Genomic DNA, 72,089 nt, shown 5'->3' with positions numbered 1-72,089 from the left:
TGCTTTTTTGGAATTACAATTTATCTCATTCTTGTTGCTCCAAAAGACTTTTGATGTCTGTTAAAAAAATGACTTTTGTAATTTATCCATCCTTTTCTAGTGTTTTTGAGTGTGCTGCCACAACAAATCAAATCCAACCAGGAATGGAAATCTTTCAGTAAGTTTTTGAAAATGATTACCTCCCTTGCTATACAAAATCAAAATTCCTGTTCACAAGACTTTGTCCTCTTTGGCAGGAAAATGTTAGCTGTTCTGATATATTTAGTTAACACATAGTACAAAAAGTGTACCCTTTGACTAATGTGGTAACCCATTGAACATTAACAGAATTAAAACTCAGATTCGTGACTCTGAATCAAATAATTTAGAGCTTTGTTTCTGCATTCCAATTATTGTGCAACAAGAAAACTTAACCAGAGGTTTGGTACCCTTTTGAAATATATATTCAGTAGTGCTGGTATGAGGAAATTGTAACTATATAGTTTCCCACCATCTGGCTTTTTGAATGTTCTTGATATTTTAAGCATGTTAAAGTTTTGATCAGAAAAGATGAGGGATTTTTAACAGACCAGGACAATGTGTCTGTATAAGAGATCACAAACAAATCTCAGTAATTTACAAGTTTTATTCTGAGAATGCTAATGATGTTGAAAATCCAGTTTCAACTCAGTACACACTATTTTAGTGCCTTATTGGTGTCAGCCATTGCTGTAATCTTATTCTCTTTGTGTGATGCTTCACTTCCCCACTTTTTTATATAATAATTTTATTAAGATGTAATTTATATGTCATACAATTCTTCCTTTTAAAATACACAATTATGTTCTTTGTAGATACATAAAGTTATGCAGCCATCACTACAATTTCATCTTAGGACATTTTCTTCTTTTTTTCCTTACAGGTTTTATTTATTTACTTATTTGACACAGAGAGAAAGAGAGAAAAAGAAAGAGAGAGAGAGAGAATGCAAAAGCACAAGCAAGGGGAACAGCAAGCAGAGGGAGAGGGTGAGAGAGACTCCCCAGTGAGCAGAGTGCCAGACATGGGGCTCAAACTCAGGACCCTGCGATTGTGACCTGAGGTGAAGCCAGATGCTTAACCAACTGAGTGACCCAGGTGCCCCAATTTTTATAAGATTTTCATTACCCCTTCTAAAAAATGCGATACCCATTAGCAGTTATTCTTTATTTCCCCCTCTGCTCAGCTTCTGACAACCACTAATCTACTTTCTGTCCCTATTTGCCTGTTTCCAGAATAATCTTACTCCATTCCATATAAGTAAATCATACACTCTCTGTCCTTCTGTTTGTGTGTGTTCCCTTCTTTGGCTTAGCATAATGTTTTCAGGGTTCATCCATATCGTGGTATATATCAGTTCTTCATCATCTTTTTATTTCTTTTTATGAAGATACTTCATTTTCTTTATCCATTCATCAGTTGATGATCATTTGGGTTGTTTCATTTTTGGCTACTATGAATAATGTTGCTATGACCATTCATGTATAGGAAGGAGGAAGTGAGAGTCCTCATGCTACTAAATCAGCAGGCAAAAAGGAAGATAACTGTGCTGTCTGGGTGATTGATCCTGACTACCAAAGGGAAATTGGATTACTACTTCACGGTGGCGGTAAGGAATAGTATGCCTGGAATACAGAGTTTGATATCTTTATGTAAAGATGGAAGTAGGTTGTGAAAAAGAATGGTATCCATAATTTACTTTAGAATTTTTCATTATAGACAATGATGCATATGCATGATTGTTCATTAGCTTTAATTCAGATGCCTATGGAAATAGCATTTGATCCAACTAAATTATGATTATATACCTCACAAGAGTTCATGAAGACCCTTCAGATACACAGACACACACTGGAGGCTGGAGGGATGCGTGGGTGGCTCAGTTGGTTAAGCATCAGACTTCTGACTTTGGCTCAATCCATGATCTCAGGGTCCTGGGATTGAGCTCTGCACTCAGCAGGATGTCTGCTTGAGAGTCTCTTCCTCTGCTTCTATCCCTCTCCCAACTCACACTCTCTCTCTCTCTAAAACAAATAAACCTTTAGCTGGGGGGAGGGGGTTTGGGAGAAGGGGGTGGGGTTATGGACATTGGGGAGGGTATGTGCTTTGGTGAGTGCTGTGAAGTGTGTAAACCTGGTGATTTACAGACCTGTACCCCTGGGGATAAAAATATATGTTTATAAAAAATAAAAAAATAATTTAAAAAAATTAAAAATAAAAAAATTAAAATTAAAATAAAAAAAAAAGAAAAGCTACACTGGAGTTACTTTGCATAAGGAAGATTAGAGTTATTTCCTTTGGTCAGATTAAGAGTGCTATTTGTGGGTTAATGGAAAACATCATTCAGCATTTCTGCCCCTGCATAAACAAATAAATAGTGTCTAGGGAATCCAGATACATAACACACTTTGGGGTGGGACTCTCGGGCATAGCTTTGACTCTGTTTTGTGTCTAAGGAGTTAACAGAAGAGTCTGGTGCCAAGGTTCCTGCTAGAAAGCTAGCCGAAGGCTGTCTCTAGCAGCATTTAGTGAGCAAGTGAAGTGATCAAAGAATCCTTCTCAATATGCATTAGAGTGATTAGCTGGACAAAAAGATAAGATTTTATTGATTTTACTACTCACCTACTTGCTATAAATACATGAAAATGTAGCAGAATTCTGTCTGTGATGCTTTTGTTGTAACATATTAACTGATCATGAGATAATGGGGGAAAGAAACGATGACCTTCATCTGCCTCTATTCGCTGGCAGAACAGATAATCAAACATCACAGTTGTGAACCACAAACATGCTTAGCGTCAGTTTTTAACAGGTGGGAGAACATTTTTCCCACTGGCTCATCTACAGTTTCTTCATTTTTTTTGTTCTAGATTTAAGATCAGTAAGCCTTGTTTGAACGTATGGTTACGTAATGTCCCAGACTGTGGCTATGGGAACATGTATATGTATATTTATAAATACATGCATATATGTATATTTGTGTATATATGTGTGTATATACATAAATACATGTAACATAAATGTATTTGCCTAAACAGATAAGCATATTCATATATGTGTGGGTATGTATGTATGAAGAAAGAGAGAAAGAGAGGAAATTTCCCTCAGATCATTTTATTATTCATATTTATATGCCCAGTGACTGAGACACTGCTTAGAATGTGGTAGATGTTCATAAAATGTGTGTTTAAGGAAAGGTTATTTAAGATATAGCTGATTTTATTCAAGTCATTACTTGAATTCAGTACTGTTTTTCTTGCTTAAAAATACACTTTAGCTTAATGTGAGTTGAAAGACAGTTATTTTTACAAAAATGTATTTTTTTTTACATTTTTTACACTAAAAATGTAAATTTTTTTCTCCATGACCATATGGTATCATTTTAAGGAAAAATTTACTTTTTATATTTACCAAATAATTTTAGCTTGTAGATCAACACTGAGTGTGAATTTCTCTTATTATTGAGAACCCATTTCTCCTGGTCAGTGAGACCTACAACTACCATCTACAAGCAAATGGAACTGTTTATGTATAATGTGAAACTATCTCTCCTCACAATAAAATGTAATTCAAGGGCTATACTGGGCCATTTTAAAATTTAAATGAAGGTATTAATATTCTAAATCTTCAGGGTCATAAAAACAAAAACAAAAACAAATCGAACTTCATACAGAGGGTAGTGATTATTTTGTTGTTGTTAAGATGCCAATAGTAATGCCCAGGGACAAACTTGTTGAGATGAGTGATTTTGGTTTTAAAATATACTTTAAAGAGAAAGACAAGAATGAAAGAAATCCAAGACATACAGAATTCTAAGTCAGCAGATGAGGAAGCATAAAATAATAATGAGGATATTTTCTATTTTTATAGCTCTTTGCAATGTAAAACAAGACAAGCAATAACAATAAAAATTCCCAATCTTTGTGAAGAAGAATTATAATTGAAATTCCCAATGAACTAATCTATACTATGGGAATGTAGAGATAAGAAGGGGTAAAAGATGGGGCGCCTGGGTGTCTCAGTGGAAAGCCTCTGCTTTTGGCTCAAGTCATGATCTCGGGGTCCTGGGATCAAGCCCCACATCAAGCCCCTGCTTGGCAAAGAGCCTGCTTCCCCCACCCCCTCTGCCTGTCTGTCTGCCTACTTGTCATGACTCTCTCATTTTCAAATAAATAAATAATCTTTAAAAAAAAAAGGGGTAAAAGAAATTGCTGAAATAGAGAAACAGTGATCTCTAATGCAATTTTGAGTATAACAACAATAACAAAATAATGAGAAATATGGCTGGGAACCTGGTCCTTTAGAGAAAATCTTTCATATTTTTCGATTTGGGAGACAAGAGCAGATGAAACCAAAATATATTTATTTTCTAGGTTTGTGTTCATCACATGTTAAGGCTTAGAACTAACAACACAACCTACACTGGATCCAAACAGAAAGCCTGAGAAAAAGCAAATTAGTCAGAAAGAAAACAGGGTGTATGAAAGCAGAAGTAAAGAAGAGAGAAATAGTCCCACATTATAGATATTAAGCACACTGCTCAGATTAAGCACACATGGTTTTACAGATACTCCAAAAAAAAAAAATAGTAGCAGAAGTCAGGATTTATGAGTAAATATAGAGAATATTCATTTTTTCCCAATCATTTGTAAGCACTCAATCACCAAAAACAAACCAAAAACAAATATTTTTTTCACTTAAAACTGTTTAACTGCAGAAGCTTGGATCCTCACCTAATACCATTTTAAAGTTTTTATACAGTCAGATAAATACATTTTACATGTGATGTAAGAATCCTAATTTCATGCAAATTTCTTTCAGCTAAAACTTTGCTCTAATATACATCCCATTCTAGAAATATAAAATATAAAAACACAGTATCATTCATTATGTAGAATAACCAATTCTCCAGCCTCTGTACAAAAGTCCTGCTGTCTCTCAGTCCTGATGTGCTGCCAGGAAACATGAAGACGGGGTGGAAAGTTGAGTACACAGTCTCTCAATGACATTCCCACAAGAAAACCAAAAAGAATAGTTAAATGGAATATTATGGAGCTCAGCCAACAACTCCCCACAAAAGCTTAAGGAATCAGCAAAACAGTTATCAAACTTAGCTGCCTGTGGCCTGCTGAATAACTCTTTATTTGTGATAACACTGTCACATTCCTGAAAAATCTCTTGCTCATTTGTCTCAGTTTTGCTTCTCTGTCCCATCGTGAAAGTTTGGCAGTTCAAAAGAAGCCATGTAAAGAATGGTATCAAGCTCTACTATGAGACTTTCTTTAGTTATTGAAAGTTGAAGGATCTCCACATTAAAGGGGATCTTGGTATGATGAAATAGATGATTTGGTGAAGGCACCAAGATAATTATCTCAAGTCCATGAAGCTGGAGCTGATCCAGAATAACTTTTAGATTGATCTGGTGACTGGAATCTGAGGACCACACAAGTACTTCCCCAGTCTTTCCAGAGCTGAAGAAACACAGATGCCGCATGGAAAGAACATAGAAACCTTCCATAGTCATCATAATCAGCTCTTGCTCTAACTAAACCTGGGCTGAAACCAAGTTCACAATCCCAGAAATCTCTTTCTTGATGCTCTAATCAATTTATAGAAGGTTGAGCTGAACTTTAAAGTACATATTTTGTTTATGGATTAAGATCGAATGCAGGTGATTTGTTAAAAATATCAGTAACTCAACAAAATGAGTTAGTTTTTCTTTTAGAAGATATGAAAATAAAAAGGCTTAAACACAAATTGAGAATAATTTCTAAATGATGTTAAGAAAATCCATCACAAGGGCGCCTGGGTGGCTCAGTGGGTTAAAGTCTGCCTTCGGCTTGGGCCATGATCCCCAGGTCCTGGGATCAAGCCCCATGTCAGGCTCTCTGCTCAGAATGGAGCCTGCTTCCTCCTCTGTGCCTGTATCTCTGCCTACGTGTGATCTCTGTCTCTCAAATAAATAAAGAAAATCTTAAAAAAAAAAAAAGGAAAAAAAGAAAATCCATCACCATGTGATGCATATTCGATTAAGCCTGGACTTTTTTTTTTATTAAATTTTTCTTTGGTTTTATTCAATGTTCATTTGAACAGAATAGTCTTTCTAGTATTTCTCTCACTGACAACACTGCTAGGAAATGCAGGAAGAGAAATCACCTTTGCCAAAATCAGATTATGTGCATTAGGGCAGGGAGAAGATGTAAATCCAAATAGTCTTATGCTAAATTCAGTGTGCTTTCTGCTAAGTCATGTCTATCTTTTTTTTTTTTTAAAGATTTTATTTATTTATTTGAGAGAGAGCATGAGCGAGGAGAAGGTCAGAGAGAGAAGCAGACTCCCCATGGAGCTGGGAGCCTGATGCGGGACTCGATCCCGGGACTCCAGGATCATGACCTGAGCTGAATGCAGTTGTCCAAGCAACTGAGCCACCCAGGCACCCAGTCATGTCTATCTTTAAGAGAAAAAGAATAAACTTTTTCTTTTGCTTTTACTACAGATATGAATTCAAGTTCTGATTCTAGATCAGATTCATGTTATAGTAAAAAGAGATAGAATGGAAAAGGCAAGTCATGTAAAAGGTAACTTGATAGTCTTATTCTTCCTTCCAGCACATCCAATTCTAATTTCATTGCTTTCTAGTACAGGACCTTTTATAATGTAAAATTCAATTTTATTTTTTGCTTGGATTCCCACACCTGGAAGCCACTACCTCATGTAGAAATGGATCCAAAGATACTTAGGACAATGACTTCATCTATTTCTTTTGCTTAAAAAGTGGATTTTTTTCCAAGTAATTAGTCTACAGTAAATATATCATAACATAATTATTTTCAATTTAATAAGAGTTTGACTAATAAAAACAAGATTGAGCAATTATTCAGTTGATCACCATATCTATAAATTCTACTCCCAAGTTGTATATCGATCTATTCTTTGTCAGTTTTTACTATGACTTTAATCCTAGCCATTTTCATACCCAAGTTGGATTTCCTGCAATAGCCTTCTAATATCCCTAACTGCATTTTCACACTGCTCTAACCCAGTTTCTACAAACAAAAGTTCTGGATTTTAAAAAAGTCTATTTCAGAGGATGTCAGTATTTAGTAGAATACTTCAATAACTTTCTCTTTTATATATGTTAAAATCTATATTCTCTGAAATCGCCCCCAAAATATCCTGACTAGTATTTTAATTTTGTTACTCTACTTTCTTCCTTCATCCATATCAACTTTCTTTGACTTTTTTAAAATCCAAATCTTCACCTAAATTCTAGCTAATTAGCATATGTGTGGTATTGACTGCAGGAGTGGAATTCAGTGATTCATTACTAACATATAACACCCGGTGCTCATCCTAAGTGTCCTCCATACTAGTACCCTTTACCCATCTAGCTCATCCCCCAACTGTCTCCCTCCATCAACCCTTAGTTTGTTCTCTATAGTTAAAGAGTCTCTTATGGTTTATTTTCCTTTCTCCATTTCTCCCCCTCCCATATGTTCTGTTTTCTTAAATTCCACATATGAGTGAATTCATATGGTATTTTTTTTCTCTCACTTTTTAACTAAGCACAATACACTCCAGCTCCATCTGTGCCATTGTAAATGGCAAAATTTTATTCTTTTTCATGGCCGTGTAATATTATATATATATGTATATATATATGTGTATATATATATATATATATGTATATATATATATATGAAATGATATATATATACCACTTCTTCTTTATCCATTTATCAGATGGACATTTGGGCTCTTTCCATACTTTCATTCTTGTTGCTAATGCTACAATAAACACAGGATGCTGCATGTACCCCTTCAAATCTGTATGTTTTGTATCCTTTGGGTAAATACCTAGCAGTGCAATTACTGAATTATAGGGTATTTCTATTTTCTAACTTTTTGAGGACACTCCATTCTGTTTTCCAGAGTGGTTGCACCAGTTTGCATTTCCACAAAAATGCAAGAATTCTCCCCTTTCTCTGCATCCTCGCCAACAACTGTTGTTTCTTGTATTGCTCATATTAGCCATCCTGACAGTGGGGCACCTGCTTGATCTATCCAAAGGTTTTATAAGCCAATTGTGGTGAATCCTTGATAGTCTTGTGACATTATATTTGTAACTGGAAGAAAAATATAAAGAAATTAATAAAATTTTGCTAAAGTTAGTCTTGGGTACACATTCTAAAAACTAAACAATCTTCAGTCCAAAGATATTATTGTTATATGAACTCTGGTCTTTGCATAGGATTTTAACAAGTATCGTGGGGTTAATGAAAAAGAAATATAGTATTAACAGAATATGGTTAAATGCAGACATAGAAAAAATTAAATATACCTGTTATTAATTTAAGCCTATTTTTTCCCAAGAAGGAAGTTTGGTACTATATGAAATATCACTTTCAGGATATTTCAAAGATCAAGTTAGTGATGACCCAAGATTGTGGGAAAAGATCCACTGAAAGGTTCTTAAACATGAATGCTAACATTTTCTCATACGGTGCACAACACAACCAATGATAATCCTCTAGAAAACACTAGTACTTATGAAGGATCACTAATGACTGTTCTTAAAGCACTGAGAAGCTCTTCACTTGTCATTGTACTGATGTTCCCCTCCATAGCAGCTCCTTTGATCTTCATATGGAGGATGTTATTATGCTGATCAGGAAACATGGGAAGCCCCACAAAGGGACCCCATGATAAACAGCTTCATAGATCCCATTTATTCCACCATGAATGAGAAGCGTTTTGGTTTGGGGATGACCTAGTTCGGGGTTAGAATTAGCAGTGGGTGAAGATTTCACTGTAATAGGTTAACAGGATTCAAGAGAGAGAAGGGGAAGACTTATGGGATTAGTCACCAAAAGAGACAGTATTTTCTACAAAACCTAGGCACATCATTACTGCAGAAAACTGTATCCCAGAAAAAGGAAGCCTTAATTCCTTCTGTGTTGTCTGAATTTTTTTTTAATTATAGGACATATGAATCTGTAATAAGTAATGACCACATCTTTAATTGCATCATTCAAAACTGAGGTAAAAATGAGAAACACTTAACAATTGTTAAATAAGTTGAATTTATTGATAAACAATTATTCATTTTATCCATCCTCCAACTCTACAGCTTTAATTTCCCATAATCTTACCAAGATTATTCTAGGGTATCCAATCATGGAGCTGAGTATTTGTTCCTAATGTGGCCAGTTTCTTTTCTTTCTATCTCCATAAAGCCTGTGGAAGGCACTGCATATATTTCACAATTCGAAGGATAATGACATTTTAAGGTTGTAGAGTTATTTATAAGTTATGCACCTACCCTGCCTTAGGTGGTAATTGAGATAAGAATATATAGATGATTCTTTCCATAGTTTGGCTATTGTGGACATTGCTGCTATAAACATTCGGGTACACGTGCCCCTTTGGATCACTACGTTTGTATCTTTAGGGTAAATACCCAATAGTGCAATTGCTGGGTCATAGGGCAGTTCTATTTTCAACATTTTGAGGAACCTCCATGATGTTTTCCAGAGTGGCTGCACCAGCTTGCATTCCCACCAACAGTGTAGGAGGGTTCGCCTTTCTCCACATCCTCGCCAGCATCTGTCATTTCCTGACTTGTTGATTTTAGCCATTCTGACTGGTGTGAGGTGATATCTCATTGTGGTTTTGATTTGTATTTCCCTGATGCCGAGTGATATGGAGCACTTTTTCATGTGTCTGTTGGCCATCTGGATGTCTTCTTTGCAGAAATGTCTGTTCATGTCTTCTGCCCATTTCTTGATTGGATTATTTGTTCTTTGGGTGTTGAGTTTGCTAAGTTCTTTATAGATTCCAGACACTAGTCCTTTATCTGATATGTCATTTGCAAATATCTTCTCCCAGTCTGTCAGTTGTCTTGATTTTGTTAACTGTTTCCTTTGCTGTGCAAAAGCTTTTGATCTTGATGAAATCCCAATAGTTCATTTTTGCCCTTGCTTCCCTTGCCTTTGGAGTTGTTCCTAGGAAGATGTTGCTGCGGCTGAGGTCGAAGAGGTTGCTGCCTGTGTTCTCCTCAAGGATTTTGATGGATTCCTTTCGCACATTGAGGTCCTTCATCCATTTTGAGTCTATTTTTGTGTGTGGTGTAAGGAAATGGTCCAATTTCATTTTTCTGCATGTGGTTGTCCAATTTTCCCAGCACCATTTATTGAAGAGGCTGTCTTTTTTCCATTGGACATTCTTTCCTGCTTTGTCGAAGATTAGTTGAACATAGAGTTGAGGGACTATTTCTGGGCTCTCTATTCTGTTCCATTGATCTATGTGTCTGTTTTTGTGCCAGTACCATGCCAGATGACAGCTTTGTAATAGAGCTTGAAGTCCGGAATTGCGATGCCACCAACGTTGGCTTTCTTTTTCAATACCCCTGTGCCTATTCGAGGTCTTTTCTGGTTCCATATAAATTTTAGCATTATTTGCTCCATTTCTTTGAAAAAGATGGATGGTACTTTTATAGGAATTGCATTAAATGTGTAGATTGCTTTAGGTAGCATAGACATTTTCACAATATTTATTCTTCCAATCCAGGAGCATGGAACATTTTTCCATTTCTTTGTGTCTTCCTCAATTTCTTTCATGAGTACTTATAGTTTTCTGAGTATAGATTCTGTGCCTCTTTGGTTAGGTTTATTCCTAGGTATCTTATGGTTTGGGGTACAATTGTAAATGGGATTGACTCCTTAATTTCTCTTTCTTCTGTCTTGTTGTTGGTGTAGAGAAATGCAACTGATTTCTGTGCATTGATTTTATATCCTGACACTTTACTGAATTCCTGTACAAGTTCTAGCAGTATTGGAGTGGAGTCTTTTGGGTTTTCCACATATAGTATCATATCATCTGCGAAGAGTGATAATTTGACTTCTTCTTTGCCGATTTGGATGCCTTTAATTTCCTTTTGTTTTCTGATTGCTGAGGCTAGGACCTCTAGTACTATGTTGAATAGCAGTGGTGATAATGGACATCCCTGCCGTGTTCCTGACCTTAGCGGAAAAGCTTTCAGTTTTTCTCCATTGAGAATGATATTTGCAGTGGGTTTTTCATACGTGGCTTTGATGATATTGAGGTATGTGCCCTCTATCCCTACACTTTGAAGAGTTTTGATCAAGAAGGGATGCTGTACTTTGTCAAATGCTTTTTCAGCATCTATTGAGAGTATCATATGGTTCTTGTTCTTTCTTTTATTGATGTGTTGTATCACATTGACTGATTTGCGGATGTTGAACCAACCTTGCAGCCCTGGAATAAATCCCACTTGGTCGTGGTGAATAATCCTTTTATTGTACTGTTGAATCCTATTGGCTAGTATTTTGTTGAGTATTTTCGCATCTGTGTTCATCAAGGATATTGGTCTATAGCTCTCTTTTTTGATGGGATCCTTGTCTGGTTTTGGGATCAAGGTGATGCTGGCCTCATAAAATGAGTTTGGAAGTTTTCCTTCCATTTCTATTTTTTGGAACAGGTTCAGGAGAATAGGAATTAGTTCTTCTTTAAATGCTTGGTAGAATTCCCCCGGGAAGCCATCTGGCCCTGGGCTTTTGTTTGTTTGGAGATTTTTAATGACTGTTTCAATGGGTCTGTTCAGGCTTTCTATTTCTTTCTGGTTCAGTTGTGGCAGTTTATATGTTTCTAGGAATGCATCCATTTCTTCCAGATTGTCAAGTTTATTGGCATAGAGTTGCTCATAGTATGTTCTTATAATAGTTTGTATTTCTTTGGTGTTAGTTGTGATCTCTCCTCTTTCATTCATGATTTTATTTATTTGGGTCATTTCTTTTTTCTTTTTGATAAGTCGCGCCAGGGGTTTATCAATTTTATTAATTCTTTCAAAGAACCAGCTCCTAGTTTTGTTGATTTGTTCTATTGTTTTTTTGGTTTCTATTTCATTGATTTCTGCTCTGATCTTTATGATTTCTCTTCTCCTGCTGGTCTTAGGGTTTCTTTCTTGTTCTTTCTCCAGCTCCTTTAGGTGTAGGGTTAGGTTGAGTACCTGAGACCTTTCTTGTTTCTTGAGAAAGGCTTGTACCGCTATATATTTTCCTCTCAGGACTGCCTTTGTTGTGTCCCACAGATTTTGACCGTTATATTTTCATTATCATTTGTTTCCATGATTTTTTTCAATTCGTCTTTAATTTCCCGGTTGACCCATTCATTCTTTAGAAGGATGCTGTTTAGTCTCCATGTATTTGGGTTCTTTTCAAACTTCCTTTTGTGGTTGAGTTCTAGCTTTAGAGCATTGTGGTCTGAAAATATGCAGGGAATGATCCCAATCTTTTGATACCGGTTGAGTCCTGATTTAGGACCGAGGATGTGATCTATTCTGGAGAATGTTCCATGTGCACTAGAGAAGAATATGTATTATGTTGCTTTGGGATGAAGTGTTCTGAATATATCTGTGATGTCCATCTGGTCCAGTGTGTCGTTTAAGGCCTTTATTTCCTTGTTGATCTTTTGCTTGGATGATCTGTCCATTTCAGTGAGGGGAGTGTTAAAGTCCCTTACTATTATTGTATTAATGTTTATATGTTTCTTTAATTTTGTTATTAATTGGGTTATATAGTTGGTGCTCCCACATTGGGGGCATAGATATTTAAAACTGTTAAATCTTCTTGTTGGACAGACCCTTTGAGTATGATATAGTGTCCTTCCTCATCTCTTATTATAGTCTTTGGCTTAAAATCTAATTGATCTGATAGAAGGATTGCCACTCCTGCTTTCTTCTGATGTTCATTAGCATGGTAAATTCTTTTCCACCCCCTCACTTTAAATCTGGAGGTGTCTTCGGGCTTAAAATGAGTTTCTTGGAGGCAACATATAGATGGGTTTTGTTTTTTTATCCATTCTGATACCCTGTGTCTTTTGACGGGGGCATTTAGCCCATTCACATTCAGGGTAACTATTGAGAGATATGAATTTAGTGCCATTGTATTGTCTGTAAGGTGACTGTTACTGTATATGGTCTCTGTTCCTTTCTGATCTAGCACTTGTAGGCTCTCTGTTTGCTTAGAGGCCCCCTTTCAATATTTCCTGTAGAGCTGGTTTGGTGTTTGCAAATTCTTTCAGTTGTTGTTTGTCCTGGAAGCTTTTAATCTCTCCTTCTATTTTCAATGATAGCCTAGCTGGATATAGTATTCTGGGCTGCATGTTTTTCTCATTTAGTGCTCTGAAAATATCATGCCAGCTCTTTGTGGCCTGCCAGGTCTCTGTGGATAAGTCAGTTGCCAATCTAATATTTTTACCATTGTATGTTACAGACTTCTTTTCCCAGGCTGCTTTCAGGATTTTCTCTTTGTCATTGAGACTTGTAAATTTTACTATTAGGTGACGGGGTGTGGGCCTATTCTTATTGATTTTGAGGGGTGTTCTCTGAACCTCCTGAATTTTGATGCTCGTTCCCTTTGCCATATTGGGGAAATTCTCCCCAATAATTCTCTCCAGTATACCTTCTGCTCCCGTCTCTCTTTCTTCTTCTTCTGGAATCCCAATTATTCTAATTTTTTTCGTCTTATGGTGTCACTTATCTCTCGAATTCTCCCCTCGTGGTCCAGTAGCTGTTTGTCCCTCTTTTACTCAGCTTCTTTATTCTCTGTCATTTGATCTTCTATATCACTAATTCTTTCTTCTGCCTCATTTATCCTAGCAGTGAGAGCCTCCATTTTTGATTGCACCTCATTAATAGCTTTTTTGATTTCAACTTGGTTAGATTTTGGTTCTTTTATTTCTCCAGAAAGGGCTTTTATTTCTCTCGAGAGGGTTTCTCTAATATCTTCCATGCCTTTTTCGAGCCCGGCTAGAACCTTGAGAATTGTCATTCGGAACTCTAGATCTTACATATTACCAATGTCTGTATTGATTAAGTCCCTAGCCTTTGGTACTGCCTTTGTTCTTTTTTTTGCGTTGAAATTTTCCATCTTGTCATTTGTCCAGATAAGAGTACATGAAGGAGCAAGTAAATACTAAAAGGGTGGCAACAACCCCAGGAAAATATGCTTCAACCAAATTAGAAGAGATCCCAAATTGTGAGGTGGGAGAAAGGGGATCAAAAGAGGTTCAAAAAGGAAGAGAGAAAAAAAAAAGAAAAAAAAAAAGAAAAGAAAAGAATTAAAAAAAGAAAACAAATAAGAAAAATATAAAAAAGAAAAAAATATATATTAGATAAACTAGTTAAAAAACGTTAAAAAAGAAAAAGGTAAAAGTTAAAAAAAATTTAACCAGAAGGCGAGAAAAAAAACAAAAAATGAAAATGAAAAAAATTAAATTAACTGCAAGACTAAAAAAAATCATAGGGAAAAAGCCACGAGTTCTGTGCTTTGCTTTCTCCTCCTCTGGAATTCTGCTGCTCTCCTTGGTATTGAAACCGCACTCCTTGGTAGGTGAACTTGGTCTCCGCTGGATTTCTTGTTGATCTTCCGGGGGAGGGGCCTGGTGTAGTGATTCTCGAGTGTCTTTGCCCCAGGCGGAATTGCACCGCCCTTACCAGGGGCCGGGGTGAGTAATCCGCTCGGGTTTGCTTTCAGGAGCTTTTGTTCCCTGAGTGCTTTCCGTAGAGTTCCGTAGGACAGGGAATACAAATGGCGGCCTCCTGGTCTCCGGCCCGGAGGAGCCGAGAGCCCGGGGCCCCACTCCTCAGTGCGCCCTCAGAGAACAGTGCCCAGTCACTCCCGTCTGCCTGACCTCCGGTCGCGCTCCAAGCTCACCGAGCCTGCGACCGGTTCAAGGTCACCCCGAGCTGCGAGCTCACTGTCGGCTCTGTCTCTGCAGCCAGCTTTCCCGTTCCAATACCCGCAAGCTCTGCGACACTCAGACACCCCCGATCCTTCTGTGACCCTGCGGGACCTGAGGCCACGCTGACCCCGCGTGGGCTTCGCCCAGGTTTAGCCTCTGGAGCGATGTCCCTCAGCAGAACTGACTTTTAAAAGTCCTGATTTTGTGCGCCATTGCTCCGCCGCTTGCCAGGAGCCGGCCCCTCCCCCCGGGGTCTATCTCCCGTCACTTTGGATTCACTTCTCTGCCGGTCCTACCTTTCAGAAAGTGGTTGTTTTTCTGTTTCCAGAATTGCTGTTCTTTTCGATCTGCGGTTGGATTTTCAGGTGTTTGCAATCTTTAGATAAGCTATCTAGCTGATCTCCGGCCAGATGAAGTAGTCTCAGCCTGCTACTTCTCCGCCATCTTGCGAACCAGCTCTTCTTACTCTTTCCATTATTTGGTTATTGTTGATAATGCTACTATATACATAATGGTGTGTGTGACCCTTCAAATCAGTATTTTTGTGTTCTTTGGGTCAATATCTAGTAGAGTCATCCCTGGATCATAGGATAGGTCTATTTTTAACTTTCTGAGGAATCTCCATACTGTTTTCCACAGAGGCTGCCCCAGTTTGCATTTCCATCAACAGTGCAAGAGGGCTCCCCTTTCTTCACATCCTTGCCAGCACCTGTTTTTTCCCATGATGATAATTGTAGCCATTCTAACAGTTGTGAGGTAATATCTCATTATAGTTTTGATTCATATTTCTTGATGGTGAGTGATGTTGAGCATCTTTTCATGAGCCTATTATCCTTCTATATGTCTTCTTTGGAAAAATGTCTATTTATGTCTTCTGCCCACTTTTTACTGGATTACTTTTTGTTGTTGTTGTTTTTGGTGTTGAGTTTTGTAAGTTCTTCACACATCCTTCAATTCTTCAATTTCTTTCATGAGTGTTCTATGGTTTCTGGAGTACACATCTTTTACTCATTTGATTAGATTTATTCTTAGGTATGTTATAGTTCTTGGTGCATTTATAAAGGGAATAGATTCCTTGATTTTTTTTCCAAATGCTTCATTATTGGTAAATAGAAGTGCAACAGATTTCTGTACATTGATTTATATCCTGAAACTTTGCTGAGCTCATGTATCCGTTCCAGCAAATTTTTGGTAGAGTCTTTTGTGTTTTCTCCATAGAGTACAGCTGATCTTCAAAGAGTGAAAGTTTTAATTTATCTTTGCCAATTTGGATGCCTTTTATGTCTTTTTGTTTGCTGATTGATGAGGCTAGGGCTTCTAGAACTATATTGAACAGCAAGCGGTGAGGGTGGACATCTGTGTCATGCTCCTGACCCTAGGGAAAAAGATCTCAGTTTTTTCCCATTGAAGATATTAGCTGTGTGTCTTTTGTCTATGAGGTTTATGACGTTGAGTTATGTTCCATCTGTATCTACTTTGTTGAAGTTTGAATAATGGTTGTTGTATTCTGTCAAATGCTTTTTTATCTATTGAGAGGATCATGTGTTGTGTATCATATTGATTGATTTCAAAATATCGTGCCACCCCTGCAGCCCAATGAATAAATCCCATTTGGTCATAACAACTAAATCTGTTAATGTGCTATTGGATTTGATTTGCTAGAATCTTGTTGAGAAGTTTTACATCCATATTCATCAGAGGTATTGCCCTGTATTTCTCCTTTTTAGTAGTGTCTTTGTCTGGTTTTGGAATCAAGGTAATGCTTGCCTTGTAAAATGAGTTAGGAAGTTTTCCTTACATTTCTATTTGGAACAATTTGAAAAGAACAGGTATTATCTCTTCTTTAAATGTCTGATAGAATTCCCCTGGGGAGTCACCTGGAACTGACCTTTGTTTGTTGGTAGAGTTTTGATTACGATTCAAGTTCTTTCCTGGTAATGGGTCTGTTCAAATATCCTACTTCCTCCTTTTTCAGTTTTGGTAGTTTGTATGTTTCTAGGAATATATCCATTTTTTCCAGATTGCCCAACTAGTTGGCATATAATTTTTCATGATATTCACTTATTATTGTTTGTATTTCTGTGGTGTTGGTTATATTCTTCCCCTTTCATTTGTGATTTTATTTATTTATTTGGGTCCTTTCTCTCCTTTTTTGATAAATTTGGCTAGAGGTGTATTAATTTTATTAATTCTTTCAAAGAATCAGCTCCTATTTTCATTGATCTGTTTTTTTTTTCTATATTATTTATCTCTGTTCTAATCTTTATTATTTCTCTTATTCTGCTGGCGCTAGGATTTACATGCTCTTCTTTTTCTAGCTCCATTAGGTGTAGGGTTAAGTTGTGTATTTGAGACTTTTCTTGCTTCTTGTGGTAGACCTGTATTGCAGTATACTTCCCTCTAATGACTGCTTTTACAGCATCCCCAAAGCATTCAACTGTTATATATTCATTTTCATTTCTTTCTATCTAAAATGTCTTCTTTAATTTCCTCTTTGACCCATCCTTTCCTTAGTAGCATGCTCTATAACTTCCATGTATTTGTGGTCTTTCCACATTTTTTCTTGTGGTTGACTTCATGTTTCCTAGTATTGTGGTCAGAAAAGATCTCAATCTTTTTGTACTTCTTGAGGCCTGATTTGTGACCTAGTATGGGATCTTTTCTGGAGAATGTCCCATGTGCACTTGAAAAGAATATGTATTCTGGTGCTTTAGGATGAAATGTTTTGAATGTATCTGTTAAGTCCATCTGGTCCAGTGTGTCATTCAAAGCTATTGTTTCCTTGTTGAGCTTTTGCTAAGGTGATTTTTCCATTATTGTGAGTGGGATGTTAAGGTCCCCTACTGTTATTGCTTTATTATCAATGAGTTCCTTTATGTATGTTATTAGTTGTTTTATGTATTTTGGTGTTCCAAGTTGGGGGCATAAATATTTACAATTGTTAGATCCTCTTGTTAGATAGTCCCCTTTATTATGATATAATGCCTTCCTTCATTCTTTGTTACAATCTTTGGTTTAAAATCTTATTTGTCAGGGCGCCTGGGTGGCTCAGTGGGTTAAAGCCTCTGCGTTCGGCTCAGGTCATGATCCCAGGGCCCTGGAATCAGGTCCCTCATTGGGCTCTCTGCTCAACAGGGAACCTGCTTCCTCTTCTTTCTCTGTCTGCTTTTCTGCATATCTGTAATCTCCATCTGTCAAATAAATAAATAAAAATCTTAAAAATCTCATTTGTCTCATATATGTATTACTTCTCTGTTTTTTGTTTTTGTTTCTGTTTTTTTTTTAATTCATTTGCATGTTTAATATTCCTCCATTCCCTCACTTTCAATCTGCAGGTGGATTTGGGTCTAAAATGAGTTTCTTGTAGGCAGATTACAGATGGGTCTTGTTTTACAATTTTAGCCCATCACCTTCAGAGTAATTATTGATAGATATGTATTCAGTGTTATTTCATTACTTGTTTTTTTCATTGTTTCCTGCAATTATCTCTGTTCCATTCTAGTCTTGTCACTTTTGGTCTTTCTCTCCCACTCAATGAGTCCCCTTTATTATTTCCTGCAGGGCTAGTGTAGTGGTCACAAACTCCTTTAGTTTTTGTTTGTCCTGGAAACTCTTTACCTCTCTTATTCTGAATGACAGTCTTGCTGGATAAAGTATTCTTGGCTGCATATTGTTCCCATTCAGTTTGTTGAATATAGCATGCCACTGCTTTTGGTCTGACAAGTGTCTGTGGAGATCTGCTGCAAATTCGATTTGTCTTCCCTTGTAGATTAGGGATTTCTTTACCCTCTCTGCTTTCAGAATTCTTTCCCTATCTTTATATTTTGCAAATGGTATTACAATAAGTCTTGGTGTTGACCTGATTTTGTTGATTTTGTTGGGTGTTCTCGCTGCCTCCTGGATTTGGATGTTTGTTTCCTCCCTCAGATTAAGGAAGTTTTCAGCTATACTTTACTCAAAATAATCTTCTGCCCCCTATTCCCTTTTTTTCCCTTTGGGATTCCTATGATATGAATGTTAATACACTTTCTGCAGTCGGTGAGTTCCCAAAGTCTACATTCATGTCCAATATTTTTCTTTCCCTATTCTTTTCAGGTTCATTATTTTCCATAATTTTATCTTCGATATCACTTAGTCATTCTTCTGACACTTCCATCCTTGTGGTCATTACATCCGGGTGGTTTTGCATCCTGTTTAGAGCCTTTTTCTTTTTCTTTTTCTTCCCCCCACCTTTAGTCTGACTAGCTCTTATTTGTGTGGTAAGGGACTCACTGGTATTTTGTATGCTTTTCCTGATCCCAGCTACTATCTTTATGATGCTTATTTTAAATTCCAGTTCAGGCATATTACTTATATCTGTGTTGATTAGATATTTGGGTGTGATGTCTTAGTGTTCTTACTTTTAGGGTGAATTTCTCTCCACATTTTATATAGGTCTCTGTCTTCTCTATGTTAGGAAAAACTGTTTTGCTTCCTGCTCCTGAGAATAATGGTTATATTAAGAAGAGGTCTATACTGTCCAGGGCCTGGTGCTTCAGGGAGTGTTTCTGGTGTATGCTGTGTGCATTCTAAGCTACAGTTATTTTCAAAATGTAACATTTGTAGCTCCCATTTTTTTTTAGATATTTCTTAGTTGTGATATTGTCACATATGTATAATTTTTTTAAAATATAGAAATGTCATTCCTGAGTTTTTTCTCTTCAGAAGAACCTGCTCCCATATGTAGGGGCCTACAACATCAATAATCTTTTTATTATTATCTCTCATAGTTCTGGGTGTCAGCTGAGCTCAGGCAGTAGGTTCTTTGCATTGATTCTTGGGTTTCTCAGTGGGTTATAGTTATATAATGGCTGAGATATAATCATCCAAAGGATCTTCATTGACACATCTAGTGATAATTAGGGAATACTCAAGTTGCTGCTATTTGTAGTCACATTTTAAAATACCATAAAAGAATCTCTTTAATTAACATATAATGTTATTTTTTCAAGGGTACATGTCTGTGATTCATTCTAACATAATTTACAGCACTCATCATAGCACATACCCTCCCCAATGTCCATCACTTTATAATCTTTTGGAAGCCAGCCCCAGAGGTACTAAGCTATTGTAAAATTCATGAAATAGTCACATTAAATACACACTAAAATCATTAAGAATTGTGCATTTAGGTCTTCACATGTATTGAAAATTTTAATAAACATTCTAACATATTTATTACTAGATATTTTAGATGAAAGATTTCTTAAACATGAAAAAGGGGCCCAAATTTTTAACAATAGATGGTATATCAGATTTTGGTCAATTGCAGTATTCTGAATGACATTATTGACCTGATAGCACAATAGCAAAATCTTGGAACCTGTTATATTGAAATAATATGTTTATTTAATTAGCATATTTTTTATTCAGTATAATTAATACATGAAAACCATGTTGTGAAATATCAAAAGATGAAGACATGTATAAATGTCTAAATTACCATCATTTGATGTTCTGGGTGTTCTTTCAGAATTTTTCTTTTGTGTTTGTACAAATTTATGTGTATTTTATTTTATTTCCATAAGAGAGTATCATGCTTGTGTTTTTTCTGGAACTTGTTCATTTAGCAAAGTGATGTGGGGAACATGCAACAATATTGCCTGTAACAAAATCTTCTGTGTAATTATTGTATACATTATGTCTTTCATTGGAGGTATGTTTGATAGATATTTAGGTACTTCTGGGAATATGATGTGCATTAACATGTGCATGTGTATTTCTACATGACTAATTCCTAGAGGTAGAAATGCATGGTTAAGCAGTATGTTTACATTTTATTTGAGGGTGCCTGGGTGGCTCAGTGCATTGAGCTCTGCCTTTGACTGTGGTCGTGATCTTGGGTTCCTGGGATCGAGCCCCACACTGGGCTCTCTGCTCAGTGGGGATACTGCTTCCTCTTCTCTCTCTGCCTGCTGCTCTGCCTACTTCTGATCTCTCTTTCTCTCTATCAAATAAATAAATAAATAAAATCTTTTAAAATAATTTGTATTTGAAAGCCTCATTCTGCATTGTACTTCATAAAATGTTTTCTCAGACTCTTTTTCTTTTCTTTTTTAGCAGAAGGGCATTTTCTTAATTTGATAGAATATTTATCTACAGTAAGGCAATACCAGGGAATATTGGTGAAACAGTCAAAGGTTTTAACTGAGATTGTGAAGGAGACTAGAATGATCACTATTCTACCTCAATTCAGTATTGTATTTGGGGTTATGGACATAAAATAAATTTTTATATGTGTTCAACATAAGATGGACCCTGAAGCTAATTTAAAAAAAAAATCAACCATTTATAAGAGAAATTGCCAGAATATAAAGGTGGTTTCCTTGCTTGCTAAGTAAAAATGTTCTCACTCTGGCATTAATTAAGAATATTTACAATAATGACCACTTCACAGATAAGTAAAACAATTTACATTTTAAACACTTACTTATGTAGGATATATTCTATCACTTGAAGTAGAAATAAAAGCCAAATAATGTCTTACTAGACTACATGCTGACCTTAAGTATATGTTAGCCATGGCTCAGGAGCCATAGAGAGCTTCACAATGCGCCACTCCCTGCAAGCTGCATGTGGGATTGTGGCTTTGCAGCTCAATACAGCAGCAGTGTCCTCTGAAGGCATCAGAGAAGAACAGGCTGCCATGTCAAGAGAGGCCCAGGCCTGCGATGATCCATGCCCCCTTTCAGAGCTTGCAGACAGCAAGGATCTCAGAATGGCACCAGGTACCCAGACATTTATCTGCATGGCTGGTCAGCAGTCTTTTCTGGGGTGCTCAGTGGAATACGAAGCTGTGGCAAGGCCTACTGAAGGAGTGGTGGGCTGTGATTGGACCCTCTAAGCTCAGGGCAGTGGCCCACAGTGGCTAGTACAGAGGAGATGTACACCAGGTAGCAAATGTGCCGTCATCTGTGCAATCAGTCACATGCCCCAGTCGCAGACTAGAAATAGCAGCATCCAGCTAAGTACCATGTAGGGCATGTACGCCTTTGGGTGAACTAAGGCACACAGCAAAGCTGTGGTTGTAAAGACTGGGTTGGCCGAGGGCTGCCAGCCACGCAGCACTTAGCAGGCCAAGCTGTTCATTCCCACTGTGTCGTAGTCCACAGGGTCCAGGGGGCCTGGGCTGGGTTGCCGAGGGCCGGAACAGGTCTGGGGGCAGCCAATCCATGACAGCCCACTACTAGCACTACGGCTACTTCCAGGTGCCACTGCTGCACACACCCAGCTGAGGCAGTGCTCGCTTTGGGCTTTGGAACAGCATCTCTCATCCACCCTGGGCATCCTCCTGGGCTGCATCCTATTATCAAAGGCTAGAATGAGCGTGGAAGCCACCAGGTAAATCTTTTTAAAGTACAGTGAGATAAAGAGAATAAGCTAATGAAACAAAGTCTGTCCATAAATAGCTCAGTTTTAGTTTTGCTTTTTAAGATTTTACTTATTTTGGAGAGAGAGCGCCCTGTAGCAGGGGGAGTGAGAAGCTGAGTGAGATAACTTTCAGCAGACTACTTGCTGAGCCCAGAGCCCAACTCTGGGGCTTGATCTCTTGATCTCACCACCCTGAGATTATGACCTTTGCTGAAACTGAGAGTCAGAAGCTTAACCAGTTGAGCAGCTCAGTTTCATAATAGGAAAGGGGTAGCTGGTAGAATTCTAAATTCACATACATTCTGTTGGAAAGTGAAAAGCTTGTTGAAACCCAAGAACTTGCCCTGTTCTTAGGTAAGAAGGCTAAGGCTCCTTAGCTGAGTCTGGATCTTACTCTGGAGAATTAGTGGTCTCCCAAAACAAAATGGACGAGTAAATCATTATACACAAATTTAACTACCTGTCGTTTCTCTAGCAAAGGACAAAACTAGAAAATTCTGGCCCCAAATTAAGTTAACATATTCTGAATATTTACACAATAATAGAGATACTGTGCATAGCTTTCATAATGTTCTTGTGTTAATACCCAATGTTTGAAACACAGTTAAGATCAATAATTTTTGGAGGGAGATGACTTTTGATTTAGAATAATAGGTTTCAATAAGTACCCATACATTTTTATTTTTATTTTATTTATATTTCCCAGTTTTCCTTTTGGCATGGCATTTCTTACTCTTTTTGTTTTTAAGTTTTTGTTTATTTATTTGACAGACAGAGATCACAAGTAGACAGAGAGGCAGGCAGAGAGAGAGAGAGGAAGAAGCAGACTCCCTGCTGAGCAGAGAGCCTGGTGCTGGACTAGATCACAGGAACCTGGGATCATGACCTGAGCTGAAGGCAGAGGCTTTAACCCACTGAGCCACCCAGGTGCCCCAACATTTCTAACACTGTAAATCCCTTGAAAACAGATTTCATTCTGAGAAGCTAAGTGGTGAAAGGTCATTTTGTCACAGGAGGAAGAAACCTTCTATCACAGCTTCTTGCTGGAATAAACTGGGTGCGTCCCATTTGTGAGGCATACCAGCTTGAGGCCCCCGATGTAACTACTCCTTTTTTTCCTTCTTCCCTCTTTTTGCAAACTTCCGGTAACAGAACAGACAACACTGTGTGGTGACAAATATAGCAGCTGCCACACAGGCCAGCAGGAACCCAATCACATCCAGAGAGTGGTACTGGAACCAGGTGAGGTCATGGGAGGCCGGCCGCAGGTGTTTGGCTCCTTTGTGGCGCATGACAAACTCTATCCAGAAGACGGCTCGATCCAAGGGCTTTATAGGCTGGTCGTGGTGAATCCTTGATAATCTCATAGCGTTCTCTTTGTATCTAAACAAACATAAAGATACCGACATTGAAAGGAAGCTCATTTGCCTAATCGTATAATTCCCATGAAAGGTTTTTGAAAAGGGCCATACAAATGCTTCAAAATATATGTCATAGAGTTACAGAAGCAGTATGTTTTTTTATTTGGATCCACACTGGAGATTTGGCATTTAAATTGGAATTTTCCCATCACCAACTATTCTAAGAAGTGAAAATGGAAGTGCAGTGTGATAGTTTGATCTTTTCTAACAGAGGAAATGCTATGGGCCCTTGTAACAGCTGTAAATGAGATGGTGGGAATGCCCTTGTCGAATGACCTCATGAAGCAGCAAAGGGAATTGTGTCATGGTAAGTAAAATGCCACCTCACTGGTCTCTGTCTCCACTCTTCTACCCTCTACTCTTTATTTTCCTTCATGTAGCCAGTCTGATTTTTGAAACCGATATCAGATCACAGCCCTTCCCTGCTCAAAATTTCCATTTAGCTTCTCATTACCTTTAGAATAAAGTCCAGCTATGGATTTTGTACTATAGGGCCATGCAGATACAGACCCCGGCAACTTCTTCTCCTGTCACTTTGTCCCATATACACTCTATTGTAGGCATAAAAGCCTGCTAGGAGTTCACTAAAGTAGCCAAACATGTCCTTACATAAGCATCTTTGCACTTTCTGTCCCCTCTGTCTCTCTGCTGGACACTTTTCCCTGCAACACTCCAAAGCTGCTTCTACATCTTGATAGATGACCAACTCTGTGTTCCATCTCAGGCTTTTCTGGGACACACTATCAAAGCACTCTTAGACATTTGGGATGTGTGTGTGTGCATGCATGTGTGTGCTACTCTTTGAAACCTAGAATTTTAAAATATATTTTCCATAATAACATTTAAATATATAACATAAGAAAAATGCACATAGTCTTAACTGAATAGCTCAACAATTCAAAATTAGCTAGAATATAATTGTGAAGTGGATGTAATAATACACCCACTACTAAGATATTGATATAGAGTATCACATGCTACCCAGAAGGATCCCATCTTCCCTGACCTTTTTGGTCATCGTAAATTAGGTTTTATTATTTATGTATCAGAATAACAACATTTCCTTTTGTCTCTTGTCTAACAGTCTGTTAATTCTATTACTGTATAGTATTCCATTGTTTGGCAACACCACAGAGTATTTCTTCATTTAACAATCAATGGACATTTGTGTTAACAATTTTTTAGTCATTATTACTAATGCTGCCATAAAATCTTGTGTATTTCTTTAGATTTTCATGTTTATACAGTTGTGTTTGTATATAATGTGAAAGTGGAATTGCTGAGAAGAAGGTTATTTAGGGTTGTAATTATTTTACTGACTGAATTATGTAGAAGTATATTGCTTAATTTCCAAAATTTAGAGATGTTTCCATTATCTTTCTTTTTGACAATTTCTATGTGAATTCTAGTAAGGCTGGACAGTATACTGTTGAATTATATTTTCCAAATTTACTCTGAGTGTATAGCCTAGCATATGGTTAATTCCAATATCTATTCCATTCTTGAAATATATGTATTCTCTGTTGTTTTATATATTATGATATATATGTATGTCAGATAGGTCATATATCAAATTGAATCCTTTAAATCATATAGGAATTTAGTCATTCCATTATCTTCTCCATCCATCCATCCTTGCCTGTCTTCGTTTTTTCTTTCTTTCTCTTTTTGTCTTCTTTTTCTATGTTATTGAGAAAGATGTTTGACAACTCAGTATTAAGACTGTAGAGTTGTGTATTTGTTTGTTCTTTTGTCTATGTCTTCTGCATTTTGATATTTTCATAGTAGGTGTCACCAGTTACTAATTTGTGGTGTTTTGACAGATAAGTCTATATATCATTATGAAATATGTATCTTTATTTTTGTTAGCGATTCTGGAGTACTGTGTCTGATAGTCGCACAGGCACAACATCTTTCTAAATGTTTACTTCTAAAATAGTTCATTTTCTACCTTTCCACTTAAAATACTCTTCTACATTTCTGTTTGAACATGTCTTTTAAAGAGTATATAGTTTTTAAAATGCATTATGACAATCTTTGTCTTTGAATTATATAATCTGTTTAAATTTAATCTAAGTGCTGGCATATTTATACTTTTACCTATTTTCTTATTCTATTTTCTGTTCCATTTCTCCAACCTGCCATATATTTTTTTTTCTTTCTTATCTATTTAAAGTATTTTATTAATTCATTGTTCTACCATTTTCTTCTTGATAATACATTTTGCGGTATTTCTTTAGATGATACCCTCCTAATATAAAATTATTACTGATGGTAGTAACAAATACGGAATTTGGGGTTATTGTGCTAGGCACTACAAATTTCCACACATTCTTCTCCTGTGCAATATAGAAAATTTCTTTATTTGTGTTATCATCTTTAAAAAGTTTTGTCTTCAAAGGACACAATCAAAGAAATGAAAAATCAAGTAAACCAGAATGGAAGAAAACATTACCAAATCATATATCTGTTAATGTGTTATATTCATAACACAAAACAAATTTTTTAATAAGGTGAGACAAAAAATCAAATTTTAAAATTATCAAAGAATTGGAATAGACATTTCTCTAAAGAGGACACATGGATGGCAACTGGCATTTGAAGAGATGCTTAAACTTTGGCTATAAGGGAAATGCTAATCAAGAGCAGAAGAGAGACCACTTCACACCCACAGGGATTTCTGTAATAAAACAGATGACAGGGGCACATGGGTGGCTCAGTGGGTTAAGCCTCTGCTTTCAGTTCTGTTGATGATCTCGGGGTCCTGGGATCAAGCCCTGCATCAGGTTTCCTATTCAGCGGGGAACCTGCTCCCTGTTCTCTCTCTGCCTGCTTCACTGCCTACTTGTGATCTCTGTCAAAGAAATAAATAAATAAATCTTAAAAAAAATAAAAACATGATAACAAGTATTGGTAATGATGTGGAGAACTTGGATCTCCCACTCAGTTGGTGGAAATGTAAAATAGTGCGTCTCATTTGGATATCAATTTGGCAGTTCTTTACAGAGTTAATATATGACCAGCAATTCTACTCCTAGAATTTCCAAAAATTTCCTTTCATTTCCAAAAGAATTGACAAATTTGGTTCACACAATAAAAGATGTAGTAATATTTATAGTTCCTAAATGTATAAATAAACAAAATGTTCATGAACTGAATGAAAAATAGATTGTAATATATCCATATAGATTGTAATATATCCATTCCATAGAATATTATTCAGCAATGCAAAACTACCACATCAGTGAAACTCAAAAACATAGCAAGTTAAAGAAGCTAGGTGCAAAAGACCATAACATACTACATATGTTTGATTTTTGTACTTTAAATATTATGGTACATAAATCAGATATTATAAAATATATTAAAATAAAAATGAAAATTAATTCTTGGGCAAAAAGATTTATAGTTTGGAATTTTGGGTGCTGAATTGAAAGTTGTTTTACATAACTGCAAATTCTTCATTCTTTCATTCTAGGAATTCTATCATATTTTTAAAAATGTGTCCTTACAATTCCATATATAACTTTTGCATTTGCTCATATAGAAAATTGTTGCAGCCCATTAATTCAATGGGGCTAAAAAGCAACTTGGCAATAAATGTCTGGTTGAAAATAAAGGTAGGTTTAAGATCAGTTATACATATTAAAATTTCAAAATTAGCTTCTTAAATATAGGATGAAATGCATAGTCATCATTGATAGAAGAACCTATCTCTAAATACTATTAATGAAAGAAATTATAATACTCACGAAGGGTTATTAATGACCATCCTCAATGCATTGAGCAAATCTGTACTAGACAGTGTGTGGAAATCCAGACTGACAGCTGCTCCCTTGGCCTTCATGTGAGCAAGGTTATCAGGTTGATCCGCAAACAAGGGAATGCCCACCATTGGAATCCCATGGTGGATCGCCTCATAGATGCCATTGGTTCCACCATGAGTTACAAAGGCTTTGGTTTTTGGGTGACCTAGGATTGGGTGAATCTCAGCACATTAGTAATTATAATTCTTAGGAAAAAATAGAGAGTTTAGCAACACATAGGCACATAGCACAATACTTATGAAATATCATTAAAATGTCTTTTAGATCCCAGAGCAAGAAGAGCAAAAATCTGCTGGAGAAGTAAATGGTGTAGTAGTTGTAACTTGAAAAATGGTTATAAGATGGCTGAACAGATAGATTGAAAGGGAAAATTCTGGATAAAGAATAGCATGTTCAAAAAAAAAAAAAAGAAGAAAAGAAAAGAAAAGAAAAGGAGGTGGCATATTAAAACATAGAACATAGTCTCAAACAGTAAAGTCACTGAGTCTAACATGTAGAGTGTCAAGGCAACAGGAAGTATGATAGTGGTTGTTCAAGTCAAGGGAAAGAAAGACTGCACTTTATCATGAAATGTATTATGACTTCATGAAAAAGATTATGGTGTTTTCCTGGAGAAAGTGTAGAGTCACTGATAATTTTTCATTACCACTGAATACCTATTCAGAATGAGAAAAGATAAGAATAAAGTGGTAGAATTAAGAGACAAAGTGATGATCCATTTCGTTACTAAAAATTTATTGGGAGAGGCAAGATGGTGGAAGGGTAAGGGACCTCATTTCATCTTGTCCCTGAATTTAGCCAGATAACTATCAAACCATTCTCTGGTTTGGTTTCAAACCATCTATGAATTCAAATTGAGATGTAAGAACAGATTTGCTGAAGTTCTACAAATAAAAAGTGGGCACTTTTTGCAAGGTGGGAGGTGCAGAAAAATGAATCTGAGGGTATATTCGGAAGATAAATGGTAGGGAGACGGAGCGTCCATAAGTTGGCTACCAGAAAGTGATTTGCCCTGAAGAGCAAATTCAGACTCTTTAGAAGTCTGTTCCAGGGAGAGATGTCCTTGCCTAAAAGGTGCTCAGGTGGCAAAGTGGGGCAGAATCCTAGGTGGGACAGTGTGGTCTCAGGATCCCTGGGGTCACAGAAAGAACAGGGGTGCCTGAGCTGCAGAATTCCCAATCCATTAGAGCAGAGAAACCAGTTTATGTTCAGTGAGATAGGGAGGGGGCTGTCAGCTCGGTTTGCCATAAACAGCAAACTGTACCATGATCGAGTGACCATTTTCTAGAGTTGGGGACCACCAAGGGCAGAAACATGGTGACCCTCCACTTTCCACTCAGAGGATCAGTGTGGATGCACACCACACAAGTCTGCAGTTTGGCACACACAGACCTGAAAACTGTGTATCCCTGAAGACTTGCTGAAGAGAAGGGGCTGTGATCTTTCAGCTCTAGGGCTGGAGACTGGCATGCAGCCATTTTTATTTTCATCCTCCAAAGAGGCACAGAGGGTCTTCAGTGAATAAAAGTCACATAGAGCAATCAGAAAGCTTACACTGAGCCCAGCTCCTGGCAAGGTGTTGTGCAAATCTGCCCAGGCAAAGACACCTGAGAATCAGTGCCACTGATCCTTCCCATGGAAGACCAGCAGAAACAACAGGGAACACCCAGTTTTTGGAGCACAGAGGACTATAAAACTCCAGCACTGGGAGACAATAGTTTTTTCTCGAGTCATTTTACTTTCAGTTTAAAATCTCTTGTTCTTTTATTCTTTTTTTTTTCTTTTTCCAACTGGTTTCTTATTTTTTTTTAAAACATATTGTTTATATGTGTGTGAGAGAGAGAATGAGCAGGGGAGAATCGCAGAGGGAAAGAGAGAGAGAAACAGTTTCCATGCTGAGGAGGGAACCAGATGCAGGACTCGATCTCAAAACCTGGAGATCATGAGCTGAACCAAAGGCAATGGCATAAGTGGCTGAGCCACCCAGGCTTTGCAACTGATTTCTTATTTTATCAATTCTTTGTTTTTAAGTATTTTTTAACTTTCATTTCTGAATTTACATTTTATAGATTTATTCTTCATTTTTAGCTTCCTTTCACTGTTGTAATTTTATTTTTGTTTATATGAGTTTTGCTTTCTTTACAGTTTTGGGATTTAGTGTCTTGTAACAGACGAAAATACACCCAGAACCGAGTGGATCACCATGTTTTGTCTATGTGGAAGATTATAATCTCTCTCCCCACCTTTTTTATTTCCTTTTCTTTTTTAATTTCTGACCTGTTTAGATTTTTCTAGTGTGTGTTTCATTTGAATCATGGTTGATATTTTTTATTTTGTTGTCTCATTCTTCCATTCTTCTCTGGGTAAAATGACTAGAAGGAAGAAATAACAACAAAAGAAAGAACCATAGGTGATACTCTCCATCACAGATATAAGCAAAATGGATATAAGTAAAATGCCAGAGCTGGAAATTAAGATAATGATTATAAAGTTACTAAGTGTGCTTGAAAAAAGCATAAAACACACTAGAGAATCTCTTAATGCAAAAATAAAATCTAATCAGGCTTAAATTAAGAATACTTTAACTGAGATTCTATCTAAAATGGATGCTCTGGGGCGCCTGGGTGGCTCAGTGGATTAAAATGGATGCTCTTACAGCTAAGGTAAATGAGGAAGTAGAGAGACAGTCAGTGACAGAGAGACAAGATAATGGAAAGGAAGGAAGGAAGCCAGAGAAAAGCAAGAAAAACAACTAATGGAACCAGAGTTAGGTAAGGGGGAAATTTGATAAATCAGTGATCCCATAAATAAAGTTATATTAGAGTTTTGGGGGTCTGAGAGGAAGAGGAAGAAAGGTCCATGAGGCATATTTGAGCAAATCATAGCTGATAATTTCCCTAATCTGAGGAAGGAAACAGGCATTCAAGTCCAGGAGGCACAGAGAATCACCCTGAAAATCAATAAAAATAGATCAACACCTTGACACATAACAATGAAACTTGCAAATCTCAGAGACAAAAAGAAAATCCTGAAAGCAGCTTGGGACAAGAGGTCCATAACCTACAAAAGTAGAGACATTAGACTAGCAGAGACCTATCCAAGAGAACTGGCAAGCCAGAAAAGACTGGCATGATATATTTAGAGTGCTAAATAAGAAAAATAGGAAACCAAGAATACTTTATCCAGCAAGGCTCTCATTCAAAATAGGAGAGAGCAAAGGCTTTCAGGACAAACAGAAACTGAAAGAATTTCTGATCACTAAACCAGCTCTAAAAGTAATATTAAAGGAGATCCTTTAAGTGAAGAGAATGTCCAAAAGTAACATAGACCAGAAAGGAGCAGAGACAACCTACAGAATCTGTGACTTTAAAGTTAGTACAATAGCACTAAAGTCATATCTTTCAATAGTTACTCTGAATGTAAATGGGCTAAATGGACTAACTGAAAGACACGGGGTATCAGATTACATTAAAAAAAAAAGCAAGGTGCATTGATATGCTGTCTGCAAGAGACACATTTTAGACTCAAAGACACTTCCAGGTTGAAAGTGAAGGGGTGGAAAACCATTTTTCATGCTAATGGGCAACAATAGAAAGCTGGGGTGGCAATCCTCATATCAGAAAAATCAGATTTTAAACCAAAGTCTGTAGAAAGTGATGAGGAAAAACACTATATCATAATTAAAGGGGTTTTCCAACAAAAAGATCTAACAATTATAAATATGTATGCTTCTAACTTGGGAGCAGTGATTTATCTATGTATATTAATAATCAAATTAAAGTAACACCTTGATAGTAGTACAACAATAGGGAATTTCAATTTTCCACTCACTGTAATGGACATCTAAGTGAAGATCAACAAGAAAACAAGGGCTTTGGATGACACAGTGGATGGGATGGACTTCAAAGATATATACAGAGCATTCCTTCTAAACCAACAGAATACATATTCTTTTCAAGTGCATATTGGAACATTCTCCAGAATAAATCACACACAGTGTCACAAATTGTTTTTCAACCCATATCAGAAGATTGGGATTATCCCTGGCATATTTTCAGGGCATGATGCTTTGAACTTGAACTCAATTACAAGATGTTTGGAAGGAACTCAAACATTTGAAGGTAAAAGAGCAGTCTACTAAAGAATGAATGGTTGACCAGGATATTAAAGAAGAATTATAAAGTTGCATGGAAACCAATGAGAAGGAAAAACAACTGTTCAAAACCTTTAGAATGCAGCAAAGGCGGGCCTAAGAGGGAAGTACAAAGCAATGGAAGTCTTTTTCAAAAAAAAAATTAGAAAAGTCTTAAGTACACAAGCTAACTTTAAAACTAAAGAAGCTGGAGGAAGAATAGCAAATAAAGCTTACACCAAGCAGAAGAAAAAATAATAATTATTAGGGCACAAATCAATGAAATAGAAACCAAAAGAGTAGAGCAGATCAATGAAACTAGAAGCTTTTTCTTTCAAAGAGTTTATTACATCAATAAATCCCTAGCCACATTATCAAAAAGAAAGAGAAAGGACCCAAATTAATAAAATCATGAATGAAAGAGGAGAGATCATGATCAACACCAAGGAAATACAAATAATTTTAAGTACATATAATGAGCAACTATATGCCAACAAATTAGGCAATCTGGAAGAAATGGCTGCATTTCTGGAAACATACAACCTACTAAAACTGAAACAAGAAGAAATAGAAAATGTGAACACACTGATAACTGAGAAGGAAACTGAAGGAGTAAGAAATCTCCCAACCAACAAGAGACAAGAGCCAATGGCTTCCCATGGGAATTCTACCAAACATTTAAAGAAGAATAATACCTACTCTTCTGAAGCTGTTTCAAAAAATAGAAATGGAAGGAAAACTTCTGAACTCATTTTATGAGGCCAGTGTTACCTTGATCTCCAAACCAAAGGCCCCACCAAAAAGGAGAATTACAGAGCAATACACCTGATGAACATGGATGCAAAATATCTCACCAAGATAGTAGCCAATAAGATCCAACAGTGCATTAAAAGGATTATTCACCACAATGATATGAGATTTATTCCTGGGCTGCAAGAGTGCAAAACTCCTGGGTTTTGCACTCACAAACCAATCAATGTAATACATCACATTAATAAAAGGGCAAGAACCATATATGTCCTTCTCTATGGATGCAGAAAAACATTTGACTAAATGCAGTGTGTTTCTTGATTAAAACTCTCCAGAGTGTCAGCAGAGAGGAAACCTATCTCAATAACATAAAAGCATCTATGAAAATCCCACTGTGAATATCATTCTCAATGGGGGGAAAACAGAGCTTTTCCTCTAAGGTCAGCAATATGACAGGGATGCCCACTCCCACCATTTTTGTTTTCAACATAATACTGGAAGTCTTAGCCCCAGCAGTCAGATAACAAAAGGAAATAAAATGCATTCAAATTGGCAAAGAAGAAGTCAGACTCTCACTCTTTGCTGAAGACATGATACCTTAAATAGAAAACCCCAAACACTCTACCCCCAAACTGCTAGAACTGATAAAGGAATTCAGTCACATGGCAGGAATTAAAATCAATGCACAGAGATCAGTTGCATTTCTATACACTAGTAATGAGACAGAAGAAAGAGAAATTGAGGAGTCTATCCTATTTAAAATTGCACCCCAAACCATAAGATACATTGGAATAAACCTAACCAAAGAAGTAAAGGATCTGTACTCTAAAAATTACAGAAGACTTGTGAAGGAATTTGAAGAGGACACTAAAAAATGAAAAAAAAAATTCCATGCTTATGGATTGGAAGAATAAATATTATTAAAAAGTCTATGGTACCCAGAACAATCTACACATTCAGTGCAATCTCAATCAAAATACCATCAAAATTTTTCAAAGAACTGGTACAGATAATCCTAAAATTTGTATGGTTCCAGAAAAGACCCCAAATGTTGAAAAAGAAACATTTAGAGAGGAATGTTGAAAGGAATGTAGAAAAAAGGAATATTGAAAAAGAAAACCAAAGTTGGTGGCATCACAATTCTTGGCTTCAAGCTCTATTTACAAAACTGTAATCATCAAGACAGTGTGGTATTGGCACAAAAACAGATACTTGGATCCATGGAAAAGAACCCAAAAATGAACCCTCAACTTTATGGACCATTAATCTTTGACAACACAGGAAAGAATACGCAATGAAAAAAGGACAGTCTCTTCAATCGATTGTGCTAGGAAAATTGGACAGTCACATGTAGAAGAATGAAACTGGACTATTTCCTACACTATGCATAAAGATAAACTCAAAATGGATGAACGACCTAACTGTGAGACAGGAATCCACCCAAATTCTAGAGAACACAGGTAGCAACCTCTTCACCTCAGCCAGAGCACCTTCTTGCTAAACATGTCTCCAAAGGCAAGGGAAACAAAGCAAAAATGAACTTCAAGATAAATAGTTTCTGCACAGCAGAGGAAAGAGTCAAGAAAATTAAAAGGCAACCTACAGAATGGGAGAAGATATTTGCAAATGACATATTAGATAAAGGGCTGATATACAAGATCTATAAAGAACTTACCAACATCAACACTCAAAAAACAAATAATCCACTCAAGAAATGGGCAGAAGACATGAATAGACATTTCTGCAAAGTAGACATAAAAATAGCCAACAAGCACATGAAAAATGCTCAACATCCCTTGGCATCAGGGAAATACAAGCCAAAACCACAGTGAGATACCACATTACAACAGTCAGAATGGCTAAAATTAACAAGACAGGAGACAACAAATGTTGGTGAGGATGTGGAGAAAGGGGAACCCTCCTACACTGTTGGTGGGAAAGCAAGCTGGTGCAGTCACTCTGGAAAATATTATGGAGGATCCTCAAGATGTTATAAACAAAGCTACCTTATGACCCAGCAATTGCATTTCTAGGTATTTACCTCAAAGATACAAATGTATTGACCTGAAGGAGCACTTCTATCAACCCCAGTGTTTGTAGCAGTGTTTATAGCAGCAATGTCCACAATAGCCAACCTGTAGAAAGAACTTAGATATCCAAGGACAGATGAGTGGATAAAGATAATGTGGTATATTTATGTAATGGAATATTAGACATCATAAAGGTTGAATAATTACCATTTATATTGACAGGGATGGAGGGTATTATGCTGAATGAAACAAATCAATCAGAGAAAGACAATAATCTTATGCTTTCACCCATATGTGGAATATAAGAAACAGCACAGAGGAATATAGGAGAAGGAGGGAAAACAGAATGGAAAGAAATCATACAGGGAGACAAAACTATGGTTTGCTCTACTTTGCCCCTATAGGGAGCAAACCAAGGGTTGCTGGAGGAGAGGTGCTGAGGGATAGGGTAATTGGGTGACGGACATTAAGGAGGGCACTTGATGTGATGAGCACTGGGTGTTACATGCAATTGATAAATTATTGAACAGTACAACTGAAACAAATGATGCACTCTATGTTGGCTATTTGCATTTAAATTAAAAATTAGAAAATTACCCTTGAGAAGTAATTACACATGAAATAAAGATACTTTGATTCTAGTCATAAGGAATGTGACTGTGTATAATAACATCCTGTATCGATCATTTTCCCCCCTAGCATGGCAAAATAACTGTAAAGAAGTTAAGTCTTGTTTTTGAATTTTTCAATAATGAATGTTCAATCAATTTGCTTTTGGGAACAATTGCTATCATCTTCCAATGTAATATTACCTATTTATTTCATTTGAAGTGTTACAGGAGGGAGTTCATGTATATCCACTTGTTCCATATGTTATTTTATTAGAGTTTTACATCTTTTGATATACAAAAAAGCTAAGTATGCAACCTGTTGTTTGTGAGAAATAAATATTTCTGCTTACCAGTAACTTATTAATATAAATAACTTCTCTTAGTACCTATAATTTCTTTTACATTACTAATTATTAGCACTACCTCCAAGAAAAAGGTAATTTTTTACATGAATCCAGATTATTATTACTATTTCTTGGTTTGGAAATTCTTTAAATGTTACAAAGAAGAGCCTATTGGAACTTCAGAAATAAAAGTGCCGCTGTTGAAAAATGTCCCAAACTGTGATGATGCTACATTTTATTTAACCGATTGTTAACACTTCAGTGATGCACTATAAAACATTGATAACATGGATTAATATGAGTTCTATAACCAAGCAATTTCCATTCCCAGTACCAAAATAGATTGATTTCAGAATTCCCTAGCAATCTGCATAAACTGGATGATGGTTTACATTGTTAATACATATTTGTTATGCAAATGTTCAAGTAACTTTAGATATTAAGTGAACATTAGCATAAAGAGAACCTATATCAGTAACCAAAAAGTAGTTCACAAACACCCAAATACTCCAGGTGTTTTCTATATATCAGAAAATAATATACTACTATATATATATATATATATATATATATATATATATATATTGGATAATTGTTTATTTTGCAAGGCAGTTCATAAGTTAAATGGATAGTCCCTGCCTTTTGGTAATTTTTTTAAATTTATTTTTTTATTATTTTATTTTATTTTTATTATTTTTTTAATTTATTTTTTATTTATTTTCAGTGTAACAGTATTCATTATTTTTGCACCACACCCAGTGCTCCATGCAATCCATGCCCTCTATAATACCCGCCACCTGGTACCCCAACCTCCCATGCCCCGTCCCTTCAAAACCCTCAGATTGTTTTTCAGAGTCCATAGTCTCTCATGGTTCACCCATACTACTATATTTTATGTAAAAAGAGGCATCTGAAACTTTCCCTTCCTAGGCTAGTTTCTGGTTGACTCCTTAATATATTTCCATTTCCTTCCTTACTATTCTGCTAAGTAAAGTCCTTTTGGAACCACTATTACTAAGCACGCGGTCACCTAGAGGAGTGGACTCATCTCCTCCCTTTTCATTTATTTTACTCTTTTTTTTTTAAGATTTTATTTATTTATTTGACAGACAGAGAACACAAGTAGGAAGACAGGCAGAGAGAGAGGGGGAAGAAGCTCGTTGCTGAGCAGAAAGCCTGATGCGGGGCTTGATCCCAGGATCCCGAGATCATGACCTGAGCCAAAGACAGAGGCTTTTAACCCACTGAGCCACCCAAGCGCACAGGGTCCACTCCACCATTCGTGTCAGTTTTTCCCTTTCTTTGAATCATCTAGTCTGGGCGATTGCCAAAACATAGCTTGGTGAGCCTTGGCCACCCTTCTCTGAACAGCATACTGAGTAGGCTTTTCTCAAAAATTTAGTGGAAGGAAAAGAAACCTGGATTATCCAGCAAGCATAAACTGCTTGATAAAGCTTTTCAGACTTTTATCAATTCCTGCTTAACATAACTGTTGAAATGTAACTCCTCAGAGAACATCTATGTGTTATTCAGTGCCCTTGGAAATCCTGTAAGGAGAAGGAGGGAATGACAGGACAGAATTTGGTGATTTCTGTATCTGCCCAAGATACATTATAATAGGAAATGTTACACTGTATCTCCTAAATATATTCCTCCTAAATATATTTCTTTCTGATCTCAATGTTAATGCCAAAGTTATTGTCAAAACACCTTGTGTACTATTTTACCATCTGCCATGTATATTTTGCTCATATCTGAGATAAATTGGAGCTATCATCATCGTTTCCATGTCATGAAGGAAAGGGCAAACAAACTCTTTACACAGTTTAACAGACTCATTAAGTAGTTGTATAGGATTAAGTTACTTTATCTAACCTTTTGTGGAATCTGTGCAAGGGCTGATGCAATCACATTGGCTTTTTCCTCTGGCAGGTTAGTGACCATAGACCCTAGTGTAAACACCACAAAACCATTTTCTCCAGAGCTCTGGAAAAACTCTTCCATTTCCTGTGAAAAAAAATTTGTTCCATTACAAAATGAGAACACCATAGCAAACACTATTTAAAAAATTTCTACATGGGTGCCTGGGTGGCTCAGTCAGACCTGAGATTTTATCTTAGGTCATGATCTCAGGGTTGGGCGACTGAGCCCTGAATCTGGCTCTACACTCAGCGTAGAATCTGCTGGGTCTTCTCTCTCTCGCGCTCTCTCTCTCTCCTCCCCTCCCCTATCACCCAACTCTCAAATCAATAAATCTCAAAAAAAAAAACAAAAAACAAAAAACTTCAAGCTGCTAAGGAGAGATAGCAAATAGTATCAGGAGCTTTAGAATAATGTCTGTTTTAATCTTTAAATTGTGGTGAAGTACACAAAAAAATTTACCTTTTTAACTATTCCCTGGCATGCAGTCAATAAAGTATATTTACACTGCTTGGTAACCAATCACCAGAACTTTTTCATCCTGCTAAAATGAAATTCTGTTCCCATTATATAACAATTCTCCATTCTCTCCTTTACTGTCTTTAGCAACCATCATTATACTTTGTATTTCTATGAATCTGATTAAACTGCATACCTCACATATCAGTGGAATCATACCTTATCTGCTTTTTGTGATTTCCCCCTTTCACTTGCTGTAACATCCTGAAGCTTTTCCAATTTAGAGTATGTGTTAGGCATTTCTTCTAGAGTATGTGTTAGGCATTTTATGACTAATATTCCATTATTTGTAAATACATTATATTTATGGATTTATCTGTCCCTGTACACTTGTTTTAGACTGAATAGAACTTTTGCCAGTTTTACCTCGGGATTTAGACTTTGAGAAAGTTACCATACACACTTAAACATTTTGTAGTCAAAATTGGTATTAGGTTAACCCTCAAATAAGATCTTAGTTTCATCTTATTACTAATAAAAAGGTAAACAACAAGATGTTCAAGAGACCATAAAATCATTCAGTAAGGGATGCTTGTTTTTCTTATGTCTTAAAGGTACAATATCAACTTAAAACATATTATTTTATAACTTTCTTTCATAAAGTATCATCTTATATGACAACAGAATTATTTTGCAATTTTATGTTATGAATATTTTTCATGTATAAGTGGTAAAAATAATTTGGTCCTTATTAAATATGCAGAATTTGTGGTCCTAATTATATAATACAAAATGTAGTTTTTTCTATGCTCATTATGTGAGAACCATGTTTCCCCAATGATTTTTTTTAAAGATTTTATTTATTTGTTTGTCAGAAGGAGAGAGCACAATCAGGCAGAGTGGCAGGCAGAGGCAGAGGGAAGAGCAGGCTCCCCCCTGAGCAAGGAGCCTTTGGGCTCTATCCCAGGACCCTGGGATCATGAACTGAGCAGCTTGACTGACTTAACTTACTGACTTAACTTAGTAAGTTGCTTAACTGACTGAGCCACCCAGGCGTCCCTCCCCCAATGATCTTTACTGAGATTTTATCCAGCCTTGGTGAGTGGCAGAAAACATGTGTTCTCATAGGTTAAGAAAACCCATTAATGCTCTAAGATGTCAAGCCTTGGGACTCAAATGAGGAATAGAGTAAATGTTGGAGTGACAGCAAGTGAACATTGGATTTGACTGTAGATACTGTTGGGACACACAAACATTGTTGAGGAATGATATTTCTAAGTAGAATACTAGTTAAATGCCTTAGAGCAAATAAAACAAAAGAGACAGGAATCACTTACCTTAGGCAGGGGTTTGGCAGGTTTACAGTGGAGTTCTCCAACAAACTCAAAATTTGGTAGAAGTGGGTGAAGAAATTCAAAATCCCAGTAGGTTCGAATGAGCCATATTTGAGGCTTCCCCCCTTAACTCAGACAATGTAGTGGGTCTTCCTGAAGGGAAAACAAAACAAACAAAACAACAAACAACAACAACAACAACAACAAACACATCACATTAGTAAGAGAAAGGAGAAAAACCATATGATCATTTCCATATATACAGAAAAAGCATTTGACAAGGATACACATCTATTCATGATAAAAACTCTCAACAAAGTTTGTTTAGAGGGAACACAACTCAACAAAATAAAGGCCTTTTATGGAAAACCTACAGTGAACATCATATTCAATGAGGAACATTGAGACCTTTCCCCCCAAAGTCAGGAACAAGACAAGAATGTCCACTCTTATGACTTTTATTCTACATAGTACTATATGTTCTGGCTATTGCAATCAGACAACAAAAAGAAAGAAAATCCATTCAAATTGGTAAGGAATAAGCAAAACTTTCACTATTTGCAGATGGCATGATATTATAGAAAACCCTAAAGAAAGAGTTAGTATCCAAAATATATAAAGAACTTATACAACTCAATACCCCAAAACCAAATAATCCAATTTAAAAAAAGGATGGAAGACACGAACACACATTTCTCCAAAGAAGGCATACACTGGGCCAAAAGACACATGAAAAGATGCTCAACACCACTCATCATCAGGGAAATGCAAATCAAAACTCCAATGAGATATCACCTCACATCTTTCAGAATGGCTAAAATCAAAGCTACAAGAAACAGGTGTGGAGGTTTCTCAAAAAGTTAAAAATAGAAGTACCTTATGATTCATCAATTGCACTACTAGGTATTTACCCAAAGCATACAAAAATACTTATTCAAAGGGATACATAAACATTGGGGTCAATGTATATGGCAGCATTATCTACAATAACCAAATTATGGAAACAGCTTAAGTGTTCATCAGCAGATGAATGACTAAAGAAGTGGCATATTTATATAATGAATATTATTCAGCCATAAAAAAAGGAATGAGAGCTTGGGGCCCCCAGCTGGCTCAGTTGGTTAAGCATCCAACTCTTGGTTTTGGCTCAGGTCCTGATCTAGTGGTTGTGGGATGGAGCCCCAACTGTGGTTCTGTGCTCAGTGTGGAATATACTTCAGATTCTCTTTCTCTCTTTTTCCCTCTCTCTCTCTCAAATACAGAAATAAAATATTCTTAAAAAAATGAAATCTCACAATTTGCAATGACATGGATGTAGCTAGAGACTATTATGCTAAGTAAAATAAGTCAATTAGAGAAAGACAAATATCATATGATTTTACTTATATGTAGAATTTAAGAATCCAAACAAAAAAGCAAAAGACGAAAAAAGAGAGAGAGGCCACCAAAGAAATAGACTCTTCATTATAAAGAAAAAGCTGTATTACTAGAGGCACTGTGGGTAAGTGGATGGGTACAATAGGTGATGAGGGATTAAGGAGGACACTTCAGATGGGCACAGAGTGATGTACAGAATTGTTAAATATCTATATTGTACACTGAAACTAATATAACACTCTGTTAACTATACTGGAATTTAAATGAAAATTAAAACTTGATGTCAGGATATAAAATCAATGCACAGAAATCAGTTGCATTTTTATACACCAAAAACAAGACAGAAGAAAGAGAAATTAAGGAGTCAATCTCATTTACAATTGCACCCAAAAACATAAGATACCTAGGAATAAACCTAACCAAAGAGGCAAAAAACGTGTACTCAAAAAATTATAAAGTACTCATGAAAGAAATAGAGGAAGACACAAAGAAATAAAAAAATAATCCATGCTCATGGATTGTAAGAACAAATATTGTGAAAATGTCTACGATACCTAAAGTAATTGCACATTTAATGCAATCCCTATCAAAATACCATCAATTTTTTTCCCAAAAAAATGAAACAAATAATCCTAAAATCTTTATGAAACCAGAAAAGTCTCCAAATAGCCAGAGAAGTGTTGAAAAAGAACATCAAAGTTGGTGGCATAACAATTCCAGACTTCAAGCTCTATTTCAAAGCTGTCATCATCAAGACAGCATGGTACTGGCACAAAAACAGCCACATAGATCAATGAAACAGAATAGAGAGCCCAGAAATAGACCCTCAACTCTATGGTCAACTCATCTTTGACAAATCAGGAAAGAATGCCCAATGGAAAAAGACAGCCTCGTCAACAAATGGTGTTGGGAAAATTGGACAGCCACATGCAGAAGAATGAAAATGGGTCATTTCCTTACACCACACACATAAATAGACTCCAAATTGGTGAAAGACCTCAATGTGAGAAAGGAATCCATCAAAGTCCTTGAGGAGAACATGAGCAGCAATCTCTTTGACCTTAGCCACAGCAACTTCTTCCTAGAAACATCACCAGAGGCAAGGAAAACAAGGGGGTAAATGAACTATTGGGAATTTATCAAGATAAAAAGCTTTTTCAGAGAGTTGAATGGGTAAAGAAGATGTGGTGTATGCATGTGTGTGTGTATACATATATATATGTATATATATATATGCAATGGAATACTATCCAGGTATCAAAAAAATCAAAATCTTGCCATTTGCAATGACAGTATGGAACTAGAAGGTAGTATACTAAGCAAAATAAATCAATCAGAGAAAGATAATAATCATGTGACCTCTCTGATATGAGGATTTTGAGAGAAAAGGTGGGGGTTTGTGGGGATAGTGATGGAAAAAATGAAACAAGATGGAATCAGGAGGGAGAAAAACCATAAGAGACTCTTAATCTCATGAAACAAATTGAGGGATGCTGGTGGGTGGAGAGGTAGGGATAGGGTGGCTGGGTTATGGACATTGGGGAGGGTATATGCTATGTTGAGTTCTGTGAAGTGTGTAAGACTGACGATTCAGACCTGTAACACTCTGGCAAATAATACATTATATGTTAATAAAAAATATTAAAACTTGGTAGAAAAATAAAATTAAATAAATAAATAAGTAAAAAAACCCTACAACAAGCAACAGGTTGAGGAAATGAGAGTAATGCATTGTGAATATACTAGGATATTTTCTGAAAGGAATTTGGAATAATTTATTGAAATGTTTAAAAGTATTTGTAGTTTGATAATAGAACACATATATGATACAAACAGTATAATGATGCAAATATATATTTACATACTTACATATGTTGTTCCTATGTATATATGAAAGACAATGTGTAAGTCTCATTTCTAACATCACAGTAGTACATTCACAATAATAAACAACTATTAAACCTAAGCCACTATCAAATTAAGCATACATTTATTTCCTTTGAAATGCTGCAAAAGTAACAGATGCAAATGTAAACAATTATTTGAGCTCCCCAATCAATTAAGCAATGGAAACACCTTCTTTAGAGTACTCAGTCTCATTTCTATAATTTAGCAAGTTATTCCCTAGATCCTAGATTTTCCAAGAAAACTATGAAGTTTTGAAAGTATGACTTGGTTCCTTGTACTTATCATTGCCCTTAGTTCACATTAGGAGCATAATAATATCTGTTTATTAAATAATATTTGCAAATAACAGCTGGAATATTATCATCAAGTGTGGAAATAGATATGTGCACTATTAATTTTGACTCATTTTTTTCTTTAATGGAGTAACATAGTTTTCAAAAAATGTGAACTATTAATGTGGATGTTCACCCTTCAATAAGATTTTAGACCTTTAAAACGTGATTTATAAGCCCTGTTGAAAGAATTTGTGATCATTAGAAACTTCTTACTACAGGCTCCTGAGTCTGGGATAGAGCCAATATTTCTTCCAGTTATGAAGGAATCTTTCAGGTAATATGACAAAACATTTTTATTTTTAAATTAAAAAAGGGAAACAAGTGGAAATAATATCCTCAATACTCTATAGACAGTTGTACAAGAAAAATGTGACTTTTAAATTAACATCTCTGCTTTCATCAAGATAGTGAAATTTCTAATGTCTTTTTAAAAAAATATTTTATCTATTTGACAGAGAGAGAGAGAGCAGAAGCAGGGGAAGAGGCAGGCAGAGCAAGAGGGAGGAACAGGCTCCCTGCTGAGAGAGAGCCCAATTCAGGGCTCAATTCAAGGACCCTGGGATCATGACCTGAGCTGGAAGCAGACACTTAAACTGAGCCACCCAGGAACCCCACTAATGTCTTTTTTTTTTTTTAAATGGAAAAGTAAAGTAAAATGGATATGTAGGAAATAGGCACAGCAGAGAGGATTTTTAAGGAAGTGAAACTACTCTGATATAATAGTAGTGTATACATATCATTATAAATTTGCTAAAACCTATAGAATATACACCACCAAAAGTGAACTCCACTATAAATTATAGACTTTGGATGGATAATAATGCATCCATGTAGGTTCATCAGTTGTAACAAATGTACCATTCCGGTGGGGATGCTGATAATGGGGAACCTTATGCATGTGTGGGGGCAAGGGTTATCTGGGAAATCTTGACTCCATTGCTGTCATTTAAAATTATTCTAAAAAGTAAAGCATATCAAAAGTACTATTTTCAACTTGTATTTAATAAATAACAAAGGAAGTTTAAAACACTTCATCCAGAAATAAAGTAAAAAAAATTTTAAGTATTACAAACACACAATGAATAGATATGTAATTGCTTCAAGAAATCCTTAGTGCTTTAATTTGTGGTTATTGAATTCCTGGAGTGTAATGTACTCAATAATGGATGACATAGTTGGAACTGGTCCTGTCATATATGTCTTTCCATAATATTTGTGATATTGGAAGATCATTTTATATTATCCTTTCATCATTTCATTTACAAAGACAAATTCCTCTGACTTAATACAAACTCACCTTCCTAGGCACTAGGAATTAAGACTTCGTGCTACCAATTAGAAACATGACTTACCTAGTACTTCACTGTAAAACTGATCCCAACTCTTCTCATTATAAGTTTGGAACCAAAAGTCAAAATCAAGCACATATATCATATTTTTTACTCTCTCCATGAATGTCATTTGATCACTTAATTCTGACAAAATAACAGGCACATAGGATGGAGGGAAAGAAAGTCCTCCACTTTGCTTTTCAAATGCATAGCCAGGAGAGAAGCGAAGACTGTGCACTAAAGTATTTTAAATAGCTCAGCCAGGAGCTCACCACAAGGTCCAATGGTATCTGCAAGAATGACATCAAACCTCGATTCTTGTAGTTTGGTCATTAGCTTCCTGTTCAAAACTACATCTTCACAGAGCTTTTGAATAGATTCAGCAAATTTCCACAAAATTTCTTGCATTTGTGAAAAATATGTCCAAAATGTATCTCTTGGCAAGTTATATATCCACATATCGAGCATTTTTCTGACTAAATCCTTAAAATCATCTTTAAGTATGGATGCAGGGAAAGTCTCATACTTGATAGCAGATGATTCATTTAGATTAACAAGAATGGAAGCTGAAGATGTCAGAACAGTCACTTTGTGACCTCTCTGGACAAGTTCATCCAGGATTGTCTTTATATTGATCTAGTGGCTATATTCTTTATATTGATCTAGTGGCTATATTCTTTCCACAACTCCCAGATTTGAGGTAACAACTCAGCTGTAGCAGCAGCAAAATGGAAATCCACTGTGTAGACATCCTGGTGGAATGCAATGCTTCTTTGCAAATTCTTGTTTCCTTGTCCCACTGCTTGTATGTAAAGTCAAGGAGAAATCAATCAGTAAGTTAAAGTATAACTCTTACATTTCAATGTAAACACATTATATGAATAGTCAGATTATTTGGATGGCATAAGGAAAACGTCAAAGGCAGATGATTTCATTTGTATACACAAGTGTTTAATATCTGTTTGATCCTTATAAGTTCTATCATCTGACTAAGAGCCAATGACCTAACATGTGCAAGTTATCTGTCTTTTGTAATATATTTTGAAAGAACTAGTGACAGTGGTGAGAGGTCAGTGTCTGCAGTCCCATTAACAGAAGAATTAAAGTTATTTTACAGGTGAATATTATTTCTTGGATATGATGGTTCAAGAGATTTTTGTTTTGTTTTGTTCATAAAAATTTGGTTGACATGTAATTCATATGCTATACAAGTGTCAGATTTTAAATGTACAATTAGGTGGTTTACATTATATTCACAGAATTGTGTAACCACCATGATGATCAATTTTAGAACACTTTTAGCATCCCAAATGGGGGAACTTTTACCCTCTAATGAAACTGCATTTTCTGCATCTCCCAGCTCTAGTCAACATTTTATCTACTTTTTGTTGTATTTATTGTCTGTTCTGTGTATTTCATACAAATGAAATTATACATCATATTGTCTTTTGTGACTGGCTCCCTTATTTAGCATAATTTCTTACATTAAAAACTTATTTTCTGAGTTTATTGAAATATTATTGATACAACATTGTATCCTCCTCCTCCTCCTCCTCCTCCTCCTCCTCCTCCTCCCCTTCTTCTTCTTCTTCTTCTTCTTCTTTCTTCTCCTTCTCCTTCTCCTTCTCCTTCTTCTTCTTTTTTGGTTTCGTATATAAATGGTATCATATGATATTTGTCTTTCTCCCTCTGCCGTACTTCTCTTAGCATGTTCTCTGTCCATGTTATCACAAATGGTAAGATAACATTATTTTTTTTTTACTGTGGAATAATATTGCATTGTCTACATATAATACATCTTCTTTATCCATTGATTTGTTAATGGACACTTGGGTTGCTTCCATATGCTGGCTATGGCAAATCATGCTACAGTAAACATAGGGTGCATATATCTTTTTGAATTAGTGCTTTTGTTTTCTTTAAGTAAATGCCCAGTGGTGGAATTACTGGGTCATATATATATTTTTTTCTTTTTCTCTAGCTTTATTGTAATAATACAGTATATAATACATAGCACATTAAAAGTACGTGGAGTTTTTTTATGTTCTCCCCTTTATTTCTACTCCTCCTTCTCTTCTCCTTCTTCTTCTTTCCTCCTCTTCCTCCTCCTTCTCTTCCTTCTTCTCCTCCTCCTTCCTCCTCTGAAGAAGGTTCCATGCCCAATGTGGGGCTTGAACTCATGACCCTGAGATCAAGAGCTGCATGCTTTACTGACAGCCAGCCAGGCATCCCTTCCTCTATTTGTCTTCTTTGAGAAATGTCCATTCAGGTCCTTTGCCCATTTTTTAATGGGATTATTTCATTTCCTTGTGTTGCATTGTATAAGTTCTTTACATATTTTGGATATTAGCTCCTTATTGGATATGTCATTTGTGGATATTGTCTCTCATTCTGTTACTTGCTTATTTGGTTTGCTGATGCTTTTCTACCCTGTGCAAAAACTTATTTTGGTATAGTCCCAATAGTTTATTTTTGCTTTTGATTCCCTTGCTTGAGGAGACATTCGAGAAAAATGTCGTTGCAAACAATGTCAGAGAAATTGATGCCTTTATTTCCTTTTAGGAGCTTTATCATTTCATGTCACACATTTAGGTCTTCAATCCATTTTGAGCTTATTTTTGTGTATGGTATAAGAATGTGGTTCAGTTTTATTCTTTTACATGTATCTGTGCAGTTTTTTTTCAGCACCATTAATTGAAAGGACTGTCTTTTCCGGATCACATAGTCTTCCTTCCTTTTAGATTAATTGACCATATAAGTGTAGGTTTCTATCTGACTCTCTATTCTGTTCCACTTATTTTTGTTTCTGTTTTTCTGCCAGTACCATGCTGTTTTGATTAGTATAGTTTGTAGTATATCTTAAAATCTTAAAATGTGGGATTGTGATATGTCCAGCTTTTGTATTTCCCTGATGCCGAGTGACACAGAGCATTTTCTCATGTGTTGTTGGCCATCTGGATGTCTTCTTTGCAGAAATGTCTGTTCATGTCCTCTGCCCATTTCTTGATTGGATTCTTTGTTCTTTGGGTGTTGAGTTTGCTAAGCTCTTTATAGATATTGGATACTAGCCCTTTATCTGATATGTCCTTGCGAATATCTTCTCCCATTCTGTTGTTTTTTGGTTTTCTTGACTGTTTCCTTTGTTGTGCAAGAGCTTTTGATCTTGATGAAATCCCAATACCTCACTTTTGCCCATGCTTCCCTTGCCTTTGGCGAAGTTTCTAGTAAGAAGTTGCAGTGGCTGAGGTCAAAGAGGTTGCTGCCCGTGTGCTCCTCACGGATTTTGATGGAGTCCTTTCTCACATTGAGTTCCTTCATCCTTTTTGAGTCTATTTTTGTGTGTGGTGTAAGGAAATGGTCCTGCTTCATTCTTCTGCATGTGGCTATCCAATTTTCTTAACACTATTTTTTGAAGAGGCTGTCTTTTTTCCATTGGGCATTCTTTCCTGATTTGTCAAAGATTAGTTGTCCATAGAATTGAGGGTCTATTTCTGGACTCTCTATTCTGTTCCATTGCTCTATGTGTCTGTTTTTGTGCCAGAACCATACTGTCTTGATGACAGCTTTGGAATAGAGCTTGAAGTCGAGAATTGTCATGCCACCAACTTTGGCTTTCTTTTTCAAAATTCCTTTGGCTATTCAAGGTCTTTTCTGGTTCCATATAAATTTTAGGATTATTTGTCCATTTCTTTGGGAAAAAATGGATGGGATTTTGATCAGGATAGCATTAAATGTATAGATTGCTTTAGGTAGCATAGACAATTTCACAATGTTTTTCTTCCATCCTGGAGCATGGAACATTTTTCTATCTCTTTGTGTCTTTCTCAATTTCTTTCATGAATACTTATAGTTTTCTGAGTATAAATTCTTCGCCTCTTTGGTTAGGTTTATTCCTAGGTATCTTATGGTTTTGGGTGCAATTGTAAATGAGGTTGACTCCTTAATTTCTCTTTCTTCTGTCTTATTGTTGGTATATAGAAATGCAACTGATTTCTGTGCAATGATTTTATATCCTGACACTTTACTGAATTCCTGTACAAGTTCTAGCAGTTTTGGAGTGCAGTCTTTTGGGTTTTCCACATATAGTATCATATCATATGCAAAGAGTGGTAATTTGACTTCTTCTTTGCCTATTTGATGTCTTGAATTTTCTTTTGTTGTCTGATTGCTAAGTCTAGGACTACTTGTACTATGTTGAATTTCAGTGATGATAATGGACATCACTGCTGTGTTCCTGACCTTAGCGGAAAACCTTTCAGTTTTTCTCCATTGAGAATGATATTGGGGGCACCTGGGTGGCTCAGTGGGTTAAGCTGCTGCCTTCGGCTCAGGTCATGATCCCATGGTCCTGGGATCGAGCCTCGCATCGGGCTCTCTGCTCAGCAGGGAGCCTGCTTCCTCCTCTCCCTCTCTGCCTGCTTGTCAACTCACTCTGTCAAATAAATAAATAAATAATCTTAAAAAAAAAAGAGAATGATATTGGCAGTGGGTTTTTCATAGATGGCTTTGATAATATTGAGGTATGTGCCCTCTATCCCTACACTTTGAAGAGTTTTGATGAGTAGGGGGTGCTGTACTTTGCCAAATGCTTTTTCAGCATGTTTTGAGAGGGCCATATGGTTCTTGTTCTTTCTTTTATTAACATATTGTATCACACTGATTGATTTGCAGATGTTGAACCAACTTTGCAGCCCTGGAATAAATCCCACTGGGTCGTGGTGAAAAATGCTTTTAATGTACTGTTGGTGCCTATTGGCTAGTACTTTGGTGAGAATTTTTGCATCTGGGTTCATCAAGGATATTGGTCTGTAATTCTCTTTTTTGATGGGATCCTTGTCTGGTTTTGGGATCAAGGTGATGCTGGCCTCATAAAATGAGTTTGGTAGTTTTCCTTCCATTTCTATTTATTGGAATAGATTTAGAAAAATAAGAATTAATTCTTCTTTAAGTGTTTGGTAGAATTCCCCTGGGAAGCCATCTGGCCGTGGGCTTTTGTTTGTTTGGATATTTTTGATGACTGTTCCAATGTCTTTACTGTCTATGGGTCTGTTAAGGTTTTCTATTTCTTTCTGGTTCAGTTGTGGTAGTTTATATGTCTCTAGGAATGTATCCATTTCTTCCAAATTGTCAAATTTATTGGCATAGAGTTGCTCATAGTATGTTGCTATAATTGTTTGAATTTCTTTTGTGTTGGATGTGATCTCTCCTCTTTCATTCATGATTTTATTTATTTGGGTCCGTTCTCTTTTCTTTTTATAAGTCTGGCCTGGAGTTTATCAATCTTATTAATTCTTTCAAAGAACCAGCTCCTAATTTCATTTATTTGTTCTATTGTTTTGTTGTTGTTGTTGTTGTTGTTGTTATTTCTATTTCATTGATTTCTGCTCTGATCTTTATTATTTCTCTTCTCCTGCTGGTTTAGGCTTTCTTTGTTGGTCTTTCTCCAGCTCCTTTAGTTGTGGGGTTAGGTTGTGTATTTGAGACCTTTCTTGTTTCTTGAGAAAGGTTTGTATCACTATATATTTTCCTCTCTGCACTGCCTTTGCTGTGTCCCACAGATTTTGAATCATTGTGTCTTCATTATCATTTGTTTCCATGATTTCTTTCAATTTTTATTTAATTTCCTGGTTGACTCATTCATTTTTTTTTTAATTTTGACCCATTCATTCTTTAAAAGGATGCTGTTTAGTCTCCATGTATTTGGGTTGTTTCCAAATTTCCTCTTGTGATTGTGTTCTAGCTTTAGAGCATTGTGGTCTGAAAATATGCAGGGAATGATACCAATCTTTTGATACCAGTTGAGACCTGATTTGTGACCCAGGATATGATCTATTATGGAGAATGTTCCATGTGCACTGGAGAAGAATGTGTATTCTGTTGCTTTGGGATGGAATGTTCTGAATATATCTGTGGTGTCCACCTGGACCAGTGTGTCATTTATGGACTTTATTTCCTTGTTGATCTTTTCCTTGGATGATCTGTCCATTTCAGTGAGGGGAGTGTTAAAGTCCCCTACCATGATTGTATTATTGCCAATGTGTTTCTTTCATTTTGTTATTGGTTTATAGAGTTGGTTTCTCCCACTTTAGGGACATAGATATTTAAAATTGTTAGATCTTCTTGTTGGAGACCCTTTGAGCATGATATAGCGTCCTTCCTAATCTCTTATAGTCTTTGGCTTAAAATCTAATCGATCTGATATAAGGATTTCGACCCCAGCTTTCTTTTGTTGTCCATTAGCATGGTAAATTGTTTTCCACCCCCTTACTTTAAATCTGGAGGTGTCTTTGGGTCTAAACTGAGTTTCTTGTTGGAAGCATATTGATGGGTTTTGGTTTTTTTTTTTTTTTATCCATTCTGATACCCTGTGTCTTTTGATTGGGCATTTATCCCATTTACATTCAGGATAATTATTGAGAGATGTGAATTTAGTGCCATTGTATTGCCTGTAAGATGACGGTTACTGTATATTTTCTCTCTTCCTTTCTGGTCTACTACTTTTAGGATGTCTTTTTGCTTAGAGAACCCCTTTCAATATTTCCTGTAGAGCTGGTTTGGTGTTTGCAAATTCTTTCAGTTTTTGTTTCTCCTGGAAGATTTCTATCTCTTCTTCTATTTTCAATGATAGCCTAGCTGGGTAGTATTCTTGGCTGCATGTTTTTCTCATTTAGTGCTCTGAATATATCATCCACTTCTTTTTGACCTGTCAGGGCTCTGTGGAAAAGTCTGCTGCCAATGTAATATTTTTACCATTGTACATTACAGACTTCTTTTCCCAGGCTTCTTTCAGGATTTTCTCTTTGTCACTAAGACTTATAAATTTTACTATTAGGTGACGAGGTGGGGACCTATTCTTTTTGATTTTGAGAGGGGTTATCTTTTTCTCCTACATTTTGATGATTTTTCCCTTTGCTATATCAGGGAAATTCTCTACAATAATTCTCCCCCATATACCTTCTGTTCCCCTCTCTCTTTCTTCTTCTTCTGGAATCCCAATTATTCTAATGTTGTTTTGTCTTATGGTATCACTTGTTTCTTGAATTTTCTCCTCTTGGTCCAGTAGTTTTTTGTCTCTCTTTTGTTCAGCTTCTTTATTCTCTGTCATTTGGTCTTCTATATCAGTAATACTTTCTTCTACCTCATTTATCCTAGCAATAAGAGGCTCCACTTTTTATTGTACCTCATTAATAGCTTTTTTAAATTTCAAGTTGGTTAGATTTTAGTTCTTTTATTTCTCCAAAAGGGCTTTTATCTCTCCGGACAGTGTTTCTCTAATATCTTCCAAGGCTTTTTTGAGCCTGGCTAGCACCTTGAGAATTGTCACTCTGAACTCTACATCTGACATTTTACCCAGGTCTGTATTGATTTGGTCCCTAGCCCTCAGTACTTCCTCTTGTTTTTTTTTTTTTTTTGTCATGAGTTTTTCCACCTTTTCTTTTTGCCCAGATAAGAGTATATGAAGGAGAAAATAAAATACTAAAAGGTTGGCAAAGATCCCAGGAAAATGTGCTTTAACCAAATCAGAAGAGACCCCAAATCATGGGGGTGGGGCAAGGGGGATAAAAAGAAGTTCAGAAAAAAAAATTTAAAAAGAATACAAATGAAGAAAAAATATAAAAAAGAAAATTATATATATATATATATATATATATATATATATATATATGTTAGACTGATCACTAGAACTGGGTCACCCCCTTAATTTGGGGAGTATTTTGGAATCTTAGAAGAAACTACCTCCCAAAATTTTAAAGAATAAAAAACATATATAAGGGTAAACGCAATGTAGAAATGGAAGGAATATGAATATAAAGATGAAAAAAAAATTTTTTTTTTATTTCTAAAAAAGGAGTTGCTAAGGTAAGTTGGTTGGGAGAATAAATAAAAAGAAGGTGGAGAGAATTTGCTTGGGCTGGAGACTAGAAAATCCCAGTGCTAGATTTAGGCTGTATTTTGATCTATTAGAAGTTGTACTCCAGGGGAGGAGTAAAGATGGCGGAGAAGTAGCAGGCTGAGACTACTTCAGCTAGCCGGAGATCAGCTAGATAGCTTATCTAAAGATTGCAAACACCTGAAAATCCATCAGCAGATCGAGAGAAGAACAGCAATTCTGGAAACAGAAAAACAACCACTTTCTGAAAGGTGTTTTCTTTTGTTTAATTCCTTTCTTTTCTTTTTTCTTTTTTTTTTCTTTCTTCCTTTTTGAACCTCTTTTTATCCCCTTTCTCCCCCCTCACGATTTGGGATCTCTTCTAATTTGGTTAAAGCATATTTTCCTGGGGTTGTTGCCACCCTTTTAGTATTTTACTTGCCCCTTCATATACTCTTATCTGGACAAAATGACAAGACGGAAAAATTCAACACAAAAAAAAAGAACAAGAGGCACTACCGAAGGCGAGGGACCTAATCAATACAGACATTGGTAATATGTCAGATCTAGAGTTCAGAATGACAATTCTCAAGGTTCTAGCCGGGCTCGAAAAAGGCATGGAAGATGTTAGAGAAACCCTCTCGAGAGATATAAAAGCCCTTTCTGGAGAAATAAAAGAACTAAAATCTAACCAAGTTGAAATCAAAAAAGCTATTAATGAGGTGCAATCAAAAATGGAGGCTCTCACTGCTAGGATAAATGAGGCAGAAGAAAGAATTAGTGATATAGAAGACCAAATGACAGAGAATAAAGAAGCTGAGTAAAAGACGGACAAACAGCTACTGGACCACGAGGGGAGAATTCGAGAGATAAGTGACACCATAAGATGAAACAACATTAGAATAATTGGGATTCCAGAAGAAGAAGAAAGAGAGAGGGGAGCAGAAGGTATACTGGAGAGAATTATTGGGGACAATTACCCCAATATGGCAAAGGGAATGAGCATCAAAATTCAGGAGGTTCAGAGAACGCCCCTCAAAATCAATAAGAATAGGCCCACACCCCGTCACCTAATAGTAAAATTTACAAGTCTCAGTGACAAAGAGAAAATCCTGAAAGCAGCCTGGGAAAAGAAGTCTGTAACATACAATGGTAAAAATATTAGAATGGCAGCTGACTTATCCACAGAGACCTGGCAGGCCACAAAGAGCGGGCATGATATTTTCAGAGCACTAAATGAGAAAAACATGCAACCAAGAATACTATATCCAGCTAGGCTATCATTGAAAATAGAAGGACAGATTAAAAGCTTCCAGGACAAACAAAAACTGAAAGAATTTGCAAACACCAAACCAGCTCTACAGGAAATATTGAAAGGGGTACTCTAAGCAAAGAGAGAGCCTACAAGTGGTAGATCAGAAAAAAACAGAGACCATATACAGGAACAGTCACCTTACAGGCAATACACTGGCACTAAATTCATATCTCTCAATAGTTACCCTGAATGTGAATGGGCTAAATGCCCCTGTGAAAAGACACAGGGTATCAGAATGGATAAAAAAACAAAACCCATCTATATGTTGCCTCCAAGAAACTCATTTTAAGCCCGAAGACACCTCCAGATTTAAAGTGAGGGGTTGGAAAAGAATTTACCAAGCTAATGGACATCAGAAGAAAGCAGGAGTGGCAATCCTTATATCATATCAATTAGATTTTAAGCCAAAGACTATAATAAGAGATGAGGAAAGACACTATATCATACTCAAAGGGTCTGTCCAACAAGAAGATTTAACAATTTTAAATATCTATGCCCCCAACATGTCAGCAGCAAACTATATAAACCAATTAATAACAAAATCAAAGAAACACATCAACAATAATACAATAATAGTAGGGGACTTTAAGACTCCCCTCACTGAAATGGACAGATCATCCAAGCAAAAGATCAGCAAGGAAATACAGGCCTTAAACGACACACTGGACCAGATGGACATCACAGATATATTCAGAACACTTCATCCCAAAGCAACAGAATACACCTTCTTCTCTAGTGCACATGGAACATTCTCCAGAATAGATCACATCCTCGGTCCTAAATCAGGACTCAACCGGTATCAAAAGATTGGGATCATTCCCTGCATATTTTCAGACCACAATGCTCTAAAGCTAGAACTCAACCACAAAAGGAAGTTTGAAAAGAACCCAAATACATGGAGACTAAACATCTAAAGAATGAATGGGTCAACCGGGAAATTAAAGAAGAATTGAAAAAAATCATGGAAACAAATGATAATGAAAATACAACGGTTCAAAATCTGTGGGACACAACAAAGGCAGTCCTGAGAGGAAAATATATAGCGGTACAAGCCTTTCTCAAGAAACAAGAAAGGTCTCAGGTACACAACCTAACCCTACACCTAAAGGAGCTGGAGAAAGAACAAGAAAGAAACCCTAAGCCCAGCAGGAGAAGAGAAATCATAAAGATCAGAGCAGAAATCAATGAAATAGAAACCAAAAAAACAATAGAGCAAATCAACGAAAGTAGGAGCTGGTTCTTTGAAAGAATTAATAAAATTGATAAACCCCTGGCCCGACTTATCAAAAAGAAAAGAGAAAGGACCCAAATAAATAAAATCATGAATGAAAGAGGAGAGATCACAACGAACACCAAAGAAATACAAACTATTATAAGAACATACTATGAGCAACTCTACGCCAATAAATTTGACAATCTGGAAGAAATAGATGCATTCCTAGAAACATATAAACTACCACAACTGAACCAGGAAGAAATAGAAAGCCTGAACAGACCCATAACCAGTAGGGAGATTGAAACAGTCATTAAAAATCTCCAAACAAACAAAAGCCCAGGGCCAGATGGCTTCCCGGGGGAATTCTACCAAACATTTAAAGAAGAACTAATTCCTATTCTCCTGAAACTGTTCCAAAAAATAGAAATGGAAGGAAAACTTCCAAACTCATTTTAGGAGGCCAGCATCACCTTGATCCCAAAACCAGACAAGAATCCCACCAAAAAAGAGAGATATAGACCAATATCCTTGATGAACACAGATGCGAAAATACTCAACAAAATACTAGCCAATAGGCTTCAACAGTACACTAAAAGGATTATTCACCACGACCAAGTGGGATTTATTCCAGGGCTGCAAGTTTGGTTCAACATCCACAAATCAGTCAATGTGATACAACACATCAATAAAAGGAAGAACAAGAACCATATGATACTCTCAATAGATGCTGAAAAAGCATTTGACAAAGTACAGCATCCCTTCTTGATCAAAACTCTTCAAAGTGTAGGGATAGAGGGCACATACCTCAATATCATCAAAGCCACCTATGAAAAACCCACCGCAAATATCATTCTCAATGGAGAAAAACTGAAAGCTTTTCCGCTAAGGTCAGGAACACGGCAGGGATGTCCATTATCACCACTGCTATTCAACATAGTACTAGAGGTCCTAGCCTCAGCAATCAGACAACAAAAGGAAATTAAAGGCATCCAAATCGGCAAAGAAGAAGTCAAATTATCACTCTTCGCAGATGATATGATACTATATGTGGAAAACCCAAAAGACTCCACTCCAAAACTGCTAGAACTTATACAGGAATTCAGTAAAGTGTCAGTATATAAAATCAACGCACAGAAATCAGTTGCATTTCTCTACACCAACAGCAAGGCAGAAGAAAGAGAAATTAAGGAGTCAATCCCATTTACAATTGCATCCAAAACCATAAGATACCTAGGAATAAACCTAACCAAAGAGACACAGAATCTATACTCAGAAAACTATAAAGTACTCATGAAAGAAATTGAGGAAGACACAAAGAAATGGAAAAATGTTCCATGCTCCTGCATTGGAAGAATAAATATTGTGAAAATGTCTATGCAACCTAAAGCAATCTACACATTTAATGCAATTCCTATCAAAGTACCATCCATCTTTTTCAAAGAAATGAAACAAATAATGCTAAAATTTATGTGGAACCAGAAAAGACCTCGAATAGCCAAAGGGATATTGAAAATGAAAGCCAACGTTGGTGTCATCACAATTCCTGACTTCAAGCTCTATTACAAAGCTGTCATCATCAAGACAGCATGGTACTGGCACAAAAACAGACACATAGATCAATGGAACAGAATAGAGAGCCCAGAAATAGACCCTCAACTCTATGGTCAACTCATCTTCGACAAAGCAGGAAAGAATGTCCAATGGAAAAAAGACAGCCTCTTCATTAAATGGTGCTGGGAAAATTGGACAGCCACATGCAGAAAAATGAAATTGGACCATTTCCTTATACCACACACAAAAATAGACTCAAAATGGATGAAGGACCTCAATGTGCGAAAGGAATCCGCAAAATCCTTGAGGAGTACACAGGCAGCAACCTCTTCGACCTCAGCCACAGCAACATCTTCCTAGGAACAGCGCCAAAGGCAAGGGAAGCAAGGGCAAAAATGAACTATAGGCTTTCATCAAGATCAAAAGCTTTTGCACAGCAAAGGAAACAGTTAACAAAATCAAAAGACAACTGACAGAATGGGAGAAGATATTTGCAAACAGCATATCAGATAAAGGACTAGTGTCCAGAATCTATAAAGAACTTAGCAAACTCAACACCCAAAGAACAAATAATCCAATCAAGAAATGGGCAGAGGACATGAACAGACATTTCTGCAAAGAAGACATCCAGATGGCCAATAGACACATGAAAAAGTGCTCCATATCAATTGGCATCAAGGAAATACAAATCAAAACCACAATGAGATATCACCTCACACCAGTCAGAATGGCTAAAATCAACAAGTCAGGAAATGACAGATGCTGGCGAGGATGTGGAGAAAGGGGAACCCTCCTACACTGTTGGTGGGAATGCAAGCTGGTGCAGCCACTCTGGAAAACAGCATGGAGGTTCCTCAAAATGTTGAAAATAGAACTGCCCTATGACCCAGCAATTGCACTATTGGGTATTTACCCTAAAGATACAAAGGTAGTGATCCAAAGGGGCACGTGCACCCGAATGTTTATAGCAGCAATGTCCACAATAGCCAAACTATGGAAAGAACCTAGATGTCCATCAACAGATGAATGGATCAAGAAGAAGTGGTATATATACACAATGGAATACTATGCAGCCATCAAAAGAAATGAAATCTTGCCATTTGCGACAACATGGATGGAACTAGAGCATATCATGCTTAGCGAAATAAGTCAAGCAGAGAAAGACAACTATCATATGATCTCCCTTATATGAGGAAGTGGTGATGCAACATGGGGGCTTAAGTGGGTAGGAGAAGAATCAATGAAACAAGATGGGATTGAGAGGGATACAAACCATAAGTGACTCTTGATCTCACAAAACAAACTGAGGGTTGCTGGGGGGAGGGGATTTTGGGAGAAGGGGGTGGGATTATGGACATTGGGGAGGGTATGTGCTTTGGTGAGTGCTGTGAAGTGTGTAAACCTGGTGATTCACAGACCTGTACCCCTGGGGATAAAAATATATGTTTATAGAAGTTGTACTCTAAATTTTTAAGAAGAAAAAACTTATGTGTATACAAAAAAAAAAGTTATATACAATGAAGGATACAATCTGACTATTATAATAAAGGTTCTAAAAATTTTTTTTGTTTTTATGAAACGTGTTGTTAAGATAAACTAGTTTAAAATGTTAAAAGAGGAAAGGGTAAAAGTTTTAAAAAATTCAGCAGAAAAAAAATAAAATTAAAAAAAATTAATTAGCTTTGCAAGACTAAAGATTTATGGGAGAAAGCCTTGAATTCCATTCTTTGCTTTCTCCTCCTCTGGAATTCCACTGTTCTCCTGGTAAGTGAACATGGTCTTGGGTGCATTTCTTATTGATCTTCTGGGGGAGGGGCCTGTTATAGTGATTCTGAAGTGTCTTTGCCAGAAGCTAATTCCACCACCCTTACCAGGGGCAGGGCTGAGTCATCCGCTCAGGTTCACTTTTGAGAACTTTTGTTCCCTGAACACTTTCCATAGAGTTCCAGAGGAAGGGAATGAAAATGGTGGCCTCCAAATCTCTGGCCCGGAGGAGCCAAGATCTCAGGGCCCCAGTCCTCAGTGCGCCCTCAGAGAAAAGCATTCAATCACTCCTGATCTCACCCAGCCTGTGACCAAGTCTCTCTGTCTCTGGCACACAGCTTCACCTGGAGACTCTGAACCCTGCAGATTCCTGAGTTCTGGCAGGGTGGGTCTCCCCGGATCTTGTTGGGACTCCACTCACAGAGCAGTGGCGTGTGCCACAAATTATGGTTCAAGATGACCCCAAGTTGAGAGTTCACTCCTTGGCTCTGTCTCTGTAGCCAGCTTCACCTCTCTAATAAACTGAAAGCTCTGCAACACTCAGACACACCTGATCCTTTTCTGACCCTGTGGGACCTGAGCCCACACTTTTCCCACGTGAGCTTCATCCCGGTTTTGCCTCTGGAGTGATGTCCCTCAGTGGAGCAGACTTTTTTATTTTTTAAGATTTTATTTATTTATTTGACAGACAGAGATCACAAGTAGGCAGAGAGGCAGGCAGAGAGAGAGAGAGAGGGGTAAGCAGGCTCCCTACTGAGCAGAGAGCCTGATGTGGGACTCTAACCCAGGACCCTGAGATCACAACCTGAGCTGAAAGCAGAGGCTTTAACCCACTGAGTCATCCAGGTGCCCCTGGAGCAGACTTTTAGAAGTTCTGATTTTGGGTGCCTGGCAGGCTCAGTGGGTTGAGCCTCTGCCTTTGGCTCAGGTCGTGATCTCAGGGTCCTGGGTTTGAGCCCACCACATTGGGCTCTCTGCTCAGTAGGGAGCCTGCTTACCCCCCCCCCCCCTCTCTCCTCCTGCCTCTCTGCAAATTAAAAAAATAAAATTAAAAAAAAAAAGGTTCTGATTTTGTGCTCTGTTGCTCCGCCACTTGCCAGGAGCTGACCCTTCCCCCACGATCTATCTTCCTGTCACTCTGGATTCACTTCTCCACCAGTCTTACCTTTCAGAAAGTGGTCGATTTTCTGTTTCTAGAATTGTTGTTCTTCTTATCTTCAATCTCCTGTTGGATTTGTAGGTGTTCACAATGGTTTGATAAGCTATCTAGCTGATCTCCTGCTACTCGATGTCATCTCAGCCTACTACTTCTCCACCATCTAGCCTTCTCCCACACTCTGCAAAAGCTTTTGATCTTAATAAATTCCCAATAGTTCATTTTCCAACTTGTTTCCCTTGCCTCTGATGAGGTCTCTAGGAAGAAGTTGCTGTGGCTGAGGTCAAAGAGGTTGCTGCCCATGTTCTCCTGAAGGACTTTGATGGACTCCTTTTTCACATTGAGGTCTTTCATCCATATGGAGTCTATTTTTGTGTGCAGTGTAAGGAAATGGCCCACTTTCATTCTTTTGCATGTGGCTGTCCAATTTTCCCAACACAATTTGTTGAAGACAGTCTTATTTTCATTGGACATTCTTTCCTGCTTTCTCAAAGATTCATTGACCATAGAGGTGAGGGTCTATTTCTCGGCTCTCTATTCTGTTCCATTGATCTATGTGTCTGTTTTTGTGCCAGTACCATGCTGTCTTGATGATGACAGCTTTGTAATAGAGCTGGAAGTCTGGAATTGTCATGCCACCAACTTTGGTGTTCTTTTTCAACATTCCTTTAGCTGTTTGGAGACTTTTCTGGTTCCATGAAAATTTTAGGATTATTTGTTCCATTTCTTTGGGAAAAAATTGATGGCATTTTGATAGGGATTACATTAAACGTGTAGATTGCTTTAGGAAGCATAGATATTTTCACAGTAGTTCTTACAATCCATTAGGTTGGGAAGTTTTTCCATTTCTTTGTGTCTTCCTCAAATTCTTTCATGAATTCTTAATAATTTTCTGAGGACAGATGCTTTGACTGTTTGGTTAGGTTTATTCCTAGGTATCTTATGGTTTTAGGTGCAATTATAAATGGGACTGACTCCTTAATTTCTCTTTCTTCTGTTTTGTTGTTGGTGTATAATAATGCAACTCATTTCTGTGCATTGATTTGATATCCTGACACTTGACTGAATTCCTGTATGAGTTCTAGCAGTTCTGGAGTGGAGTCTTTTGGATTTTCCACATAAATTATCATATCATCTGCAAAGGGGGAGAGTTTGACTTCTTTGCCAATTCAGCTGTCTTTAATTTCTTTTTGTTGTCTGATAGGACTTCTAGTACTATTTTGAATAGCAGTGGTGATACTTGTCTTCCTGTCATGTTCCTTAGGGGAGAGTTCTCCATTTTCCCTACTGAGAATGATATTCACTGTCGGTTTTTCAAGATGGCTTTGATGATATTGAGTTATGTACCCTGTAGCCCTACACTTTGAAGAGTTTTGATCATGAAAGGATGCCCCACTTTGTCAAATACTTTTTCAGCATCTAATAGAGGATCATATGGTTCTTGTTCTTTCTTTATTAACATATTGTATCATATTGATTGACTTGCAGATGTTGAACCAAGCTTCCAGCCCAGGAATAAATCCCACTTGTCATGGTGAATAATCCTTTTAATGTACTGTTGGATCCTACTGGCTAGTATTTTGGTGAGAATTTACACATCTGTGTTTCTCAAGGATATTGTTCTGTAATTCTCCTTTTTGATGGGGTCTTTGTCGGGTTTTGGGATCAAGGTAATGCTTGCCAAATAGAATGAGTTTGCAAGTTTTCTTTCCATTTCTATTTTTTGGGAGTTTCAGGAGAATAGGTATTGATTCTTCTTTAGATGTTTAGTAGAACTCCCCTGGGAAGCTGTCTGGCCCTGCACTCTTGTTTGCTGGGAGATTTTTGATGACTGCTTCAATCTCCTTACAGGTTATGGGTCTGTTCAGGTTTTCTATTTCTTCCTGGTTCAGTTGTGGTAGTTTATTTGTCTCTAGGAATGCATCCATTTCTTCCAGATTGTCAAATTTCCTTTAGTTGCTCACAATATGCTCTTATAATTGTTTGCATTTCTTTGGTGTTGGTTGTGATCTCTCTTCTTTCAGTCGTGATTTTATTTGGGTCTTTTCTCTTTTCCTTTGGATAAGTCTGGCCAGGGGTTTATCAATCTTAGTAATTCTTTCAAAGAATCAGCTCCTAGTTTCATTGATCTGTTCTACTGTTCTTTTGATTTCTATGTCATTGATTTCTGCTCTGATCTTTGCTATTTCTTTTCTCTAGCTAGGTTTAGGCTTTTTTTTTTTTTTTTCTTTTTTGCTGTACTTTCTCCAGCTCCTTTAGGTGTAGTGTTAAGTTGTGTACTTGAGACCTTCTTTGTTTCTTGAGAAAGGCTTTTCCTCTAAGGGACACCTTTGCTGTGTCCCAAAGATTTTGAAGAGTTTTGTTTTCATTTTCATTTGTTTCCATGAATTTTTTCAATTCTTCTTTAATTTCCTGGATGACCCATTCATTATTTAGTAGGATGCTCTTTAGTCTCCATGTATTTGAGATTTTTCTAGCTTTTCCCTTGTGATTGAGTTCTAGTTTCTGAGCACGATGGTTTGAAAATATGCAGGGAATGATCCCAAACTTTTAGTACTGGTTGAGACCTGATTTGTGACCTAGGATGTGATCTGTTCTGAGTAATGTTCCATGTGCACTAAGGAAGAATGTGTATTCTCTGGTGTTGGGATACCGTGTCCTGAATATATCTGTGATGTACATCTGGTCCAGTGTGTCATTTAAGGCCTTTATTTCTTTGTTTTGCTTAGAAGACCTGTCCATTTCAATGAGGGGAGTGTTAAAGTCTATTACTATTATTGTACTATTGTCAATGTGTTTCTTTGATTTTGATATTATTTTGGTTTATATAGTTGGCTGTTTCCAGGTTAGGGGCATAGATATTTAAAATTGTTAGATCATGTTGGACAGACCCTTTAAGTATGATATAGTGTGCTTCCTCATCTCTTATTATAGTCTTTGGCTTAGAATCTAACTTATTTGATGTGAGGATTGCCACCCCAGCTTTCTTTTGATGTCCATTAGCATGGTAAATTGTTTTCCACTCCCCACTTTAAACCTGGAGGTGTCTTTAGGTCTAAGGTGAGTCTAAAATAGACGGCATATTGATGGGTGTTGTTTTTTAAATCCATGCTGATACCCTGTGTCTTTTGATTGGGACATTTAGCCCATTTACATTCAGAGTAATTTTTGAGAGATATGAATTTAGTGCCATTGTATTGCCTGTAACATAAGCGTTACTGTATATTGTCTCTGTTCCTTTCTGTTCTTTCCTTTTTAGGCTCTCTCTTTGCTTAAGAACCCCTTTTAATATTTCCTGTAGGGCTGGTTTGGTGTTTGAAATTCTTTTAGTTTTTGTTTGTCCTGGAAGCTTTTTAATCTCTCCTTCTATTTTGAATGTATGGATATAATATTCTTGGCTGCATATTTTTCTCATTTATTGCTCTGAATGTATGATGCCAGTCCTTTCTGGTCTTCCAGGTCTCTGTGGATAGGTCTGCTGCCAATCTAATATTTCTACCATTGTATATTATAGACCTCTTTTCCCAAGCTGCTTACAGGATTTTCTCTTTGTCATTGAGTCTTGTTAGTTTTACTATTAGGTACTGAGGTGTTGACCAATTTTTATTGTTTTGGGGGGGTTATCTGTGCCAACTGGATTTTGATTCTTGTTCCCTTCTCCAAATACAAATCAAAACCCCAGTGAGATACCAAATGACATCAGTTAGAATGGATAAAATTAATAAGTCAGATAATGGCAGATGTTTGTGAGGACGAGGAGAAAGGGGAACCCTCCTACCCTTTAGGTTGGAATGTAAGCTTGTGCAGCCACTCTGGAAAACAGCATGGAGGTTTCTCAAAAATTTGAAATTAGATCTACCCTATGATCCAGCAATCACACTACTGGATATTTACCTAAGGATATAAATGTAGTGATTCAAAGGAGGCATGTGCACCTGAATGTTTATGGCAGCATTATCCACTATAGCCAAACTATGGAGAGAACCTAGATGTCCATCAACAGTTGATTGGATAAAGAAGATGTGGTATACATATACAAGGAATTCTATGTCGCCATCAGAAGAAATGAAATCTTGCCATTTGCAATGACATGGATGGAGCTAGAGAGTATTATGCTAAGCAAAATAAGTCAATCAGAAGAAGGTAAAAATCATACAATTTCTCTGATATGAGGAATTTGAGAGGCAGGGCTGGGGGTTGTGTGGTAGTGAGGGAAAAAATGAAACAAGAGACTGGGGAGGGAGAAAAAACATGAGGCTCTTATCTCAGGAAACAAATTGAGGGTTGTTGGGGGGTGAAGGGGAGGAATGAGGTCGCTGGATTATGGACATTGGGGAGGGTATATGCTATGGTGAGTGTTGTGAATTGTGTAAGTCTTATGATTCATAGATCTGTATTCCTGAATCAATTGATACATTATATTTTAATACAAAATAAAAATAAAATATTCCTAAATAACTCTCAGTCTTTACAGTGAGTATTCCAAATACTTTTTGGTCTTACCTGAAAATTCGGTTTTCCCTATAATCCTTTAAGTATATTCTAACTCACTCTACCATACCTATATTAATGAGGATCCAGGTATAGGTTTGATCTATTTTCTCATCTCTTTTGACCACATTTCCAAATATTTTCTTTTGTATACTTTAAAAAAGTATCCTCAACATTATGTTTTTAATATGTACTATTAATGCCAACTGTCAAGCTTTTAGGAAATCTCCCATTCACAGAGGCATCTAGTTCCTAGTCTTGTGCTCCACCTAAGTTCTGGTTTTACTCTGGGTAGCTTAATTTTCATGGTAAGGACCCAAAACAAAATCATGTCAATTTATTCAATGGTATTCTTAATTTAAAACCACTGCTTATGGAAAAGATTGAACTATGGAGGCAATAAAAAACAATCCCCAGAGATTTCACGGTAGGGAGGGATGAATAAGTGACACACAGGAGATTTTGGGGGCAGTGAAACTATTTTGCATGATACTATAAGAGTGGATACATGACATTATATATTTATCAAAACCTACAAAATATATAACACAAAAAGTTAACTTTAAGCTAAGGAAAGGGGTTGATACTGATGTGTAAACATTGATAAATTGATTGTAACAAATATGCCACACTGGTGTGGGATATTTATGTTGGGGAAGCTGGGTGTGGGAGAGGGGCATGTGAAGAGTGGGAACTCTGTACTTTCTGCCCAATTTTGTTGTGAATGGAATTTGGCTCTAAAAATAATCTATCAACTTAAAACAAAAACAAAAACACAAACTCTGCGTAGGCTGATTCCCTGAGATTAAAACCCTGATTTAATAATTGCTTGCTACATTATATTCGTACCTCAAATTCAGCATGCCAAAATATAAACACATTATTTTCCCTCACACCTGCTCCCCTTTAGTTCCTCACCTTAATAAATATCAGTATTTACTTCTAAATTGCCAGTAAGTAACAAAGAAAGGCTTATAGAAATAAACAAAAGCTAAAGATTCATTCTTGAACTTTCTCCTTTAATCTCCACCTCCAGGAAACCACACAATCTTATTTACTTTATTTGTATGTACTTTTAAAATCTGTCTACTTCAAATAAAAAGTTACTGTCATATTGTAGTTTGTATTTCTATAGTCTCTTACAAGAGCTATTGCAACTTTATGTCAGCTCATTTCCCTGTGTTAAATCTTGCTCCATGCCAAACATTCAATAAACAATATTTATGAAAAGGTAAGCTGTATCATTTAAGTGTTTAAAAATTATACAGTGATCCTTTATTGATCTTAAATTTGAAATGAAAAATACTTAATATTGCCCTTTTTTTAAAAATATAAATTATCTCCCAATTATCTTTTCAGCCTAATTTCTCTTCTTTGTTCAAAGCAAGCAGTTCATTATTGCTAAACTACTGCTATGGTTTTTGAATGGGCCATCATATCTCTATCTGATATATTCTCAAAGTAACATAATTTCCCTTCTATTTTCCATTTCTATGACTAGGTTAGGCTAAATAACATACAACTCCAAAATCTCAGTGGCTTAAAACAGTTTATTTCTTTCTCATGCTGTATGTTCATCTATTGAGCTGCAGCTGGTGTATATATATTCTTTAATCTAGAACTCAGGTTGATATTTCAGCTATCATCTGGAATAAAGCCATTGACATGACAAAGGAAAGGAAAATTCTGGAGTATCTGAATCTGGCAATTAAATGTTGGGCATGGAAGTAATACATTTCATTTTAGCTCAGACTCATTGTGCAGAGATACTCCATGGTTCCACTAAACTCAGGGTCTAGGAATCTCATTCTTATCATATGTGTGGCAATGTCAGTAATGGTTGCCATGATAATGTTATAAGATATCTATGGTAGTGTCATTAACAGCTTAAGAAAATAATGTCCATTAATTCCAGTGATGTGTTTTCACTTAAGGGATCAAATAGTATAAATAAGAAGCTAGAAATAATTCCAGGAGATAAAAACATAAACAAGAAGAAATGAGCTTATTTTATTTCCTTAGGCAGGAGCTTTGCAGGTTTGCAGTGCAGTCCTGGAAGAAATTCAAAATTAGGGATATAAGAGTAAGGAAATTCAAAATCCCAGTAAATTCAAATCAACCACATTTCAGCTTTCCCCATGACCTCACATAATGTGGTAGGTTTTCCTGAATAAAAATGAAGGATGATAGAGGGAAAATAAACTGATATGTTAAATGAGAAATATTTGACTATCTCATTTTCTAAGAAAAATCTTTAAGGAACAAATATTGAGCCTATGTAAGTCATACAAAATTGATCTAACTTTCCCCGGCAAGAGTACATAGTAGTGAGATTATGAATAACCAATCAAACAAGGATTTAGATCTACAACAAAGCCAAAAGCCTGCTGCTTTCCTCTTTGCCAAGAGAGTCATCTCCTTGAGAAAAGCCTGACTTCTACTTCATGCTCAGAATCACTAAATAATTCCCAGCAAAGAACAAGAAACAAGCAGTAACTCTTAGCTCATTGTGGGAGTGCTTTTCTGCTTTTCTGGAATTAAAATTTATCTCATTCTTGTTGCTCCAAAAGACTTTTGATGTCTGTTAAAAAAATGACTTTTGTAATTATCCATCTTTTTCTAGTGTTTTTGAGTGTGCTGCCACAACAAATCACATCCAACCAGGAATGGAAATCTTTCAGTAAGTTTTTGAAAGTGATTACCTCCCTTGCTATAAAAAATCAAAGTTCCTGTTCATAAGACTTTGTCCTCTTTGGCAGGAACATATTAGCTGTTCTGACATATTTACTTAACACACAGTACAAAAAGTGTACCCTTCGACTGATGGGGTAATCCATTGAACATTAACAGAAAAAAAACTCAGATTCGTGACTCTGAATCAAATAATTTAGAGCTTTGTTTATGAATTCCAATTATTGTGCAACAAGAAAACTAAACTGGAGGTTTGGTACCCTTTTGAAATACATATTCAGTCTTGCTGGTATGAGGAAATTGTAACTATACAGGTTCCCACCATCTGGCTTTTTGAATGTTCTTGATATTTTAAGCATGTTAAAGTTTTGATCAGAAAAAATGAGGGATTTTTAACTGACCAGGACAATCTCTCTGTATAAGAGATCACAAACAAATCAGAGTATTTTACGGGTTTTATTCTGAGAATGCTAATGGTGTTAAAGATCCAGTTTCAAATCAGTACATACACTATTTTAGTGCCTTATTTGTGTCCGCCATTGCTGTAATCTTATTCTCTTTGTGTGATGTTTCACTCCCCTATTTCTTAATATAGTAGTTTTATTAAAATGTTTTAGGGGCGCCTGGGTGGCTCAGTGGGTTAAAGCCTCTGCCTTCAGCATAGGTCATGATCCCAAGGTCCTGGGATCAAGCCCCACATCGGGCTCTCTGCTCCGCAGGGAGCCTGGTTCCTCCTCTCTCTGACTGCCTCTCTGCCTACTTGTAATCTCTGTCTGTCAAATAAATGAATAAAATCTTTTAAAAAATGTAATTTATATGTCATACAATTATTCCTTTTAAAGTATAAAATTCTGTTCTTTGTAGATCCATAAACTTTTGCAGCCACCACTACAATTTCATCTTAGGACATTTTCTTCTTTTTTTTCTTAAAGATTTTTATTTATTTATCTGACAGAGAGAGAGAGAGAGAGAGGGAAATAGAGCGAATGTAAAAGCACAAGCAGGGAGAACAGCAGGCAGAGGGAGAGGGTGAGGGAGACTCCCCAGTGAGCAGAGTGCCAGACATGGGCTCAAACTCAGGACCATGCGATTGTGACCTGAGCTGAAGCCAAATGCCTAACCAACTGAGTGACCCAGGTGCCCCAAATTTTATAAAATTTTCATTATTCTTTCTAAAAAATGCCATATCCTTTAGCAGTTATTCTTTATTTCCCCTTCTTCTCAGCTTCTGACAACCATTAATCTACTTTCTGTCCCTATTTGCCTGTTTCCAGAATAATCTTACTCCATTTCATATAAATAAATCATACACTCTCTGTCCTTCTGTGTGTGTGTGTGTTCCCTTCTTTGGCTTAGCATAATGTTTTCAAGGTTCATCCATGTTGTAGTATATATCAGTTCTTCATCATCTTTTATTGCTAAATGAGATTTCTTTTCATGAATATACTTCATTTTTTTTACCCATTCATCAGTTGATGGTCATTTGGATTGTTTTCATTTTGGTTACTATGAATAATTTTGCTATGACCATTCATGTATAGGAAGGAGAAAATTAGAGTCCTCATGCTTCTAAATCAGCAGGCAAAAAGGAAAATAACTGTGTTGTCTGGATGATTGATCCTGACTACCAAAGGGAAATTGGATTACTACTTCACAGTGGAGGAAAGGAAGAGTATGCCTGGAATACATAATTTGATATCTTTATGTAAGGATGGAAGTAAGTTGTGAAAAAAAATGGTATCCATAATTTGCTTTAGAATTTTTCATCATAGACAATGATGTATATGTTTGAATGTTCATTAGCTTTAATTCACATGCCTGAGGAAACTAACATTTGATCCAACTAAATTATGATTATATACCTCACAAGAGTTAATGAAGGCTCTTCACACACACACACACACACACACACACACACTCACACACACACACTGTGAGGCTGGATTGGTGTGGGGGTGGTTTAGTTGGTTAAATGTCTAACTTCTGACTTTGGCTCAGATCATGATCTCAGGGTCCTGGGATTGAGCTCTGCACTCAGCAGGATGTCTGCTTGAGAGTCTCTTCCTCTCCCTCTATCCCTCTCCCAACTCACACTCACTCTCTTTCTCTAAAACAAATAAATCTTTAAAAAGAAAAGCTACCCTGGAGTTACTTTGCATAAGGAAGATTATAATTATTTCATTTGGTCAGATTAAGAGTGCTATTTGTGGGTAATGGAAAACGTCATTCAGCATTTCTGCCCCTGCATATACAGATAAATAAATCGTGTCTAGGTAATCCAGAGACATAACACACTTTGGGAGGGACTCTCAGGCAGAGCTTTGATTCTGTTACGTGTCTAAGGAGTTAACAGAAGAGTCTGGTGCCAAGGTTCCTGCTAGAAAGCTAGCTGAAGGCTGGCTTTAGCAGCATTTAGTGAGCAAGTAAAGTGATCAAAGAATCCTTCTCAATATGCATTAGAGTGATTAGGTGGACAAAAAGATAAGATTTTATTGATTTTACTACTCACCTACTTGCTATCAACATATGAAAATGTAGCAGAATTCTGTCTGTGATGCTTTTGTTGTAACATATTAACTGATCATGAGATAATGGGGGAAAGAAACGATGACCTTCATCTGCCTCTATTCACTGGCAGAACAGATAATCAAACATCACAGTTGTGAACCACAAAAGTGTTTAGGTTCAGTTTTTAACAGGTGGGAGAACATTTTTCCCGCTGGCTCATCTATAGTTTCTTCAATTTTTTTGTTCTAGATATAAGATCAGGAAATCTTGTTTGAATGTATGGTTACTTTATGTCCCAGACTGTGGCTATGGGAACAGGTATATGTATATTTATAAATACATGTATATATTTATATTTGTGAATATATGTGTGAATATACATAAATACATGTAACACAAATGTATTTGCCTAAACAGATAAGCATATTCACATATGTGTGGGTATGTATGTATGAAGAAAGAGAGAAAGAAAGGAAATTTCCCTTAGATCATTTTATTATTCATATTTATATGCCCAGTGATTGGGACACTGCTTAGAATATGGTAAAGGTTTATAAAATGTGTGTTTAAGGAAAGACTATTTAAGATATAGCTGATTTTATTCAAGTCATTACTTGAATTCAGTACTGTTTTTCTTGCTTAAAAATACACTTTAGCTTGATATGAGTTGAAAGAGTTATTTTTACAGAAATGTAAATTTTTTTACATTTTTTACACTAAAAATGTAAATTTTTTTTCTCCGTTACCACATGGTGTCATTTTAAGGAAACATTTACTTTTTATATTTACCAAGTAATTTTAACTTATAGGTCAACAGTGGGAATTTCTCTTATTATTGAAAACCCATTTGTCCTGGTCAGTGAGACCTACAACTACCATCTACAAGCAAAGTGGAACTGTTTATGTACAATGTGAAAATATCTTTCCTCACAATAAAATGTAATTCAAGGGCAATACTGGACCATTTTAAAATTTAAATGTAAGGTATTAATATTCTAAATCTTCAGGGTTATAAAAACAAAAACAAAAACAAACCCAACTTCATACAGAGGGTAGTGATTATTTTGTTGTTGTTAAGATGCCAATAGTAATGCCCAAGGACAAACTTTCTAAGAAGAGTGATTTTGGTTTTAAAATATACTTTAAAGAGAAAGGCAAAAATGTAAGAAATCCAAGACATGCAGGCTTCTAAGTCAGCAGATGAGGCAAGCATAAAATAATAATGGGATATTTTCTATTTTTATAGCTTTGTGCAATGTAAAACAAGACAAGCAATAACAATAAAATTTCCCAAAATTTGGGAAGAAGAATTATAATTTAAATTCCCACTGAACTAATTTATAGTATGGGAATGTAGAGATAAGAAGGGGTAAAAGATGGGGCGCCTGGGTGGCTCAGTGGAAAGCCTCTGCTTTTGGCTCAAGTCATGATCTCGGGGTCCTGGGATCAAGCCCCACATCAAGCCCCTCACTGAGCTCTCTGCTTGGCAAAGTGCCAGCTTCCCCCACCCCCCTCTTCCTGCCTCTCTGCCTACTTGTCATGTCTCTCTCTCTTTCAAATAAATAAATAAGTACTCTTTAAAAAAATAAAAAATAAGGGGTAAAAGAAATTGCTGAAATAAGAGAGAAACAGTGATTTCTAATGCAATTTTGAATACAACAACAAAAACAAAATAATGAGAAATATAAGTCTGGGAACCTGGTCCTTCAGAGAAAATCTTTCATATTTTACCATTTGGGAGAGAAGAGCAGATGAAACCAAGATATATTTATTTTCTAGGTTTGTGTTCATCACATGATAAGGCTTAGAACTAACAACACAACCTACACTGGATCCAAACAGAAAGCCTGAGAAAAAGCAAATTAGTTGGAAAGAAAACAGAGTATATGAAAGCAGAAGTAAACAAGAGAGAAATAGTCCCACATTATGGATATTAAGCACACTGCTCAGATTAAGCACTCATGGTTTTATAAATACTCCAAAAAAATTAGTACAGAAGTCAGGATTTATGTGTAAATATAGAGATTTATTTTTTCCCAATCATTTGTAAGCATTCAATCATCAAAAACGAATATTTTTTTTTTCATTTAAAACTGTTTAACTGCAGAAGCTTGGATCCTTACCTAATACCTTTCTAAAGTTTTTATTCAGTCTGATAAATACTTACATTTTATATGTGATGTAAGAATCCTAATTACATGCAAATTTCTTTCAGCTAAAATTTTGTTCTAATATACATCCCATTCTAGAAATATAAAATATAGAAACATAGTATCACTCATTATGTAGAAAAAAACAATTCTCCAGCCTCTGTACAAAAGTCTGCTGTCTCTCAGTCCTGATGTGCTGCCAGGAAACATGAAGACGGGGTGGAAAGTTGAGCACACAGTCTCTCAATGACATTCCCATAAGAAAACCAAAAAGAACAGTTAAATGGAATATTGAGGAGCTCAGCCAACAGCTCCCCACAAAAGCTTAAGGAATCAGCAAAACGTATATCAACCTTAACTGCCTGTAGTCTGCTGAGTAACTCTTTATTTGTGATCACACTGTCACATTCCTGAAAAATCTCTTGCTCATTTGTCTCAGTTTTGCTTCTCTGTCCCACCATGAAAGTTTGGGCAGTTCAAAAGAAGCTATGTAGAGAATGGTATCAAGCTCTTCTATGAGATTTCCTTTAGTTATTGAAGTTGAAGATCTCCACATTAAAGGGAATCTTGGTATGATGAAATAGATGATTTGGTGAAGGCACCAAGATGGTTATCTCAAGTCCATGAAGTTGGAGCTGATCCAGAATAACTTTTAGATAAATCCAGTGACTAGAATCTGAGGACCACACAAGTACTTCCCCAGTCTTTCCAGAGCTGAAGAAACACAGATGCCGCATGGAAAGAACATAGAAACCTTTCATAGTCATCATAATGAGCTCTTGCTCTAACTAAACCTGGGCTGAAACCAAGTTCACAATCCCAGAAATCTCTTTCTTGATGCTCTAATCAATTTATAGCAGGTTGAGCTGAACTTAAAAGTACATATTTTGTTTATGGATTAAGATCGAATGCAGGTGATTTGTTAAAAATATCAGTAACTCAACAAAATGAGTTAGTTTTTCTTTTAGAAGATATGAAAATAAAAAGGCTTAAACACAAATTGAGAATAATTTCTAAATGATCTTAAGAAAATCCATCACTGGGGTGCCTGGATGCCTCAGTGGGTTAAAGTCTGCCTTCAGCTCTGGTCCTGATTCCGGGGTCCTGGAATCAAACCCCATGTCAGGCTCTCTGCTCAGAGGGGAGCCTGCTTCCTCCTCTCTGCTTGTCTCTGCCTACTTGTGATCTCTGTCTCTCAAATAAGTAAATAAAATCTTAAAAAAAAAGAAAAGAAAAGAAAAGAAAATCCATCACCATGTGATGCATATTCAATTAAGACTGGATTTTTTTTTTTGATAAATTTTTCTTTTATTTTATTCAATGGTCATTTGAACAGAATAGTCTTTCTAGTATTTCTTTCACTGACAACACTGCTAGGAAATGCAGGAGAAGAAATCACCTTTGCCA

General features: G+C 36.5%; 3 pseudogenes across 3 annotated transcripts; all 3 read right to left on the bottom strand.

The window, feature by feature from the left end:
- Positions 1-4,956: 4,956 nt before the first annotated feature.
- On the bottom strand, positions 4,957-5,542 carry LOC309863875 (UDP-glucuronosyltransferase 2C1 pseudogene; annotated as a pseudogene). Its single transcript has one exon. The product of its transcript is annotated as a UDP-glucuronosyltransferase 2C1 pseudogene (transcript).
- Positions 5,543-22,965: 17,423 nt separating this feature from the next.
- LOC309862497 (UDP-glucuronosyltransferase 2B31-like) lies at positions 22,966-44,749 on the bottom strand (annotated as a pseudogene). Its single transcript, XR_014316678.1, has 5 exons — positions 43,992-44,749; positions 39,023-39,172; positions 37,130-37,313; positions 27,365-27,584; positions 22,966-23,574 (listed from the first exon to the last, which is right to left on the bottom strand). The product of XR_014316678.1 is annotated as a UDP-glucuronosyltransferase 2B31-like (transcript).
- Positions 44,750-70,806: 26,057 nt separating this feature from the next.
- LOC309863874 (UDP-glucuronosyltransferase 2C1 pseudogene) lies at positions 70,807-71,452 on the bottom strand (annotated as a pseudogene). The gene has a single exon. The product of its transcript is annotated as a UDP-glucuronosyltransferase 2C1 pseudogene (transcript).
- Positions 71,453-72,089: the final 637 nt, after the last annotated feature.

The sequence above is a fragment of the Mustela nivalis genome (assembly GCF_964662115.1).
Source record: "Mustela nivalis genome assembly, chromosome: 4".
NCBI classification, from domain to species: Eukaryota; Metazoa; Chordata; class Mammalia; order Carnivora; family Mustelidae; genus Mustela; species Mustela nivalis.
The sequence above is the reverse complement of the archived record's forward strand: the minus strand, read 5'-3'. Positions and strand labels throughout refer to the sequence as shown.